The 72089-nt window shown below is 39.5% G+C and overlaps 1 protein-coding gene across 3 annotated transcripts; it reads right to left on the reverse strand.

Moving 5' to 3' along the window:
* Positions 1-236: 236 nt before the first annotated feature.
* LOC148011039 (uncharacterized) lies at positions 237-5070 on the reverse strand. Of its 3 annotated transcripts, none has more exons than XM_087672132.1 (7): positions 4951-5070; positions 4824-4850; positions 4527-4691; positions 4343-4405; positions 4153-4214; positions 3928-3999; positions 237-421 (listed from the first exon to the last, which is right to left on the reverse strand). In XM_087672132.1, exons 1-7 carry the CDS (start codon positions 4984-4986, stop codon positions 403-405), a joined length of 444 nt encoding a protein of 147 aa, XP_087528258.1. In that variant the 5' UTR covers positions 4987-5070; the 3' UTR covers positions 237-402. The 3 variants fall into 3 exon arrangements, with proteins under 3 accessions (XP_087528258.1, XP_087528259.1, XP_087528260.1); XM_087672133.1 differs by lacking the exon at positions 237-421 and adding an exon at positions 1250-2052; XM_087672134.1 differs by lacking the exon at positions 237-421 and having other exon boundaries at positions 3935-4051.
* Between the last annotated feature and the right edge of the window lie 67019 nt (positions 5071-72089).

A 72089-nucleotide genomic window follows, 5' to 3' on the forward strand; every position in this document is an offset into this window, starting at 1 on the left:
ATTAAACCCTAACTGATAATCATTTTAATACATATCAACAATCACAATTATGCCATACAAATCAACCATGGCATCAAGCGGTATGAATCCTTTTGCAATCAGATCCACACATCAAAATGAAAACACATATCCTTATGTATATCGACACAAATGTAGATTGAATTTGAAATCATTACATTGACCAACATGTTTATACAAAATAGAATGAAATAAACAACAAAAAATACTCAAAGAGATAGTTTTTAAGGATGATAATTCATTGTATTGAGTAGAGTTTGTCTCACTGACCCAATACATTGCGTGAATACATGGGTAATACATAGTAATAGTTACAAGGATGTAGCCAAATGGAATGCAAATCCGAATGGATACTTCTGATTGGCAGCTGAGATGTTCTATAAATTATTCCATTGTGTGATGCCTGTATAACACAAGACTTATAGGGTTGGTAGCCAAATGGCATGTAGATCTAAATCGGTCCAAGGGACTTAGACTTCATAGAGTTTTCTAAGCCTCGATCTCCAAAACACCAAATCCATGTGGCACAAAGGGAAAACTTACCATAGCCAAGAGGATCGAAAGTTACATGCTTCAACTAAACCCTATATTGCACTTGCATGTTGGCAAAACATATTATCTCAATAAAGATGGAAAATAACTACTTAGACACATGAGTTATGGCAACACAAAGATAGGGAAAATTTACCTATAAAACAATTTGTAGAAAACAAAATGGAATCTAAGGTATACCTTGCATTGTCATATGAATTTTGGCAACACATATAAGAAATGCATTTTACGTGTAAGTTGTTTTGCAAAAAAGAAGCAAGAATCTCTATCTACTCTATGCTTTGTTGATTACTACAATAATAGTTGATTCTAATATTAGAACTGGTATCAAATCCTATTGTATAAACATAAAAAAAGAGAACACACACACACACACACACACACACACACACACACACACACACACACACACACACACACACACACACACACACACACACACACACACACACACACACACACACACACACACACACACACACACACACACACACACACACACACACACACACACACACACAGAGAGAGAGAGAGAGAGAGAGAGAGAGAGAGAGAGAGAGAGAGAGAGAGAGAGAGAGAGAGAGAGAGAGAGAGAGAGAGAGAGAGAGAGAGAGAGAGAGAGAGAGAGAGAGAGAGAGAGTCTTCACACACATTCAACATCTCAAAACTAAAAATGCATTATTACATGTATACACACATGTTGCCAATTAAAGTGTACAAGTATATATGATTAACTAAATGCTTATGTATGAATAATCTCACCAAATAGCCTCTTCATAAATAGCATACGTATGAATAAACACAACAGATAGCATCTTCACATTCGTGGGATTTTATATTAGACACAGAGCACACCGTTCATTGTGCACAAGTGTGCTATTTGTCCTTCTTTAGTGAGCAAAGGGAAGCAAAGCTACAATCAACAAATAGCCTCTTTAAGATAATGGGATTTTACACATAAGGCACAAAGTGCATCATTCATTGTACACAAAGCATGCTATTTGTCCTCCTTTTGTGATCAAAGGGAAGCATCACTACAATAGCATGGCCACTTCCCTTTGATGCACAAGCACACAGCAAACAAGGTGAACCCTCATGAACTTTGCAAGTCCACAAATCGCAAAATGTGCTAGCCAAGCTAGCTAGTATTTCTTATAGATCAACTCCTTTTGTTTTAATACTTAAGGACAACTACACATATCACACATAAGTTTGCTAAACAAGGAAATATACCTTTCCTTTATTTATTATTTAATGTTTCATTATGATCTATATCATGTATATGCTACACATGGTTAACTTTTCTATGATTCACATTTGAATTTATTATATACAAGGATACTTGTACGCCAAACTGCAATGCTATATCTATCATAGATAAACTCATTTTGTTTTCACTTTCTAAATTTTTACATTTGTTTTCTTTGTGATGAAATTTTGCTCCTTTTCCTTTTTCAATTTGCATATAGTATGTGCATTCATCTGAAAAATAACCACAAAATTTGAGTGTCTTAAAAGGGTTGTCTTATTGGCACTTGCATGGATGTTGTGCCTTGAAAATTATTAGCTTGTGCTTCAAGAATCTATCTATATATCAACAAAATGAATTTTGGGGATGTCACATGATAGGCACTGGAGGAGTCACATGGCAAGTGCTTATCACCCTTGAAAACCTTATTTTTAAAATTAAAAATTAAAAAATTACAATAATAATTTCCTTCTTATTCTTATTCTTCCTCCTTCTCCTCTTCCTTCTTTTTTCCCTTCATTACTTACATCTCCTCTTCCTCGTCCTCATCCTTTTTCCTCTTTTATCTCTTCTTCATCACTTGCTTCTCTCTCTCTCTCTCTCTCTCTCTCTCTCTCTCTCTCTCTCTATACATGTGTGTGTGTGTGTGTGTGTGCATGAGTGTGTGCACTTGTGCATATATGTGTGCGTGCATGCAAGTGCCCTTGTATATGTAGATGGATCAATATCTTGTACTTCTATTGTAGCTCTCACCCTTAGCCATGGCATTTTTGTTTAGCCTTTTTCTAGCCACTTCCCTTGGACTTACATTAGCAATCACCTTTGTCTACTTTGAGAATTAGTGCTCTTTGAAGCGTCAACTACTACTACTACTATGCCCCTCTCTCAACACGCGCGCACACACACACACACACACACACACACACACACTCTCTCTCTCTCTCTCTCTCTCTCTCTCTCTCTCTCTCTCTCTCTCTCTCTCTCTCTCTCTCTCTCTCTCTCTCTCTCTCTCTCTCTCTACTATTTATCATTGGCATTGCAGGTCGTCGTCTTCTTTCTCTTCCTTTTCCTCTTCATCTTCTTTATGAAACCCTTTGTCCCACAACACACAGACCTCCATAGATTTGGCATTTGAGTGCATGGTGCATGCACCATGACCATAGAAATGCAATAGCACCTCAATGTAGAAAGCCAAAATGATCACTCAAATCCTAGAAACTCTAGGGGCTAAGCCCTTGATCTTCTACACTAGACATCAAAAGGATTCATAAATAAGGACTAAAGATCTTACCTGTTGTCACCAAGAAGACATTTTTCGTGATCATTATGGTAATTATTAGCTTAATTAAGTACATTTCTCTACAATTAGAATGATACAAGGGCAATTGCTATGAACAATGTGGCAAATATCAACTCACACATGGATTTGCTATGATCAAAATGATGATTGACTCTTTAGTACTTGAAATATATATGTTTGCTATCATCAATCGGTTACTAATCATTTGATATGTATCTATTTACCTATGTTAGCATGGTGATTACATATTCTGTGATTAGCATGATGATAGTGCGATTATATATATGTTGTGATCAGTGTGATGATAGGGTGATTATACGTATGCCATGATTAGATTGATGATAGGTTTAAAGTATTCTTGATAGTATCAAGGATACAGTGTCTAAATTAATTCTATTAATGATGAATCTCTATGTAACTATCTTTGTCAAGATTTTATAAGTAGAGGAAACACCAATGTAAAGCGGCAGCCTGGTGCCCTGCTTTGTGTGGTGAATGCATGGAGAGCCTAGTCAAAATTATTGATGAAAGGCTATTCGATTAGGAGGATGAGTGTATAAGAAGTGTGGTGTCAAGAGTTTAAAGATTGGATTGGGTGGCTTAGCAGTGCCTTGTTGTTAGGGGTGCAAAGATTGGGATTAAGTCCAATGACAGTCATTTGAAACATTGACTCAAAACATATTGGGCTGGTAAATTGCAATAGTACAGTGGGAATAAAATTCACCCCATTAACGGAAAACATTTCAATTTAAAAGTTCTAGAAGCATACGAATGACTTACTATACATAGGTATGGTAGAGTGACTTACTTATTGGGGGGGGGGGAGTTCCACATGCTTGATCTCCAAAAGCACATTAGTACATACACGTATACGATGGTGCTGGCATCAAATTTAATGCTATAGTTAGGTAACAAATCGCGTCTCCGACTCCCTACAACATTTTAAAAGAAACAAAAAAAAGTGATCACTGGTGTTGATTTTATTGGTTTAAATGAGACGATACGTAGAAGTTTAGAAAAAAGGGATGTTTACCGTAGCTCGTTAAGCTTGCTTAAAAACTCAGAAGAGAACTGGTGAAGCTCGCTTTCGATTTCCTGCAGCGAGCTTAAATTTTTAGAATGTCGCTTGAATTTTTGGAATGCGAAAGTGTGTTATAGAAGACGACGTCCAATTGAAGCTTAATGGCCTGACAGAATCAGTTTCTGGTTTCCTCCACCACAACCTTCAACTTCGCGAGACAAACGTCTTTCTGCCTCCTCTCCAAAGCCAACTGCGTCAAGACCTCCTACAAGACCACACCAAACGAGTCATTCATTCCTCATCTTTAGGAAAGCATCCATCACAAGTTGAGAGATCTGGATTGATTGTACGTCACTTAGTTAATTTAGATGAGATGTAATTAGTACCTGCATGTGGTTAAAGAACTCGTAATCTTCGAGGCCTTTCATGTGGATCTCATCTTCTTTATCAGTTAAATTAGCCCCGTTAACTACGTGGTCCATTTGGGTTGATCCTTGGTCTAAGCTGTCCTCGCCTTCAGAGAGATTATCATCATCTTTCGGACTTAAGATCTGAATCATGAATAGAAGACAGACGCACGAGATGGTAAGAGTGCAACACACAGACAGTCGGTTGGGGGGGGAGAGAGAGAGAGAGAGAGAGATTCTGATTGGGTTACATTTACTCAAAGCGACCAAAATTACCTTCTTGGCGAGGCTCGCGTCAAACACCTGTGCTGGCAAGGCAGATCAGTCAGAGTGCATCATTCATTAGACGTTTAAAAAACGATAACTAAGTTTTTGAGAAAATATTTGCTAGTGCTGTTGCGACCTTGGGTCCGAAGACCCGCACGTTCTCGTGCGACATGTATGATCAGATAACGCGAGCGAGCGAGAGAGAGAGAGAGAGAGAGAGAGAGAGAACCGTCCTATTTACGAAAAACAAAAAAGAGATAACCGTCCTCCAAAAGATTAGACAAGCAAATCTTTCACAAAGCTTTACAATGTCATTATCGAGACCTGGATGGTTGTGAAACATGTGGTTCTAGCCCAAGGGTTTTTCCACTCCAAATTTTTCCATAAAACATTTTTGGACTTCTTTGCCACATCCATATGGAAACACACACCCACACATTTGGGTAATGTCCAAAATTGCACAATGACTATAGCATCGGTAATTTTTGTTGTATAATCAACCTTTGAAGGCATGGTAACTTGATGAATTCTATGAAGAATCTGAAGAGCATAATCAATTTGGTTCAAGTTAAAGTCGTGGGAGAATTGTTTCTATGAAGCTGCGTGAAGATTTCTTGTTCTTGGTGTTTTTTTCCTTGTTGTGAACATACCAAATATGAAAAAGATGTTTGTTGATGATACAATATAGATTTTCTTGCTGTAAATTCTTCATTTTCTTGGTGTTTCTCTTGGGGCTCCATGTTTTTGGCGCACAGTTGAGGAAATCTACTCAACAAGCATCAAAAGAGGCTGAAAATAAAAGAAATGACATTGTTGGAGGAGAAAAATTCAATGGATGCTTGCAAAGTTCATTCTACCACTGAAGAATTGGAGATTTTCATTGCCAAAGCCACTTTCTACAAGAAGTTCATCCCACAATGGCAGAAACATATTACTATCATGATACACACTCTATGTGGTGGACTATTTCCTCTCCCTGTTGAAGCAACAGAGATATGCATCTTGGTGGTAAATTTTTTGGGAATAAACTGAAGTGCAGAAATAGAGAGAATGACCATCTATGGAGGATTTAATATTCATTGAGAAGTTTCCAGACATCATCAAGTGGGAGATTGTGAAGAAGCTTTAGGAGTTGTAGTCAGTGGAAGTTTACGAAAATAAGAAAGAAAAGAGTTGGAATTTGTTCTTGGATGCTCAACACTATGATACGTGGGATGCATAGTGCATTGACAATCTCTTGTTTGTCCAATTAGCAACCCGCTAGAAGTTGGTAGGCAGAGAATTCGTCACAACATACACGATTGAAACTATAAGAAGCTGGCATTACTATGATTGTGGCACCACAACAATCCTCAGAAGAATGAGTTTGATACCTTTAGAGCAAAATATATTCCCCTTTGTAGTGGATTGAAAGCTGAATTCAGAGACGTTGAAAAGAAGGAAGTAGAGGAGATGTTGGCAAGAGAGTCCTCCACAGATTGAAGCCCCCTCTCATTTTTTTCTGTGTGGAGTACATACCAATTGGGTGGAGCTAACTTCTTGATGAATGATGCAATCAAGAGGCAAGCACTATAATAAGTCTAGAGGTACATGAGAAGAGAGAAGGAAAAAATCAAAGCCGAGAATGAGCTAGCAGCAGAAGCCTCTTTTGATGCCCTAGTAGTGCTCTTTAGAGAAGTCCCCATGGTGACTCAAGATCCCCTTCCTAGTTAGATCTATCCCGGAAATATTGATGACATGCTAGTGAATGTAGTCTCATTGCCCATCTTTAAGGGAGAATACAATGAAGACCCCGATCTTTATGTAGTAGAGTTTATGGTAGCATGTGTGGCTAACAATACCAGAACCCCCAAGCATTGGTTGGCGATATTTCCTGCCACTTTCAAAGGTGCGACGTTTTAGTGGTACGAGAGACAAGCAACATGAACTTTTTTACATATTGGCCTTCCTCACTAAACTTAGGCATATTGGCCTCTAGTGAATTTAGTGAGGAAGATGAAGGCATCCAGAAGGGAGTTTTCCTTAGAGACCTACAACTAAAAGTTCACAAGTTTGTGGAATTGAGAAGACCAGTCAATTTGCAAGTTGCATTGGAAGGTACAAGACTGTGTGATGAAGTTGAAGCAAGGCTATCAATGACCTCAAGAAGAGGAGTCCTATCTCCTCCTATGCCGGGAATGGCATACCCACCAAAGGTAGTCCCAGTGGACAGCTCCCTACCCTTATCCTCAGTTGCAAATAATGCCATAGTACAGTACACCAAATTTAGAGTGGCCCCTGTAAACAACAATACCTTAAATGATGGTTCAACCACAACAACAATGGCCTTAAACAGTTCCCCCATTGACAACTCCACAACAACAATGGAATTCTACTAACTGAAACCAACAATCCTCAGTCTCAATAAGATCTCTGAATTAGAGCCAGAATAGAGAACCCTTTGGATCAACCCAAGCAGTTTATGCAGTGATTACAAAGGCTTCCCAAAACCGTACTACAAGTACTCCAGGAGGTGAAAACCTAAAGGACTACCTATGCAATTCAGTTGCAAGAATAAAGAATGAGCTTATAGATGTGATGACAGAATAGCTACAAATGTTGAAGGTGAATGCCACTAACATATCCACTCTTGTAGGAGGTGGAAGAGATGTAATCTCGGTCTAATACATGGTGTGGAAAGTGCCATCAAGCGAGATATTTAGCAATTGAATGTACTTGAAAACTAACCATTCTTGGAGCCTTTTGTTCATATTGTTTGAGGAAGAACCATATAGAGGATATTTGCTATCTGAAGGAGATGCATGAAAGAAGGAAGAAAGATGAAGAAGCAATGTTCAACTTGTTGGAATCCAAGATGACCACCTAGGATATTGGACTAAAGCCTAGGGAGTTTGGTCTTAATTTTGGCCCAAGGAGGTTTCCCTCTCAAAGTTACAGAGGATGACAATTTGGCACTGGCTAGAGATCAGAGGTGGAGTGCTACAAATGTGGAGAAAAGGGGAATATCTCACGAAATTGTCCAAACCCTAGAAGGTCCATAGACTACAAGCCCTTATGCAATCGATGCAAAGGAGAAGGCCACATTGCAAAAGACTATCCAAGTCTCGCTCATGTAAAATCTACTCTCGAGACTCAACATAAGACTCAAGAACCTGCTTCCAATTGGGTGGAATCGGAGGTTGCCGCAATAATGCATACTAAGAACAAGAACTTGTAGTTCCAAAAGAGAACATCCCCTTTGTTAAATTGGTGAAATTCAATCTTCCAAGGACAAATAGAACAATGTAGAGCAGAACAATGTAGTACAGAGCAACTGTGGTGCCATAGAGAGAGCCACGAAGATAGTTGCAGAGACAGGATCAGAGGTCTAGGAGATAGAGGATGCTGAGGTACCTCCAGAAGTAGAAGAAGTGCAGATGTTCTCACTCCTAGAAAGAAAGAGGGAAGATAAAAGTGGATGTTGCCCCATTCCCTAGCTAATTGGAAAAGCCTATGGTTCCTATCCAAAGAATATGACTTGGTCAAAGACCTAGATACTTTTAAAGCTAACTTAACATTTCGACAGTTGCTGATGTTGTCTCCTAGTTGTCGAAAGAAATTAAAAAGTATATATTGAAGAGAAGAAGATGCCTAAGGATTGCTTCCTCAACAGCAACCAAGTCCACAAAGCCCTATAGCCTATGAAGGAAGTGGATGTGGCTAACGCCTTCCTAGATCTTGGTATCCCCGAGATTGGTGCATAGATTGAAGGATGTTTTATTATAGATGCATTGATTGATGGAGGTTCATCTGTGAATATCATGAGAGATGTGACAATGAAGGATCTAGGCTTGCAAGGTATGCAACCTACGCATTAGCTTATCAGATTAGTAGACCAAAGTAGAATCAAGCCTTTGGGAATCTTCCATGCGTGAAGACAACCCTCGCAAGAAGAGATTATTGTAACTGACATATCTGGTGGTCAAATCAAATTCTTATGGGACCTCATACCCTTTGCTGCTAGGAAGACCATGGCTTTTTGAAGCAAGGGCACAGACCGGATTGGTTCAAAGAAATCCTAACCCTAGGCAGAGGACCCAACAAAGTCTTTGTCAATGGGTGAATACCTCCTGCGCCGCCTGAACCCAAATTGACTTCTGAAGTCACCTCTGACAGTGAGATAGAAGCATGGATGTACTATTCTCCCTGTTACATGGTCGTAGCAGAGCCAGAGACAGATGCAAACGCAAAGATAGAGACAGAAGTAGAGATAGACACAGAAGTAGAAGCTAAGGTAGAGGACATAACAAAGAGTTTGTTCTTCTCTTACAGAACCCCCGCAGAGGTAGAAACAAAATCTAAAGAGGACGAAGATGGCAGTAAGGAAGAAGATTATAAAAGCGAGCTAGAAGAGTCTATCCTACTCACAGAAGGCACAGATGAAGAAGAAGTTTCAGAAGCTCCAAAAATAGAAAACCCCATGCTACCTTTTGGACTGACTAATGAGTCACATTATATACATTATATCCATAAGAAATGGATTAAGAAGAATAAGTATTTTCTTCAACATTGGTTCCTGCTACCCTAATATACCCTTCTCATGAGAAGATGATGACGATGCACCTTGCCAACAACCACTAGTTTGGTAGCTCGAACAGAACTCAGAAGGTTTCTGTTATGTGACATTCTTGGATGCATCCTCAGAAGAGAGACGAGTCCTCGAGCCAAGAAGTATTTAATCCCCAAACCAAATCCAAAATAGCAATGATACCTATCCCTAGTATCCCAAGGAGCAAGCTAAGTCCCCACTGAAAGAGGAAGTTGGTTCTAGTAAATCATCAGAAGAGGAGACTACTCCCTTGAAGGAGTCGAGCGAATTTATACCCAGAAGGTGTACGTGGGACATTCATTTATAAAGTGAAATGTGACAAGTAATTAACGTTTGTGGATGCAGATGGTATCGAATGTCACTTGAAGGTGGGTATCAATCTTCTAGAATATGTGTGAACTTCTAGAAGCTAAACTCCAAGACTAAGAAGGATCATTTTCCTATCCCTTTCATAGACCAACTGTTGGACACAGTGGCAGGCCATGAACTCTATTCTCTTTTGGATGGATTCAGTGGATACAATCAAGTCCAGATCACAGAAGAAGAAGATCAATCAAAAATAACCTTCACAACAGAATGGGGAACCTATGCTTACAAAGTGATGCCATTTGGGATCTGTAACGCCCTTGCTACCTTCGAATGAGTGATGATAGCTACATTCCAAAACCATATGTATAACTTCATTAAGGTGTACCTAGATGACTTCTATGTCTATAGCCTAATTCGTGAGCATTGGGGACACCTTAAGCAGTGCTTTGATGGATGTCGAGAGTATGGGATCTCTCTCAATCCCGACAAGTGCATCTTTGGAGTCTCTTCAGGAGTTTTTCTGGGCCACATTGTCTCTATACAAGGGATAGCAAATAGACCTCACCAAGATCGAGAAGATTGTAGCCTTAACAATGCCAACCAACCTCAAACAGTTGAGGGGATTCCTTGGCCATGTGGGCTATTACAAAAGGTTTATTGGGAACTTTGCATCAACGGCAAACCCATTGCATAAACTCCTCAAAAAAGATAAAGAGTTCATGTGGACCGTTGATTGTGACGAGGCATTCAATACCTTGAAGAGTGTCTGATTGAGGCACCCATCTTGGAGCTTCCTGGTTGGATGAAGGAGTTCCACCCATGTGCACACTGATGCATCAGTTGAAGGCCTAGGTGAGGTCTTATGCCAAAAGGGCCTCTCCAAGTTAGATCAACCTATCTATTATGCAAGCCAAAAAGTAACTGATAGAGAAAGAAATTATACCATGACGGAGCTAGAGTGTTTCGCAATGGTGTTTGCCTTGAAGAAGTTTCGACACTACCTACTGTCGATGCACTTAAAATTCTATGTGGATCATGAGGCCTTGTTCTTTTTGATGAATAAAGACGATGTGAAGGGAAAAACGACTTTGAAGTAGTTACCCAACTTGGTTGCTCCCATGTCCTGGTTGGCTGATCATCTGTCACAAATCTCTCAGAGCGATGATGAAGAGCAGGATGATCTAGACCTCCCTAATGCTTCCCTTTTTCTAGTCAAAATTGGCACTAGACATAGCCCACCTCTTGGCAATGCAACAATATCCCCTTGGTATATCTAATCGAGAGAATAAGAAGCTTCTGTTGGAATCAACCCCCTATACCTTGTTAGGTGGTGCTTTGTACAAGAAAGGCAAAGACAAAGTATTGTGAAGATATGATGCAGGAGATGAGATTAGAATAATGCTGAAAGCATGCTTGTGGCGGACACTTTGCAGGAGAAGCAACGGCCAAAAAGGCCTTGCTTGCAGGATATTGGTGGTCAATCCTCCACAAGGATGCCTATGACTACTATAAACGTTGTGATGCTTGTCAAACAATGGGAAAGGCTACTAAATCGAACGCTATGCCATTGCAACCCATCCTTCCTCTAAAGCCGTTCAAAAGGTGGAGAATTGACTTCATGGGTCCTATTGATCTACCAACCAGAAGGAAACAGAACAGATACATCTTGGTCTGTACGGAGTACATGACAAAGTGGTGTTAAGCTAAAGCTCTCAAGCGGGATGATAGCAACAACACAGCCCTATTTCTATATGAGAACATCATCACTCATTTTGGCAACCCCCTAGAACTCGTAAGTGACAGAGATATGCATTTTCTCAACAATATTATGGAAGAATTGACAAAGCTGTACAAGATACACAATCGTAAATCCACACCCTACTAACCCCCAGAGCCAATGGCCAAGTCGAAGTTACCAATTGTTCTTTGTTCAATTTTGATGAGAACGGTTACCGCACATCATCATGATTGGGATGCTTGACTTACAAAGGCCCTCTGGGCATATAGAACCTCCCATAAGGCAGACCCCTTTCTAGTTGGTGTATGGTACAAAAGCCGTCTTCCCTGTTGAACTCAAGCTACTCTCTCTATGCGTGGCTAGCAAAGAGCGCTAGGGAGACGACGAGATTCCTTGCAATGCTATCTCTTGCACCTAGAATATCTAGATGAGATTTGTAGGATGACCTTGCAGTAGGATGACCCTGCAGTGTATGGAAGCCACGCAAGGTCGCAGAAAGGCCTATCATGATAGCTTCATCACAAGCAGGAGTTCAAGGAAGGTGACTTAGTCCTTGCTTACAATTCCCAATTTGGCAAGTTTCCAAGCAAGTTTCAACAACCATGGATGGGACCCTATAAAGTACTTGTCGTCAATCCTAATGGCTCTGTCCAAGTCCAGACAATAGATGCTTCTGATGATCCTTTCCCCTCAAGATATATTACCTTCCCTAGGATCTTGACAATCACTACCGCCGATAGCTCTCTCATTCCTTGGGCATCGGTCGGTAAGGCTTTGCCTATTGCTTATGTTAGCCCTCTTACTAATCCTAATGAGGAGGCCTCATTTTGTTAACCCCTCACAACTTCCACCCTAAAAGTGCTCCCTTTCCATTTGATCCAATAGAGGTGGTGAGGATGGTTCTGATACATGGTATTCCTGCCATTCTCCTCTTTCAAAAGAAGAAAAAGAATAAAAATAAATAAATATATATCTATCATGAGAGAAAAAGACTTCAGTCCTTGTCATGCCAACATATCCTTTGAGAAAAGGTGGAAACACCCTCGAGAGTAAGGCAAAAGAAAAGAAAAAGAGAAAGAAAATCAAAATCAAACTGTTATGGGAGAAAATAAAAAAATTCCTTGACATAACAGGCCTTGTTCCAAGAAAAGGTAACGCACACCCTTGGACGAGAAGCTAGTTGTGGAAAAGGTGACAACACCTTGCAGTCCAGGATAGCTGATTTACTAGTATAACTCTTCTAAAAGAAGTTTCAAAACTGCCTCCCTTGGTCTGCTGAAACTTGCAATCCCATTAGTGCTTTTGACTCCTACAACATACGATATTTTCCATGTGCAATTTAAGCACTAGATGCATTGGCTACTTCCCTGGGTATGCCTCTTCATCAACCAATCCACGTTGACATTATCAACTAGCTAAAACCGATCTTCATTGACAAACCTTGAGTGATGAGAGTTATCATCCTAACCAAATGGGGATGTGAGATTTGGCTGCCCTCTATAATCATCAACGGAGTGTGAGATAGAGGGTGGAGTGAGTGACTAGTCCTTACCCTTTCTATCCAATAGAGAGGTGAGATGTGTGAATGGAGCGTTGCACACAAGGGATGGGCCTCTCAATGCACAAAGCACAAATTTATTTTTGTGCACAGGACTATAAGGCTCCATGGCCTTTCTTCTAGCATGGTATGTCAGCATAGGGCGGGATGCACTATTGCACCATCAATTGCGCACAAGGCATACAACCTTCACATAAGTGGAAGTGAGGATTCAATCAATAGGGTGTAAGGAACTTAGTTGCCCTCCTGTAATCATCAACAGAGCATGAGACAAACGGGGGTTTGAGCATGATTGATTTCCCCTTCATCAACTGAGAGGTGAGAATTGAGGGATGTCACAACCATTGGAGACATGCACGTTCTCATTTTTGTATGCACCCATGGGACATGCCTCCTCCACCATCATGATACACCTCATTCTATTTGGCACACTCTATGATAAGGCTCCCTGGCCTTCTTTCTTGCACCTATGCCAAATGGGTTGGGACACATTGATGCACCATCATGTACATTGGCATACTCCCTCTGAATCATCCCCCTTGTTGATTTCTAAACCAGATGTGAGCTAGGTTTCCATCATTATTCTTTGCATGATGTGATTCATGGGGCGAGCGACTGATCTATTATTTCAACATGAGTGATTGTCGAGACCGAGTGATGGATACCTTGCCCACCGACAACCTAACCAACGCTTCATCAACAAAGCTATCTCCTTAGGTACTACTGCGTGGTCCCTACCATGATGGACGAGTGTGCTATGGTGGCGTGCCCTGGTACCTCTTGCCGATGACTACAATCCTTCATGTGACAACGAAACGGTTACCCTTGACTATCTACAAATCGGGCCAAGTTTCTCCCACCCTACCCCTTTTGATTACAAGAGTCAATCATGTTTTAAGTATGGGGGCGTACGAGTATGGATTATGATCAAGTGTTAGGCCCTTGTCGCGTAGCCAATCTGATCTATTAATGTCTTAAGTGTGGAGATGAGTCCCTGCACATCTCCTTTGCATACCCTCCTAGAAACCTCCTTATGAAATGACTTGAGAATACCATATCCTACTTTTGCCTTGATGGGGTCCCTTCTTCACCCACCCATCTTGTTTGTACCCCGTCTTGGGATTATTCCTTGTCCATGTGGCTTTATCCTTTGTTTTTTCGTTTTTCCATGTGAATGCACCCTACATTCACCAAAAGTAAAATTTGACCTTACAACCCTGCTTGGGGAGGTCAGTTAGTTGGTCAAGTTCATGTGAGAGTTTTTTGTGGTCGATAACTTATCTCTTGTTATTTTGATTGTTTTACAGGCATTCTTTATGATTGTTTGTGTGTGAGTGTGGTGTGTGTAAACCATCTAAATGGTGCCTTGTACTCCTCTCCCCGTCCAATACATTTCTTTGGTATCTCATGACTACTCTATATGCTGCCCCTCTAAAGGAAGTTCCTACATTACTAGTTGATCCTCCAGAGGTTCCTCTTTCTCCTAATGAAAGCAATGATATTGACATTGAGGATCTTGATCCCCCCCTCCTCGCTTGTGGTAATTTAGAGGAAGCGACTTAAACGAGTGGCTGAGTTAGCTCCAGCTCCTCCAGTCTCCATTTGTGTTCAGTCTAGCAGTCAGCTGCCGGCTTTCCTCACAATGTTGAATCTTTTCAGAGCACATCGAGATGGTACTTTAGAGATTTCCATTCCCTCTGTACAATGCTTGGTGATAGGAGATGCAATTCCTTTCTTATGCAAAGATATCCGGAATTCTATTGATCTCTCGTTGACTACCTATATCTAGCAACTCTATTCTTCTTAGTATGAAGAAGTTCAATGATCCAAAGAAGAGTTGAATAAAGCGAATGACGAGCTAGATTTTGCTCAAGATTTTTTTTTTGGATATTTGTACCTAGATGGAGCAGTAGACTAAGATTATTAATGCTCAGAAAGGGGAGATTTCTAGTTTGCAAATTTAGTTGACTGACACTAAATTCCAAGTGGTTACTATGATCGAGGAGACGGATAGATTGTTGCAAGAGTTTCAAGAGCTTAAAGCTTTGATAGGCGCCCAGATAGAAGAGCTTAAATAAGCTAATACCACCCTAGAACAGAGCAACATTTAGATTCAATAACTTAAGGAACAGTTGGCTTAGTCCTGTTCTACTTTGCAAACTCCTACTGTATAGCCATTTCCTTCCTTATCCTTTGTGGATTTTGCGATCCTTCAAAGGAATGCTACCTTATGCCCCTTATTCCAAGCCAAGGTGGAAAGACTTCAGTCCAGAATGGATTTATTGTGGTCTTCATTTGAGCAATTTTAAAAGTTTGTTCCTCCAGACCACTTTTTCTTTGTTCATTATTAGCAACACAAGTTGGCCTTCTATATCAAGCTTTCAATGATGGATTTGCCTCTTCCAAAGGATGGTTGGAGTGGAGCTTGGTCTGTTGATTTATTGACTGAAGTGGCTAGAATGGTTTTTGAAGACTTTGTGACTATGGACACTATGTTGATGTCTTATGTGTACTTGAGAGGTGATTTATAAATTCCAGATGATGAAGATTTAGCTTGGTATATAGGAGATGTGGTATTACAAGCTACATTATATGTCAGATATTTGGAGTTGCAGATTGATCAGATGTTCCAGGCCTATTCTTATAAAGTGGTTGATTGCCCTGAAACCTCTTGGCACAATGATTGACTATGTAATCCTAAATCAAAGACAAAACAAAAACTCTATTCATATGCAGAACACTAACCAACTGAGGGTTGACCTCTTAGCCCACCTTTCAAAACAACCTCCTTTCGATTAATCTTTCTTTGATGCTTACCATCGTCGATCCATCTTGTCAGTTCCTAGCTTATCTTATTATGAGCAGATGGCCTATAGATATGATGCTTATCTTTCCCTTTATAAATCTAACTCAACAGTTATCTTACCTCTTCTTTTTCAACCTCAGGGTGCTCCTCAAATTTCTATTTTCACTTAGTGTTTTTTTATTGAGGATTGAGTATTTTCCCCTCCTGCGTCTTGTCCTTCCCCATCTATAAATATTCCTTCCACTTTTTCAGCCTATTTATTAACATCCTTTTTAATAAATCTCCTAAGTTCTCACCTAATCTCTCTTCAGCACATTCTTCCTTTTATGATTTTGCTTATCTATCCCTTCATCCTCTTTCACTGATTCCTCTCCCTTCTCCTACTACTTCTATCCCTCATCCCTCTCAATTGGTTAGTGGGTATGCAGTCTTTGATTAGAAGATTCCTAGAGGATGAGAATGGACTATAGGAGATTCACTTACTGGACCTTAGATCAATTGGCCATTGATTCTTAGAGAATGGATGACTGCTGGTGGTTAGGCTTTTTAGAACTATCATTATTTTGCTCAGCAACATTCACAAATTTTAGATCCTTCAGTGAGCTTGACTGCTCACTTAGCTTGGTATCTAGCGTATATGCATATGCATTCACATAACGATCAGAAGTCAACACCAAAGCTGTGCATGAATGTGAATGTGACTATTGATCCTCAATAGTTGGATATCTTGTACTTTCATGCTCTTTGTTTGGCTAGCAGATATCTTGTCTTGGTGGAGAGGATGTGTTTTTTGCAAATTTTTTGAAATCCTCCCAAAAATTGTGTAGACAAATCTTTCTCTATGGATCACTTCCGTAATTACCAAGCCTTCAAGAGGGACCATCTTCATTGATACCCATGAATGTAATTTTTGATGATTCATAATGATATCACTTTTAGAGGTGCCATTCGAATGGTTGTTTTGTGTAAGTGTGTGTGATGGTTATTTTGTTTTATGAGTTGGGGTCATGATGGTTGGATATTTAACACTGTTTAAGAAGATATATTTTTGATGATTCATGGTGATGATGATGTTGAATGGATAGTTCAAGATGTAAGATGCAAAACCTCTTATATCCTTTAAAGTTTGTCATGCTTTTATCTTTCCAAGTTGTGATAATGGATAAAGGTGTTTTCCTTTTGTTGCAATTCTTTATTAGATACATGTTATAAGTTGGGGTCATGTTTGGATGGTGTTTTCGAAGAAAATAAAGAAGACCAAGTTGAGCTATATTTTGAACTTATATTCTCTTTTTCCTAAGTCACAAGGATGCTCCCTAATTAAGTGTGGGGATATGTTGAGGGTTGAAATGACTTGATTTTTTGGTTGATTTTTGTTGTTTTTGTGGATTGAATGGTTGATTTTTGACGGATTTTGAATGATGTTTAGTTATTTTGGAAGTGCTTAAGAGTGTCTTGGATGAGGTTGATTAGGTTTTAAGAAGCTCATGATGGTTTATAGTGGAGATATGATGTTTTGACATATTATGTTTATGTCCTGATAGTGTATGTTTCGTTCCATTTAAGTCTATTGACCTTCTGTTTTGGTCTCTTTTCCTTCTGTATGAGGGGTTGGAATAATGATTGATGAATTTTGAGAGTGATTTGAAGCTTATTGATTTATTGTTGATGGTTTTGAGTAATTTAAGTGAGCTAAAGTTTTTTTGATGACCTTCTATATGCCTTCTATTGACCCTCTATTGAGCTTCTGTAGAGACTTTGTCTCTGTTCTGTATACCTCTGTAAGTGTATGGATGCATGTATAACTTGGGGAAGTTTTCCAATCTTGGAAAGAGGTGAATATAAGTTCAAATTATCTTGAAGAAGTAGTTGTTGAAGACTTGAAGTAAAGTCTGAAGTGACAATGACACCGATGAGCTACTCAGAGACACTGCAATGGCTCTGTTGACCTTTCATATCAAACATACCTCTTGGGAGGGGTATCCATGACAAAAGAGGGGTTATGAATGATTATTCTTGATTATCTTATTGTAAAATTGAGAGAGAGCATGTATGAGAGAGAGAGTGAGAGATAACCAAATCTATGCAAAACAATGTATCCATGAGTGAGAGATTGTGACGGAAAGCTATGGAACTTTTGAAGAAGATGATTTCCATTCAAAGTGGTGTATTCTCTTGTGTCTTTGTAGTATCTTGATGAATTCTATGAAGAATATGAAGAGCATAATCAATTTGGTTCAAGTTAAAGCCGTGGGAGAATTGTTTCTTTGAAGCTATATGAAGATTTCTTGTTCTTGGTGTTCTTTTCCTTTGTTGACATACCAAATATGAAAAAGATGTTTGTTGATGATACAAGATAGATTTTCTTGTAGTAGGTTCCCCATTTTCTTGGTGTTCCTCTTGGGGCTCTAGAAGAAAAAATGAGAATAGTGCATTTTCCAAGGTGATGTTCAAGTAGGATGAGCCTATTTTAGGCAACCTATCTATCTTAAACATTGATACTCCTTCTAGAAGCAAGTTATTATCCCATAAGGTAACATTAACATGCAAACTCATATTGATAAGCTATTTGGAACACTTGTCATTGTTGATGACTGGGATCGACTATATTGTCTATAATCTACTACCTTTTTTTGCTTGTAGCATTGGGTTGAACCATTGGGTTGAACAAGGAGCTTTTACGGCCCTCACAATCACAAATATCCCAATTCAATGGAAAACATCCAACCCATCAAGACATGAGAGACATAGGATAGTGCTAGTATATATATATCTCTCAACACATACAAACAACTACAACATCCCTTTTAGATCAAATAAAGACTTGACTTTATGCTTTTATGGGGATGACTCGTGTAGAATATAGTATATACAGATGTGTCTACTTACAACTATTATTTTACAAACTTGATTACAGACATATCATGAGAATACTTCAAAGGCATAGACAACACATTAGGAATCATAAAAATAAATACACTCCTGATATCCAACATATCTACTCCTTGATATGTGTTGTAGTCCTCCTCAAGAAACAAAAAAGGTGTCCATACTGGTTCACAAATTAGAAGCATCAACATAGCTAGTTCTCCACAACTCTATGGCACATAGGCAAATTGATTGTTAAAGATCATGTTTGGGGATACCCCTAACTCCAACCTACATCTCCAACTCTTTACACCTCCATGATCATGCCTTAGTCCACAAACAAAACCATAATCCCCAAGATCCAAGCCCTCATAGTAAGGAGCCAACACATGACTTCAACCCACACACAAGACAAATCCACAACACCACCTACTTCATAACTAGAGTAGTAGCCACATAAAGTAGCTGCTTTGCTGAGGACACAATGACCATTCTTTGGATGTGAATGCTTTGCTATTGTGATGTATTTTTGTATCATAGGATTATATAGCACATTCAAAGTAAAAACATCAGCAATGCTATATGTAGTGAAGTTAAGTTTGGTTGATGGTTGATCAAAGATGAATCATTCCAATACATTAAAGGATGATCTAGAATCAACCTTCATTCCAATGTTCTGTTTGCAACCACTATTAATATTTTGGAGAATGAAATCAACACATCAATGACTCAGAAGTTACAGCTATAGAGCGTTTGATGCAGAGAATCCGTTTTGTACTGTCTACCCATAGGATGATCACATGCTTCTTTTGGTCTTTGTTTGCATTTAAAAAATGAATTTTTAAAATTATGATGCCGACTCTATGTTGTTGGTATGTAAGGATGAGGACTGTGCTTGATTGTGCCATCAAAACTTACATTTCTTCCCCATACGTCCATCACTCCATTGTGAGACAGTGATCTCATGTTACATTGTGATAACTCCCCAAGTCATGCATATTGTTAGTGTGCTAATGATGCTTGCACATATCATACGAACTCAGATCACATGGTCTTAGCGATGTTTTTCTAGAAGCCATTGTTTTCTTTTTCTTAGAAGACCTTAATAAGGCCCTATGATTTAGTATCTCCATAGAGTGTGTTGTTATTGTGTCTTTTATTAGCATAAACACATATATTCATTCATGATAAAAGTACCACTCCATGATTAAATATGATTTTATAAATTGATCTATATATATTTTAAAAATACATGATATTTTAGAGCATTTTGATTGAGTTTAGATAATCATAAGTTTCGAAGCTAATATAATTTGGCTAGAAACCTATCATACAGTTTAAGGTGTCATGTTGATGAAGACTACCTTGCAAAACATAATTTCTTTTAAAACAGTTACTTGGTCAAAATCCAAGATATGGTGGGTTCTATGTTTCACTAATTTTTTTGGTTGACTTAAACTTTGAAAAACCATAGTAATAATACCAAAAAAAAAAATCATGCTATACAAGTTGCAGCATGTCAAAGAGCTGACACAAGTCCCTTCACTTTTTTGTTATTATGGGAGAAGGTGTAGTTCCCTCGTCTTTCAAGAAAATATGCACTTTTCTTTTCTTTTCTTTGCTTTCATTTGTGGTTTATTATGAGAAAAAGGAAAACATGTAGATTCTAACCTTGTGGAAGATTCTACATATGAACATTGTAGTTGCCTTTGCTAAGGTGAATCCACAATAATGAGAAAGAACCAAAAGAAAAAACTACATTGATCCTAATTATAACAATTATTACTTTCACATTTAATAATAATAATGAATTATGACATTATATACATAATCTATACCTGAAGCACTATGTAACATGTTGCTTTTGAATAAAGGCAATGACAAGTCTATTCTTCTCTCTCTCTCTCTCTCTCTATGCTTTTGATGAAGGCAACAATAAGTCTATTCTTCACACACACACACACACACACACACACACACACACACACACACACACACACACACACACACACACACACACACACACACACACACACACACACACACACACACACACACACACACACACACACACACACACACACACACACACACACACACACACACACACACACACACACACACACACACACACACACACACACACACACACACACACACACACAAGTGATTAGTTTAAGCTTAAGAGAGGGAGAATAAATCTTGAGAAAGAGGAAGTAGTACTAGAGGGGGGTGTAGTAAGGGAGGTTTCAAGGATAATGCGAGTGAAGAGTATGTTGACAATGTGGAATGTTTCCTTCCAAAAGCAACAAAGTAGTTTTTGGAGAAGGGAGGTCCAAAGGGAAATGGACAAGCTCTACTAGCAAAGAGGGCTTTGGCTAGCAAGTATATCCTAAGATAATAGCCCCAAAGATAGCTACTGAGGAGACTTTGGCTACCAAGAAAATAATGACCCAAACTCCTCGAGAAAATATCCCAAAAAGTATGATAGAACTAGAAATAACTTCACGAGCGTTGTGCTCTATGTGCTTAATGTCGGGAACATTGGACACATTCTTATTAATTCAAAGATTTTGGCACATACAACACATGGCTATCTCTCACCTAGCATACTCACATGCTCACATGAATCTAAATGACTCAGTGCAATATAGTGAATAGCCTACTCATGTCTGAGTAGGATGTAGCCCTTAGTCACATGAATCTAAATGACTCGATGCAATATAGTGAACACACTTTCCAATACTCACCACATTGTGGTCATTTGCATTGATGAACTCCACAATCCATACACATAGTCACTTGCTTGTCTCCTTACTTGCATTGTCACCAACGTGCTTGAGAGGAGTCAATGCCATGAACAAGAGGAGATGAATAGATGGAGAAGAGCTTCGCATTGCATGTCACTCAATCCCTCACAAGTGCAACACCACACATCCTAGTTCAAGATCTCAACTCACCATGAAGGGATGGAGATAAATATAAAAGAAGATAAAAATGAAGCTCCACTATCCACAAGCCTCAGTCCACATACACTCTCCCTAATCCCCTTTGCTTTATTCTCACACACTTGAATAAGCAAAGTCAATACACACATAGCTTATTCAATTTCTGAAATCTCTTTTATACATAATTTTAGGGTTAGAGTTTTTCTATTTCCCTTGGGCATCTAGCCCTATTTGTGGCCAAATGACTAGTCTTCCCTTCTTTTGCATGTACATAGAACTTAGTTAATTAAAAGATCAACTAGTGCACATCATAGCCTCATGGTATTTTTGAAATCTCTTTTATACATAATTTTAGGGTTAGGGTTTTTCTATTTCCCTTGGGCATCTAGCCCTCTTTGTGGCCAAATGATTGGTCTTCCCTTTTTTTTGCATGTACATAGAACTTAGTTAATTAAAAAATCAACTAGTGCACATCATAGCCTCATAGTATTTCTTAATTTGATACAATTTGAATAGGAGGGGGACTAGCTCTCGATAAAATATACAAGTGATTATTAATAAAATAATCTCTTTTTTAAAATTATGGGTCTCTCTTTTCAAAATTTATGAAGCCTTATATATTTGTAGTTAACATCATGCCCCCTCCCCCCTAGATGAGAGTGCTAGTTGAATTCTACTCACACCAAAGCTAGTTTGCTATCACAAGTGAGGAATGTTAGGATGGTCAATGGGGAGATCTTGATAGAGGAGGGATGTGGTTTAGGCTGAAGATTAGGATAAAGAGGAATGATCTTGCAGGGTCGAAGTTGCTCATATTTGACATGACTACATCAAAGAGTAGTGGAGTGGTTGTTGTTTAGTAAATGAGGACATGATGGATCATGGTTTGAAGGAAGTTGAATGTACAATGGTTAGTTCACCTACCAATGCAATCGGTAATTGGGTGAAATTCCAAGTAAACTTGGAATGTTGTCCCACAATTGAGGACCTAGTTGGCGTAAAGCTATTGTGTTGTGCTAATCTCATACCATTGATGTGCCTTGAGATTGTGATGTGGAGGTGTGGACCATGAGATTAGAAATAGAGCCTACTAAACATGGTCACCTATCACTTCTAACTTGAGGAATCCTAGGTACATTGAAAGTGTGATGTGCTTATATTTTATTTTATTTTTCAATTTGCATATAGAATGTGGATAACAATGTAGCTTTGTGGTGAAGTTGAGTTATGGCCACTTGATCAATACATGCATTTATATCAGAAAACTATGGTGTGAGCTCATCCTAGTATGGTGTAACTAGTTGTTGTAGCAACTTTATCAAGACCTTGAGGTAGTTACATGTCATGGCGAAGGAGGGGTCTAGGGAATTAAAATCTCTTATATAGTGACCAAAGGCTAGCACTAGATCTACATGTTGGAACATGTAGGTGCTATCAGCATAGCTCTTACATTTGGAATCCTCATGAAGTTCTACCTACCATATTTTATTTCTTTATACTTTTTGCCATGTCTCCATGGCTAGGGATAATAGAGTAGATCCACCATCTAGTCTTCTTTTGAATAGAACAGAGGATTCCCATTCCATGAGTGAGAGAGAATGAGCATAAATAAAGAACAAAGCAACTATAAGGCCTAATATATCTATGAAATGATTGTGAAATTGCACTCAATTCTACTTGCAATATTCTTGGAGGGCTAGAGTTCAGGTTGGAAAAATAAGAAAGTATTACCTTATGGACCTCTACTCTTGAATAATGCCCCACCTAGCAATGCTAACTTCATTCATCACACTAAGTGTTGAATCAATGCCATTTGGTTGAATTGGATTCTCCCTATTTTGAGAGAAAAGAGAATTATCAATTTCTTGCAGGCCTAGCCTAGTTCTAGCACATCCACCAACCAAGTGCACATTAGAGCACTCTGCAACACAGCCATGGTGAGGTCAATTATTATTGCCTCATCTAAAGTGAAGTGCTTTGTATACTCAATGAATTCTCTCATACTAGAGTGCTTTTTTTTTGCTAGCTTTCTTGTTAGTAGAAAGGGACTATTTTCCTCTTGAGTTAGAAACCATGAACTCCAATGCATTGATCAAACCTCCCACCAAGTAAGCCATGTCTCAAGGGCTGAGAACTCACTCTCAACTATATTGATTGAGCCTCTTATCAAGTAAACCATGTTTAAAGGGCTGAAAACTCACTCTCAATTACACGACCTTTTCTCCACCATCACCTAGAGAGAGGCCATCTCTAAGAGATTTCTTCTATGACAAGGGAAACATGTGTATGTAGTATATTTGCAATAATTGACCCTTGACTATTAATGATATTTCAAGAAGCCTAAAGTCAAAGAATCATTCTTGTTAAAAGAAATTTTGTATTAAACGGAGGACCCTCTCGAAAGTATTTGAGAAGGTTCAACAATTATCCTCCTTTTGTGCTTTTAGCAGATGAACTTGTGAGTGACTTATTTGTACTAAAAGACATATATCCGATTGAGTAAGAATTTCTCTCATTGAGAACACTATGTCATGTTCTCATTCTGTAGTCTTAATACACATGCACTTTTTATCACTTCATTAAGGAAAGAGCTCATAAATATATACAATATATGCATGATAAACACTATGTCATGTTCTGATTCTATAGTCTTAATACACATGCACTTTTTATCACTTCATTGAGGAAAGGGATCATAAATATATACAATATATGTGTGACACACATAGATTACGCAAAAGGTGGTGAGATATGGTTTCCTCTTACAAGGAGCTTCTTGGTGAGATTGGTTTTATAACTCTACACTTTAATATTTTGTTTGACTTTTTGGGTGCTTCATATAATTAACATGTGTTCTTGTTTGCTTCTCTATGTTTAAATAAATAGGGATATTCAAAAGAAGCTTTAGGTTTTCTATGACACCCTTGAATTCCAAAAATGGAAGAAAATGAGATGGAAGAACTAATCCAAATGTATAGTGATAGGATTGGAAAGGTGATAACATCAATTCACCTTTTCCAATGAAATGTAATTTGATTTTAAGTTTGTATGTGTGATATTTTAGAGTTCTTTTTACGATGCCTTTGAACATTATACTAGTTTCTCATTGGAGATCTTGAATGTGTTGATTTAGACCTTGGTGATGATTGGTGCAGAAAAGTTTTGTCGATGAACTAGATTTTTGAGAGCTACATAACTTTGGAGAAGATGAATTAGATTGCAATTTGTCCTCAAGTGCATGTAGAGACAAAGATTCTTTGGATATCCTCATTAAAGGAAAATAAGGTAGCAACATCAGTGTTTGGGATGCTAAGAGGAGACCATGACTTTCAAATGTGTGGCATTTTTGAGGTTATCTAATGTCTTCTTTTTAGTATGCAACTAGGAAAAAAATTGTTTTCTTAATGCAACTAGTTGGCTCTATAGAGGGAGGCTATGTTGGATGAGGGGAATTGAGATCCTTGAAGACTTTGTTGATATCCAAATGGTATTGTCATGCTTGTAACTATTCTTTGCTGGTGTATTTTGATGAGGCTCCCATTGAAAAAAGTTTTTTTTTCCAACCATTGTGCGTATATTCAACCAAAATTTTTGAAATGGCTACATAGAGAGAGTAGTGTGAAGGTGAGATTTGTTGTTGTATGTGTGAAATATGATATTAACTTTAATCTTATTGATTTTGGTTTTTCAGTGAATTGTTGTTGACTTATCCTTTTGTATGACATGTTTTGGTTATCCTTGAGGGATGTTGGACACTTGACTTCCCTTCCAATAGCATGTAAGGCCTAAATTTCATTCATCAAAGAGGTGACAACTACGTATATCCATGATTTGCATTCTTTGTCAAAGTGGAATATTGACAATTGCCCTTGGTGGATCGACATGATTCCTTGATGGTTTCTGGCCATGACCTTGGTGGGAATTGTGTGCTAAATTATCCTTTAATAAAAGAAGTGATGTTGCTTATTCTTTTCCTACTCATTTCACCTTGTTCATCGTTTGGGATACCTCAATAGGAAAAGGCTGATATCACCATTCTACCTTACCTAGCCATGCTTCCCTTGGTTTTAGCTTGAGATACTTACCCTTGCTTCCCTTCACATGGCAAGATCTTTGATGAACACTGAGATCTAGAGGATTGAGCCACCTATTTTGCTATGTTCTCTATTGCAAGTATGAGCAATCATATTGTGCGTAGGGGTGGCAGACTTTTGAACTTGATTTCCTTGCTCATCTTGAAGTCAAAGATTATGAGGATGCAAGTTGATCTTTGCCTCTCTTGATATCTTTTCACAGTTTCCTCTAAGGTTTCCTTTTCTTCTTGCAGTGGGAGCTTAGGGGGGAAAATAGTATTTAGTTACCTTCTTCGATGACTATCTTGATCCTCTTCTAGTGTTGTCTACCCTTCTAATTCACTCATATTGAACTCTGGTGGATTTGGTAGGCCAAATGGGGGGTATCATGACTATTCATGGGTCTATGGCTATGGGAGATGTTGGATGTATTGTTTTTGGTTACAAAAGACTAGCTATCTTCAATTCATGATCCTCATAACCTTTCTTCCTCAAATGATGGATCAAGTCTTCCTTGGTTTTCTCCATAAATCTTAGATTGATTTGTGCATGTGCTCCATTCTCTCCAAGTGCTAAAAATCAATCCTACTTGAGCCTTGAGTTCATTAGGGTCTTCACTTCTCGAAAAAGTTCTTACTACTTAGCCATGACATACTTATAGGCTTCCAATTGGACCTTATGCTAACTTTCATTGTATAGTGCTACTCCTAGAAGGTCATTATAGCTTCATTAGCACCATTTCATGTGGCCTCTTGGTTTAATCTCACTAGACTTACTATTCCTATTAGGCTAGTAGCTATTGTCTCCTATAGGCCTATGTATGTGGCTTTTCATTGGCCTTACATCTAGTGATTCTCTTAGCTTTCTCTCTCATGCTATGTTGCTTTTTTCTTCTCCTAGGCTAGCTGGAGGGTGAGCTTAGTTAGCTAATGATTTGTTGCTAGCAGTTGTTTGCACAACTTGTCCACATGTTTCTCCATAGCTTTCAGTGCTAAATCATTTTCTCTAAGCTCAAAGGCCTTTTCTTGAAGGTTTGAGTCTTTCTCTTAGACTTTGTTTGGAGCTCTTATACTTGGTCATTAGAATTCACAAGAAACTTCTTGTAGGCTTCTTGGATCTCATTTAGTCTCTCTTGAAGTCCATGTTTGGCCTTTGTTGCTTCTGCTTTATCTCTCTTGAGCTCTACAGATACCTACTCTAGAGCTTCTATTCTACATGCTATGCCTTGTCTTACAAGAGGTTCATATGTAATCTTGAATGATTCATTAGGGCACAACCTATTTTCCTAGTTTACTATGTTATGGTTTCCTTTGCCTTGGTAAGTTCACTTATCTATGCCTTCATTCTTCCTATCTGTGTCATTAAGATCAGAAGGGATGTTGAGTCAGAGGACTTTAATTCATCTCTTGATTTTTCCTTCCCTTTAGAGGATTCTCCCTTCTCTACTAGAATCTTTGCTACCTATTGCTATGAGATAGAATGTTCTATTTTGCACATTATCTCTTCAATGGAAGCCCTTATTGCTTGCTCATACTTCTCTTGGTTTTGCTATTCTAAGATAGAATGATCCATTTTGCACGTTGTCTCCTCAATGGAAGCCCTTATTGCTCACTCATAATCCTTATTTTGCTTCATGCTACCTTTTGACATTTTCCATTCTTTCTTTGACCTCTTTTAAGTAGCTCAAATGATTATTCACTACTCTTTTATTTCTCCTTAATTAAAGTCTCCTTATGATGAGCTCAACTCTATTTCTTCTATTTATTTCTTTATGTGTTTGTCTTGTTCATTTCTTTTTCCATTTCTCCTACTCATCAACAGGGTTAGGTTTCTTAGTCTCTTCCCTTTGCCTCTTTTCCTTTTCTTGAGTGTTATGCTCTCTAGTCCTATCCTTTGGTTGCAAAGATGGAGGCACATAATGTGATGGCATCCTTTCTTGTAGAGATATTCCTACACTAACAACTATGACACATGTTAGTACACTGCTATAGCTGAAAAGGTTGTTTCTTACTTCACTATAGCTGAGCTTCAATGTTGGGTCCTTTAAGAGAACTATGTGAGCCTTCGCTAGGGGCTCCTATGTTCTAGCCAAAGGGGCATTCAAGTCTTGATTGACCACAATCTCAATTATGATATCCTCTAACAACCACTTTGGTACTCTAGCGGGATGGTCATAGCTTTATTCTAGGTGAATAGGTGAGCAAACACATGCAATGTGACTTTTAACTCTTCACCACTAGTGATGGCCTTCAAAAGGACTCCTTCATTATTTACCACTATATCGTCCAATGTTTGTGCAACATGGGGTATTCTTTGTTCTCTATTGTACTTCCATGTTCCAACCTTTATTCCTAGTCTCTCCTCCACTAGCTTTAGAATAAGTTCAAAGCTTTTAATGAGAGCAAAGCATTTCATGAAATGAACCTAAGTTGCTATAGCTTGGACATATTTGGCCAAATCCACACCTAACGATGAGATCTTGGGTAGTCTTTGATACTTGCTTACTAGGCTTTCAAGGGTGGTTAATATTTGAAATGGTAGGAGTCCCACTCCCCACATGCTTACCTCTTAAGCCAAAGTCATACCTTTGCTATGTAGTGAACACCATATTATCTTCACACACACACACACACACACACACACACACACACACACACACACACACACACACACACACACACACACACACACACACACACACACACACACACACACACACACACACACACACACACACACACACACACACACACACACACACACACGAATAGGATGGCCTAGGCCTACGTATGAGGTTCTCATTGCACAACTCTAAGTGCATGACCTTCTTTTTCCATTTTCCAATGCAATCATGTGATGCATTACAAGAATAGGATCCTTAAACTCTTGTATATGATGATTTTTTCACTACAATAACACTCGAGAAACCTCTCTCACTCTCTCACCTATGCATAGATATAGAATGGCCTAAACCTTTGTATGAGATTCTCAATGTAGCTCTAAGTGCATGAACTTCTTTTTCAATTTCTCAATGTAGTCATGTGATCCATTAAGAATGGATGCCCAAATGCCCCTTGTGTACGAAGCTTTTTTCACTCAAATAGCACTTGAGAAACCTCTACGTGTGTTTGTGTTGCAAACATACACATATAGGGGTAGTCATGAAACTTGTATGCAACTTCTCAATTTTTTGATTTATGATTGTAATAATTGCATTTATAATCAGCATCATGTCCACTAGAAATCCTAAATCTATAGGTAACTTAGTATCATGGAAAAAGGCAAGCTATCAACTCAAGAAGGAAAGTACTTTTTTTTTGGAATTTTTGTTGCTTTGATGTTATTCTTTTGTAAAAGACTCTCTTTTCAATGAGAAGAATGTTGTGTAATATTTCCACGCAATAAAAATTAGTTGGTTAGTTCAAAAGTTAGTTAGTCAATTAATAAGTTAGTAAGATTACTAACTAAAGACTAACTAAGGTAAAAACCAACCAACATTAATAACTAATAATTTTTATTTGATTAAATATATATTTTAAAATAAACCGAGAGTCATAATTTGAAATTTTTCTCGGATTGACAAGGACCATAGCCACCCTTCACGGAAGTTACAACGTGATTGAGACTTATGAGCCATATTAATCACTAGTATTAATATGTATAGTTTGGATGGTCCAAAAATATTAGATTTTTGGGCAAAAGAAACTAGTATATTTTAGATATTATCCTAAAAAGATAGAATTGAAAGTTATTTAAAAGAAAAGACAAGTGATGTTTTAGTTAGTTTTGGAGATTTTATAAAAAGAAAAATAAAGAAAAGTGACTGGCAAAATCGCGCGCCGTGATCACAGTCTACATGCAGTAGACAACACTTCGAACACAGAAAAGAAGGAGTGACCTGAGAGCTTTCTAATCAAGTGTCTTGGAGTTTTATCCCCCTTTTGGAGCCAATGCAACCATCAGATTTATGATCTGAGCATCATATCACTGAGTCTTCCAAGAGCCCCTCCACTCTTGTTCATAACCTTATCCTCTCCTCTCTAATTCATTATAAATATGAGGCATGGGGAGGCACAAGGGAGCATAAGGAGACCCCAAGAGGTTGTGAGAGAGAGATAGAGAGAAGGATACACCTCCGAGAGAGAGAGAGAGAGAGAGAGAGAGAGAGAGAGAGAGAGAGAGAGAGAGAGAGAGAGAGAGAGAGAGAGAGAGAGAGAGAGAGAGAGAGAGAGAGAGAAGAATTACCCCGAGAGACTCACAATTCCCTCTATCTCGATCCTCGACTTAACCATATTCTCTTACACTCTCCCATCTCAAATATATTCTGCCTTCTTAATCTCTTGAGTCTACTCGCAAATGATGGCATCCAAGCGAAGAATGTCGTGTGCGGATGGCAATCCTACAACTAGCAACGAAGCTTCGGGCGAAGGCATCACTGTCAATCCAACTGCAGTTCCTGTCGTAAGTAATGTATTTTGTAAATTGGTAGATGCTTGCTTTGATTCTCGCATGAGATACATTAGGCCCATGCTATGACATACAATAATAGGTCATGGGAAGGGATAAATCTCTTCTCACATATTTGAAAGATGGAATTTGCAAAGTGCATGTATTAAGGAAAGTTAATTGCACTTAGTTGCGTATGGCTTATTTGTTTCGATGGAGCAATCGATCAGGGGTTATGAATCACATAATCATAAAAAGAATGACATTAGAATTGTGCATACAAGTACTAAGTAAATTTTTCTTAGAATCGCTCTTTGATCCCAAGGGGGAGAGCGAATATGCGATGGGATTATTATCTCGTCTATTCTTGTATTGTTTGGAAAAAATACAATTAGTTTTGTTGGTTGATTGAACAACGCCCTAGATGTTTTTCTTTCAATCAATTGATTGTTGCATTGTGATTTGGATAAATATTCCAAGGCTTGTGTGATGGAAAATGCATGGCATGGGTCTGTAATGACAAGTTGCCATGGGAATAAAGGGATGTTTTCCTAGAAGATAATATTAGGGCTGATTGCCTTGATTGTGCTTGATTCCTAAATGGATTAATTAAGGAAGGATATTTTGCATGCGTGGATCATCTCCAAGATCACACCACGGATTACCCCGAGAGGGCACTCCTTGATTCACAGGCCGATGGTCGAGTGGTGAAAAGGCCAACTACGAAAAGTGTGCCTCACTCCTAGGTCACTTGGAGTCAGTGGAGCTCTGGACACCCCTTGGTGAGCTCGGAATGGAGTTGTAGATTGCCATGAGCCCAACATCTGGAGGCATTGGAAGATCCTATTCTAGATAAAGGATGGAAATTTTGGTGCCATGTGATTTGGACCAGGTACTTATGTTGGACAGAAGGGATACATAATTATCTTGTATGGGCAGGAGACAAAGATTAACTTGAAGATGAATTAAGAAACTTGTTTATCAAATGGTCTGCTTGCTTTGTTTTCGTGTATGTGCTGTAAATTATGTGAACGAATCCTGTTCCCTAAAAGGCTTAATTAATGAAGCTAATTTTAAATGTCACACATAAATGTGGTAGGACCTGATTAAGAAACTCAAGCTATCAAGGGAAGCGGGTGGGCGGAATCCCCGATGGGTCCGTCCTACGGTTGGGTGGTCCCAGATACCTGGGAGACTTCTCACAAGGTTTTACCAACGATGACTTTATGTATTGTTAAGTTAGAACCCGATTCATGCCATTTTAGGGGACCGGAATGGGACTATGCCCTACAAGTAGAGAGGTTGAGTAGCACATACCTCTCGTTTCCCATTCTCTTTGAACCAAGTGCGGTATGGATATGCTTCGGATTGGGTTTCTCTGCATAAAGTAGAATGTCCAAAACTCGACGCTAGAATGCTGTCAAGAGGCCTTGACAACTAGGAACCTAGATTTCAAGTCGATCCTAGTGGGTTCGCGGCCGGGAACATTGCCTTGTGAGGCAGACTCGGGAAACCCTAGGTGACAAAACTTGGAACATTCCATGGGAGTACCGGGTGACGACGCTTAGATTCGTTTCTTGATGGACTGCTAAAACATGCTTGGAATCTTTTTCATGTGACAAGAGTTGACTTTCATTAAGAGTATGGGTTGCCAATGGATAGTGATGGCCAATCAGAGTGTCGGATAAATTATGATGGCACTGAAAAGGAATGGTTGATAATGTTTTCTCAACTAAGAGTAATTAATAAAAAGATTCATTTGAGGATGATTTGTCCATAATTATTTGAAGAGTATGTGTTGATGTATAGTAAAGTGTATCAAAAGTCTCCAAGAAAGCATGAAATAAGCATTATATTTGCACATGGTTTTGTGTATGAAAAATGCCATGCTAGCAAGGGACCAAAGCACATAGTGCCCTAGGTTATATTTGTAGAATCTATGATGCAATATAATTAGAAGAACCTTGACAATTTGGAGAATATGATAAAAAGAGGTGGACCTTTTGAATTGTTGAATAAGAAGGCAAGATGTTGATATCCATGGAGGATGAATTTTTTCTCTCCAAATATCGGGGGTTTTATTTAAAAAAGAGACAGTGGGAGATTTAAAAGATGGGGAATGAATAGTGTACAAACTTTAAGTGTCTCTATCATTGTACTCCCTCTCCATTCCCCCTTTTTGGATGTTTTTCAATTTTACTTTTTTTCCCCTCCCATGAAATTAGTTATATTTTAAAAATTGACCAGCATGCTCCTTTCTCTATATGCTCCATTTCAGTAAATTTTCATTGATACTAAAGGTCTATGGTTAGAGTAAATAGGGTTTTAATCACTCAATTTATGTCTATAAATTCTTCTCTATGCAGTTGTAGATTTTTGGGCAAAACATATGTACCCATATCTCTCTCTCCATTTTCTCTTTCATACCGTCTTTTAAATGGGTTTTAATATCGGTTTTAACTATTGTATATTCTTGTAGAGATTATTTTGGGTAAGAGGCATATGTGCTCATGTTTTTTTTAAATGTGTGTATGTATGTGTGTTTGTGGTTTCCCTTTGCTTGATATTGGTCCTAACTCTTGCTATTGACTTCTTATAGAGATCATTTTGGGAAAGAGACATAGGTGCTCATGTGTGTGTCTGTGTGTGGTTCCTCTTTTCCTTAACGTTGGTTCTAACTCTTGCTCTTGTCTTCTTGTTGTTGCAGAGATCATTTTATGCAAGAGGCATAAGAGGCACATACATACATACATACATACATACATACATACATACATACATACATACATACATACATACATACATACATACATACATACATACATACATACATACATACATACATACATACATACATACATACATACATACATACATACATACATACATACATACATACATACATACATACATACATACATACATACATACATACATACATACATACATACATACATACATACATACATACATACATACATACATACATACATACATACATACATACATACATACATACATACATACATACATACATTACCATTCCAGAAAAGCATATTGAGGTCATCCTTTTTAAGGCTAACTAGATAGGACTTATAAAATTTTTTTTAAGAAGCCTACTATTGCATAGTATAGGCTTGGCAGTTCCACAACTTTGTCTAACTACTTTTGCTCAACTTTAATGGACATGAGCAAGTCATTTGCATACCCTTGTTCTAATACTTGTTTTCGTTTATATTTTATGCCTTACATATGCCTTGGATGGCCATATGATCCAATATACAAAAGAATGGAGGTATGGAGACAGCAAATAGGAGGGACACCCTTACCTTGCCCCTCTTTAAACTTTAAAGTGTTTTAGAAGAGTACCTTTGAAGCAGCCTTCCCTTGCATGCCCAACATGTACATGAGATTTTCCAAGTGTACATCAAATACTTTACCTATATCCAACATCACTGCTTTTTGGCCTAAGGCTTTGGTCTTTTCAATAGGCAAATTGCATTTAATACATTAACTATTAACTATTAAGTTCATGTCTTTAATAAATCCAAATTGGAATTCATTTACATTTCTCTAAATCACTAGGCTAAGCCTACTACTTAGCACTTTCATAAACAGCTTGTATACCATGTCCATAAGTGAAATTGGATGCCAATGGGATAGGGTTAGCAATGGTGCTACTTTGGCATAAGCACAATGATAGTTTCTATTACGAGTCTTGCAATATTTCCTCTTGCTAGTAATTATTACACATGCATAAGATCAATTCTACCACCAAGCTCTAATGATTATTTAGGAGTTCAATCGTGATCTCGTCCCAACTAGGTGACTTTTTGGTACCTAGGTTCACTACTACCACCTCCAACTTAGCTTTGTTGGTGAATTGTATAGTTAACCTTGCATTGTCCTCAGGGATAGCAACCCTTGCCATTTGTTGTAGTAGTTTGCAGACTACTTGTTTATGTATATGTGAAAATGGGTCATTGCAAAGATTTTTAAATGCTCCCTACATAATTGCCTTGTTGGGGATGTAGGGGGGATATATAGTTTGGGTTCACTATTAGCCTTTTATTGAAAAGATGGCTCATTTTCCCTAATTCTTTGATCAAAATCTTCATTATGACATGTGCCTCCTTGACCAAGCTTTGTTCTATGTCATTGAGGCTTCTTAAGGAGCTGACTATTTGGCTTAGAGTTTCTAATGTGTCCATTGCTCAATTGAGCTCTTTTCTTTCTTTGTCACATGATGGTAATAGTGTGCTATAATGTGTGCACAAATGTATCTCAAGGGTCAAGATAGCCCATCTCTAAGTGTTCTTTTAGCTTTTTTGTAGCACATGTTAGCTTGTATTGAAACATTATATTTAAAGTGAGTAGCATTAATAATCAATGATTTGTGGATACCCATTAGAAAAAATTGAGACTAAAAATTGGGACCTTAAAAATATTATAGTGTAGGAGGTGTGTCTTTTTGATTGTCCACTAGGAGGCTAGATGTTGACATCCATGGAGGGTGGATATTCCCTCTCCAAATCTTGGGTTTTTGAATATAAAAAGGGGTTGCAGGGGATTTCAAAAAAGAAGGATAAATTCTGCATAAATTTTAAGTTTCTCTGACTTCATACTTTTCCCTCTTTTTTGGAAAAATTTTAATTTTTCTTTTTTTCCCTCTCGTGAAGTTAGTTTGACAAAAATTAAATAGTAGACCACTTTTCCTCTCTTCTTCACTTCGGTAAATTTTCATCTTCATTGAAGCTCGCTTGTGAGGGTAATTAGGGTTTTGATCATTTCCATTACCTCTGCAATTTCTTTGAATTGCAGCTCTAGAATTTGGATAAAACACAAGTGCTCATCTCTCTTTGCATTTTCTCTTATGTGCTATTTTGTAGTATAAATTATTTTTGATAGGAGGCACAGGTGCTCATGTGTGTGTGTGTGTGTTTCTCTCTCTCCCCCCTCTCTCTCTGTGTTGATTCTCTTTTCTAATGTGATTTCAATAGACCTTGATGTTAGTTCTAATTATTGTTGTCTTCTTGTAGAGTTCATTTGGAGCAAAAAGTATAGGTGCTGATCTCTCTCTCTCTCTCTCTCTATCTCTCTCTCTTTGTGGCTTTTCTTTTTGCTATTTTTTTAGTACAAATATGATGTTAATTCTAATCCTTGTTGTTATTTTATTATAGAGATCATTTTGGGCTAGATTGTATGTGCTCATCTCTCTCTTTCCTCTCTCTCTCTCTCTCTCTCTCTCTCTCTCTCTCTATTTTCTATTTTCTACTTTATTTAAATTATATCTTCATATCAATTCCAACTCTTGCTACTACTGTTTTTTTGTGCATATCAATTTGGGCAAGTTTGCATAGGTGTTCATTGCTTTGTTTCTCTTGCCTACTAACACTCTCTCTTTTCCTCTTCATGTTTTTCATTTTTTGCTAACTTTATAGTAGAGTTTGATGCTAGTTCTAACTTTAGAATCGATTGTTTTGGCAAAGCTTTAACACAAGGTAGAGCAAGGATTTTATAGGTCAATCTATAGGTAAATCTACTATATTTTGTTATGCCAAAGTTTATGCATTTGGTTAGTTAAATTTTTTTTTGCTTGGATTTATGTTTTCTTTTGTCTATCATGTGCAAAGGATTTTGGATGAGTATAGGGACTCAATATTGTCTTCAAGAAATTAGATTATAAGTAAATTCACCCTATTTTGTGTTGCTTCAATTCATGTAGTGACTAGTTATCTTTTGTTAAGAGGAATTCATCATTTGAATAATCTAGTCATTGTTTTCTCACATTTATGATTTTCAATAGGTTTTGATTGTCATAATTTTAAAATCGATTATTATTGTAGTAATCAACAAAGTGGTGTAGATATTCTATTTGATAGTAGGAAAAATTTATCTCTTTTATGTTGCAAGAATTCACATTAATGATTACTTATTGTGGTTGTTATTGAAACTCTATATTTCTATAACATGTAGGTATTGTACAAGGTTTAGATGAAGCACACAAATCTTGATCGATTATTTTGCTATGGTGAGTAATTTCTTTGTGTTGGAAAATATGGATATGCTAGAAGTCAAGATTTAAAAATCCTATGATGTGTTGATTCTACATGTCCATTTGGATCTCCATGCCATTTGGCACAATTGATGTAATTATTGTATCATATCATCCATATAATGCATAATGTGCTAGGTCATAGAATATCTCAAGGATCAATCCAAAGTGTTTATTCAAATCTACATGCCATGCGTTTGTCATCCTTGTAACAACTACTTTGTAATACCCACATGTACATATAATCTATTGAGCCATATCAGACTCTATTCATTCATCTCTTCCCAAGATTGGAAAACTTCCCCAAGCTACACATTCATCCATCATCACACTTATAGATGCATACAGAACAAAACAGAGACATAGGCTGTACATAAGTTGAACATAGGGTTTACAAAAGGCATCAGAAAGCCTTTAGCTCACTTAAATCACTCAAACCCATCAATAAGCTTCCAAACACTCTCAAACTTCATCAATCATTATTCCAACCCCTTATATAGAAGAAAAACATAGCAAAATAGAAGGTCAACAAACTCAAATAGGCACAATCAGACACTAACAAGACATCAACAGAAAATGTCATAACATTATATCTCCATTATAAACCATCATGAGCTTTCAAACCATAATCAATCTCATCCAAAAAACTCTTAAATACTTCCAAAACAACTAGACATAAATCCATAAAAAATCAATCATTTTGTCCATAAAAATAACAAAAATCAACCAAAAAATCAAGCTATTTCAATCCTCAACATATCCCCATACTTAATTAGGGAGCGTCCTTATGACCTAGGAAAAGAGAATATAAGTTCAAAATATATCTCATCTCAATCTTTGTTAGCACATTTAAGAAACACCATCCAAACACGACCCCAACTCATAACATGTATCTAATAAAGAATTGCAATGAAAGAGAAACACTTTTATCCATCATCACAACTTTGAAATATAAAAACATGACAAATTGTTAAAGGATATAAGAGGTTCTGCATCTTTAGTATCTAGAGCTATCCATTCAGCATCATCATCACCATGAATCTTCAAAAAGATCTATTCTTGAACAATGTTTAATCTCCAACCACCATGACCCCATCATAAAAGAAAATAACCATCACACACATATTGACACAAAACAACCATATGAATGGCACCTCCAAAAAAGATATCATTATGAATCATTGAGAACCATGGCATATCAACCATGCAACATCCAAGTGAAGATCCCAGTCTCAAGTGTCCGAATGCTCAAGTAGCATAACCCACTTGCTCTATGTGTGCCAAGTTGTAATGTGCCCCACCTATCAGCTGTCCAAGGATGTTTTAGTGGTCCATAGAAAAACGAATCTATGCGTTGCCGCCCGGCACTCCCATGGAATGTTTCAGGGTTTGTCGCCTAGGGTTTTCGGAGTCGACAAACCCTAGGGAAACCCTAGGCGACAAATCCCAAAACATTCCATGGGAGTGCTGGGTGACGATTGACTCGGGAAACTCTAGGCGACAAACCCCGGAACATTCCATGGGAGTGCTGGGCGGTGACGCTTAGATTTGTTTCTTGATGGACTCCTCGACTTGGGAAACCCTAGGTGACAAACCTTGGAACATTCCATGGGAGTGCTGGGCGACGACGCTTAGATTTGTTTCTTGATGGACCGCTAAAATGTGCTTGGATAGCCAATAGGCAGGCATGTTACAGTTGGTATTAGAGGAAAAATTTCGTAATGTGATTGATTAATGTATGGTTCGTAGACATATCCTAAACAAAATAACCTAATTGGTATGGCTTGATTGTTAGGCACCTTTTGCGCCCACGAATGCTGATATGCAAGAGAAGAAACTCCTTCTCAAGCAAATTAAGGCACCCGAGTTTGATGGAGAAGGGATAGACATAGAAGTGGAGATATGGATTGAGTTGATGGCTGATTATTTCTTTGCTTCGGGAACTACTTCTGCCAACAATCAAGCAATGATAGCCAAATTTAAGTTAGTTGGCCAGGCTCGAATATGATGGAAGTAGTGCTACAAGGATCAATGTATTTCTGAAGCCACTCTCACTTGGGCTCAACTGAAAGATGCAGTATGGGGACGATACCTTTCGCCAACCTACCAGACTTTGAGAATGAATGAATTCTTCAAGCTCAAGCAGTTGGAATTAACCTTGGAAACCCTACTAAAATATGCACCGCCTATGGATATTGCACATCAAGTATCCAAGTTTTGTCATGGCCTGAACACTCCTCTGAACCACCATCTTGAAGCAATGCATCCAACAAACTTGCAAGATGCATTACTTCAAGCAAAGCCAATTGTCTAAGAACTTAATTCAGGCAATTGTGACAAAGAGGATTCTCGAGATCAAGATAAGAGATGTCACTTGTGCGGAGACATAGGGCACATCTAGTAGGAGATGTCCCAATCATCGATGTTTTCACTGCAATGAGCTAGGGCACGTCCAAGCAGACTGCCCTGACTTAAGTCCAGAAGATATGGAGCCTCCAAGGAAACAGGGCTACACAAGTGTAGTCTTCGAATATATGGAGGAATCAGATGAAGACGAAAACCTAGAACCCACTACATCTTTCAGAATGATTAGAAATCCTAGAAGTTCTATCGACATGTAATACAACTTGTATTGGAATAAACCTTACCCTTATAACTACAATTAACCCGACTAATATGAGTTGCATCAATTTTGCACTTAGAACTTACAAGTGATTAGAGATACTTTAGATGAATTTCTCTTAAGTTGTTTCTTCTCAACTAATATAGATTGGGTCTTAGAAAAATGCCAAAGCTTGGAGGTATTCTTTAGTATTATAAGTAAAGCCGATTGTCCATGGAGCTCAATCTCGAACTAAGAAGAGGACAATCTGGGAACATAGCTTCTAAGATAAAGGACCACTTTGATCCACTAAAAGGATCCTAAGGCAATTTGGTCTAATGAAGAAAATCCTGCCAAGGACGACCAGGAATCTCGTGACCGTAGGTGATAAAGCTCCGCATTGTTTTTATTGTAGGGAGTTAGGTCATTTCAAAAGGGAATGTCCAAAACACCTTAAACACAAACGGCCTGAGTGCCACAACATTGGAAAAAATCACGTCAATTGTCCCAACAAGACTCAAGGATAACTTGAACTTATAAGGAATACACCAGATACTTAGAAAAAACCTAGAAGATATCTATGAAATGTAACTACATTAAACTCTCTTGTAATCCAAACTCAGATAGATCTAATACAATAAGTTGTTGTTTCAAAAGACCACATGCTTATGAGTGATCAGAGTAGCACAGATGCATGGTGGGTCCTAACCCACAGGCCTTAAGCCCCATTAATGCTTGTCTTCCCCAGCTCTTCTGAGATGAGGATATCTCGAGTTCTTTAAGGGGGAGAGGATGTAATGTTCTGCCCACTGCTTATGAACTTCCCTCCCTCCAATTTTAATAAAATGAGTTTTTCTTTTTTTGCGTTCCCCCCTGTCGTCGCCGATAGGTTGGTGAGGGGGAAAGAGGAAGTTGACGTGGAGGGGAGAAACGATCACGACGAAGAAAGAAGAAGAAGACGTCGCGATTGATGATGATGACATGATGATGATAGAGATGATGCAAACGAGTGGTGGAGACATCGAAGAGGGAGAACACGGTGAGGATGACGACATAGGCGAGGAGGGAGGCTATGTCTACTCTTCCGCGGCCACTTGGAGGGGCGAAGAGCTTTCATGCAAATGGCACCACCTTCACTCCACGTCCCCCCCAATTATAACTCTCTCCCCCCCCCCCCCCCCCCAATGGGGAGAAAAGGAGGACCCAATGCTGCTCAGCAGTAAGAAGAGGGAGAGAGAGAGAGGATAGAAGAAGAGAAAAAGAAGAAGAAGAAGAGGGAGAGAGAGAGGAGGAGGAGGAGAAGAGAAGAAGAAGAAGAAGAGGGAGAGAGAGAGAGGAGCAAAAGAAGAAGAGAGGAAGAAGAATAAGAAGAGGAGGAGAAGAAGAAGAGAGGAAGAAGAAGAAGAGGGAGAGAGAGAGAGGAGGAGAAGAAGAAGGGAGGAAGAAGAAGGGAGGAAGAAGAAGGGGAGAGAGAGAGAGAGGAGAAGAGGAGAAGGAGAAGAACAAGAAGAAGAGGGAGAGAGAGAGAGGAGAAGAAGAAGAAGAGAAAAAGAAGAGGGAGAGAGAGAGAGAAGAGGAGGAGAAGAACAAGAAGAAGAGGGGGAGAGAGAGAGAGAGGAGAAGAAGTGGGGGAGAAGAACAAGACGGAGAGAGAGAGAGGGGAGAAGAAGAGGAGGAGAAGAAGAAGAAGAAGAGGAGGAGAAGAAGAAGAAGAAGAGGGAGAGAGAAAGGAGGAGGAGAAGAAGAAGAAGAAGAAGAAGAAGAAGAAGAAGAAGAAGAAGAAGAAGAAGAAGAAGAAGAAGAAGAAGAAGAGAGAGAGCGAGAGGGGAGAAGAAGAGGAGAAGAAGAAGAAGAAGAAGAGGGAGAGAGAGATTCATAAGCCGAAAGTATGGCCCCCAAATGGAGGGAGATTCACGTCAATGGTAATCCCACATCCGACAATGGAGCCACCGGCTAGGGCATTTTTGTGAATACGAATACAATGTCGGGTATGGATAACTCATATCCGAATATCTAGGTATTAATTGCCAACTCCGCTATTCATTGAGACATAGGATATGTCACTTGGCATGCGCATGAGTTCTTTTAACAAGTAACTTGAATTAGTTTTCAATAGTTAATGAGTTTGTAGGGGATTTTGAGGAAATTCTTCCGTATCCATAGATGACCGAGAGAAGATTTACTCACATGACGCATTGAGGTTCTCATAAACTCTTGTATCCGAATACAATCATTAGGATTAAAACTACGAAACATTGAGATCCGTTCGATAGCGACAATGTTTGTCAATCCTACTCGGGAATTGGGCTAGGTGTAGCAACATCTCCAGGCCCCATGGAGCCCCGAGAGGAACACCAAGGAAAAGGGAATTCTCTTGCAAGAAAATCTATCTTGTAACATCAACAAGCTTGTTTATCATGTTTCATATGATCACAATGAAGAAAAGAACACCAGGCACAACAAATCTTCATGCAGCATCATGTAGATCTCCCACGGATTTAATAGAATCAACCATATTCTTCAACATCTTCACAAAATCCATCAATAGAACAAAGAAAGCAAAGGAATACACCATCTTGGAATGGAAATACATCACATAGTATTCATCTTCAATATCTTCATAGTCTTCTCTCTCAACCTCTCATATACAATCACTCTGGTTGAGTAGAATTGGCTATCTTTGACTCTCTCTCTCTTCCCATCAATAATACATCATATCCTCACTACAATCTCTCAAAAATCACTCTCAATAGTCACTCTTAGGTCGTGGATACCCCTCCCAAGAGGTATGCCTGATATGAAGAGTCACCAGAGCCACTACAGTGTCCTTTCATAGCTCACTACTGTCACTTCACTCTAGTCTTCACTTGAGTCTTTAGCAGCTACTTCTTCCACTTCTTTCAGCTCTTTTGCACTTGTATTCACCTCTTTCCAAGGCTAGAAAACTTTCCCAAAGTCACACATACATTCCACAGAACACTTACAGAAGCATACAGAACAGTCTACAGAACAGTACCAGAACAGCTACAATACAGAACAGAACAGAGACAGAACAGAAGGAGAAGCTCTATAGAAGACCTACAGAAGGTTACAGAAGGTCATCAAAACTACATAACTCATTCTCAAATCATTCCAAACTCTCAAAAACTATTCAATAAACTTTCACAATATCTCAATCTTCATCAATCAATACTCCATCCCCCCTTACAGAAGATAATCAGAACAAAACAGACCAAAACAGAACAAAACAGAAGGTATACAGAATCATTCAGAACCTATCAGAACATCACAGAACCACCATTAAACATCATGATCTTCCAAAACTCAATCATTACCATCCAAAACATTCTCAAACCACTTCCAAACCAATCAATCATCTCAAAAAATCAACCATTCAGCTCTCAAAAACAACAAAAATCAGCCAAAAAACAAGTCATTTCAACATTCAACATATCCCCACACTTAATAAGGAAGCGTCCTCGCGACCCAGGAAAAAGGGAATACAAGTTCAGGGAAAAGCTCAACTTTGATCTTCAATAGCATGTCACAAAGAATCCATCCACCACGACCCCAACTTATAACCTGTTTCTAATATAAAAATACAAAGAAAGGAAAACTCTTTATACATTAATACCTCTTATCAAACTAAAAATCACAACAAATTTGTAAAGGATATAAAAGTTTTCTTCGTCTTCATCAGCATCAATTTCAACTCTGCAACCACGACCCCAGCACCACAAATCTCCAAAACGTAGCTCGTACACGAAATTCAATAGGAACCCACCACGGTCGTATTACATAAATAAACTCACAACACAAACACTAATACACAACACAACCATCTGAATGACTCCTTCAAAAAGAGAGTTTTTCATTAAAAGCTTCCACCATACATTGGAAAGGTATCAATGAAGATGATCCCTCTTAAAAGATTGATGTTGTCGGAATCGATCCATAGATAAGGATTCATCTACAAAGTTTTTAGGAGGAGTTTGAAAAAATTGGAGACAGCACATCCTTTCCAATAGGACCAGGTATCTGCTAGGCAAACAGAGGGCATGAAAATACAATATCTCCAACTGTTGGGAATCAATGCTAACATTGACATTCATGCACAACTTTGGAATAGGCTTGGAATCATTATGAGAGTCCCTATGCATATACGCCAAGTACCAAGCAAAGTGAGCAGTTAATCTCACTGAGGGATCTGCAGACTGTGAATACTGCTGGGCAAAATGAACATAGTTCTGATAAGCTTGACTGGAAGCTGTCCATTCTCCTGGAATGACTGGCCAATTAATCTGCGGTCCTGTAAGGCAATCATCCGAACTCCATCCCCTTCTTCTGGGAATCTCATTATCAAATCCATCACAGTCACTAACCAACTGAGGTGGTTGAGATATGGAAGTGTTAGGAGAGGGTAGTGGAATAAGGGAAAGTGGATGTAGGGAGGGATAGGAAAAATCATAAAAGGAAGAAAAGGTTAAAGAAGGAGTGGCATAAATTTGTAGGGAATCACTAAGGAACGGTGTTAACTGATAAATAGGAAATGTGGAGGGTACATTAATGGAGGGAGAAGGACAGGGTGGAGAAGGGGAAAATACCCTATCCTCAATAAAGGAACAATAAGTGAAAATAGGAATTTGAGGGAAAGATGAAGGTTGGAAAAGAAGGGGTAAAATAATGGTGGAATTAGACTGACAAAGGGAAAAATATATAGCATAGCGGTGAGCCATTTGTTGGTAATAGAGGAGGGTAGGAACAGAAGGTCCCAAGAGAGATCGTCTATGATAGGCATCAAAGAAGGTAGCATCAAATGGATTATGTTTGGAAAGATAGGTTAAGAGATCCATCCTCAGTTGATTAGTACTCTGGGAAAAGGTAGGAGGTGTGTTTTGTCTTTGATTGAGAACCACCGAATCAATCATGGGATGCCACGAATTATCATGACAATCAGCTACTTTGGAGGAATAACTTTGGAACATGTCAGCTATGCGCAACTCCAAATGATTGACATACAAAACAGCCTGTAAGACCACATCCCCCACATACCATGCCATATCTACCTCATCTGGAATTAACATATCTCCTCGGAGATACATGTATGACATCAACATGGTATCTGGCGTGACAGAATCTTCAAAGACCATTCTGACTACCTCTGTCAACAACTCAGCAGACCAAGCCCCACTCTAGCCATCCTCGGGAAAAGGTAAATCCATCGTGAAAAGCTTCATGTAGAAGACCAACTTCTGTAAGTGGTAATGGACAAAGAAAGAATGGTCTGGTAAGACATGTTCCTGAAACTGCTCAAAGGTAGACCATAACAAGTCCATTCTGGACTGCAATCTTTCCACTTTATCTTGGAATAGAGGGCACAAAGTAGCCTGTCTCTGAAGAGCAGCCAAGTCCTGCTGTGAAAGAGAAGGAATCAATGGAACAGGAGGGCTTGGAGGAACAGAGCGGGACTTTGCAAGCTGATCTTGTAACTGCTGGATTTGGGAGGCTTGGTTGGCCACTGTGTCATTAGCAATCTGTAAAGCTGAAAGTTTGTCATCTAAGATAGCGTGGAATTCCTTCGCTTCTCTGGACATCCTCTCCTTCTCTGCTGAAAGGCTAGTAACCTGGGATTGAGCCTCGAGTAACTGGGTCTTCAATGAAGAAATCTCATCGCTTTGAGTGGCCACCAGTTGGGTTTGTTGTTCCATTTGCTTAAATAAATCTACTAGGGTATCCTTAGCAGAAGCTAACTCAGATGTTGCCTTATGCAACTGGTCCTTGGACTGCATGAGCTCTTCATAGAAAGACGCGTACAGCTGTTGAACACAGGCTGTCACTGACAACTCAATGGAACTTTGAATATCCTTGTAGAGGAAAGGAATGGCATCTCCGGAGACGAGACTATTCAGGGAAGGAACTGAGATATCCAAGGATCCTTCTCGATGTGCTCTGAACAGGTTAGTGCAAGTGAGATACCCAGGGAGTTCACTGCCAGAGGTAGCAGGGATAGGCACTGAGGGAAGTACAGAAGGAGCTTTATCCGCTACCCTCTCAAGCGTTTGCACTGTATGACCAGGGGAGGTGGAGAATCATCATCCTCTATGGCAATGGGTTCTGACTCTTCTGAAGGTGGAGGAGGAGGTACTGGATCTGATGGAGGAGGTAGAGGCACAGTCTTCTGTAAACCTGAATAGGTCAAGAAGGCAGACAAATATGATCCATATGTAACATTGGTAACATTACCCCTGGTGACTTTAACAAAATGCTGATCCATTTTAGTGAGGAGGTATGTGCTCCAATCAATAGCAACTCCTTTCAGCACCATCCTGGAAGCTGTGAAAAGCTCTTTGGACAAATAGTGGGATGGCGTTTTGGCAGGCATAAACCTGTCCTGGAGGAACTGACAGATCGTCTTCCATACGGGATCAGTGATCATAGAAAAGGAAACTCCTGAAGAGTTTATCACCTTCTTAACATCGAGGATTTCCCTTGTCTGCTTTTGCAACAGCTTTAGAATCTCTTCATTAGAGAAGAGTTGACGAGTGGTCACAAAAGGTTCACCTTTGAAGGGAAGAGACAGAGCCTTTCCTAGGCCTCGAGATGTCAAAGTCATAGACATGCCTTGGACTAGTCCTGTCTTCTTGCTGTAAGAGGCCAGGAACTCATCACATAACGACGGATCCTCTGGAAGCAATGGAAAAGGAGTGGCCACAAAAGCAGCAAGTCCTGCCTTCGTGAGGGGCTCAAAAGTAAGTAGGGAAGAGTAATCCCTACTAACTAATGGGACGTACTCGATAGGGGGAGGAGCATGAGAAGGCGCCATTCAGATGGTTACACACACCACAAACACAGACAATCAAGGAGAATGCTTGCAAAGCAACAAACAAAAACCAAGGATAAGAGAACAACCAAACAAGAAAACGTGACTCGACCAACTAACCCCAAGCAAACCACATCCTAGGAGAAATTTGACATGACCTTGAGACAAATGCGACCGAAAGCTTCATGCGATGCATCAGACAAATACCCAGAACCCCGTATCAGGCAACAAAAGAAAAAACTGCATACCGTACCCGTAACCGTAACAAAGACAATAAACCAAAACAATACCATATCCGACACATATCAATACTACATCGGTGATAAACCAAGACTGGACCATGGAAAATAACTCTAATGACCGCGCATACCCATCCCTCGAAACGGTTCATTAAAAAGGGGAAGTAAGTGCAGTGAGGGGGGAATTAATTTAATGAAGGGTTTATTTTAATAAATTATTAAAAATTGGTGAATTTTTATTAGGTGATAAACCTTAGCAAGAAAACGGTGGTTCCTTATTATAAATTGAATTACCAATTATTAGGTGAAGCGGTGCAGTTATTCGATTCCCGGACTTCGATTCCTGACTGGGTCTCTAAATGCAATTTATTGATTACAAATTAAGGTGATGTGGAGCGCTTTTTTGCCAGCGCATGCTCATGTGACGGCTGGTTTATTTTAATTAAAAATTTAAGTGCCTCTGTAGCGCACGTAGCGCGTGCTAAGTGAACGGCGGGTTAATTTTAATTAAAAAGTATGTGTGTATAGCGCGAATGCGCGTGGAAACTGTGGGTGAATTAAAGGGTTCATTTTAACAATTAATTTGTGATTAAGGGGGAAATGAAAATAAATAAAGCACATAAAATAAATACCTGGAAGGGGTGTGTATGTAATGCAGAAATGCGCACGGAAGAGTCTCCCAAAAGAAGTGAATCCAGTAAAGGAAAAGTAAAGATCACTGATGAAACAACAACGACAACACCTTAGCGGATGTGTGGATTTGATTGGTGTTGATTGTTTATGTTTATTGTTTTATTTATTTATTTTTTTAATTGTTCTTTTGTTTGTTTGTTTTTTTTGTGTTAAGTGGTGACTATTTATGGTTGAATAAATGGAAAATGAGCAAGGGAGGTGAGGAAAATTTTTGAGAATTTTTTTAGAATTTGTTTAGAATTTTGTACTATTTTTAAATGAATTTTCTACATTTATTGGCAATTTGGGGGATTATTTAGGAAATATTTAATTTTCAGAAATTGTAGGGTAGGTAATGGCCAGCGGATAAACCCCCAAAAATTGGCAAAAAGCAAAAGAAATTTTGAGAATTTTTTCTGAATTTTTTGTATGGAAAAATGAAGTTAGAAATTAATTAAATCATATAAATCATGTTAATCAAATAAGTCAGGTAGGAATAAGTCAGTTAAGTCTGGTTAGTGTGGGTAAGTCATGGTAGTCACAGGAAGTCAAATCAAGTTAGGTTAGTCAGGGTAGGTTAAGTTAGGTTAGTAAACTAAGTTAGGTCTGTGGGGACTAACCTAAGGAGGGTTAGTGTAACTAGGCTAGAGTTAGTTTAACTAGGGTAGGGTTAGTGTAACTAATTAGGGTTAGGTGGTTAGTGGGTGGGGTTAGGTTAGTTAACTAGGGTTAGGGTTAGTAAACTAACTAGGGTTAATTTAGGGTTAGGGACTAACCTGAGGGAGGAGGTGGAAGAGGAAGAGGAGGAGGAAGGGGAGGTGGATGGCGGCGGGAGGAGACAGCCGGCAGTCCCAGAGGCGGCGGCGCTGCGACGGAGAGGAAGCGGCGGCGACGATCCTCGCGACGGCAACGGCTTCGGTAGGGCGGTTGGCGGCAGTGATGACCGCGGGCGGTGCTCCGACGAAGGCGGCGGCCGCGGCGACGGTTTCGGCGGCGACCCGATTGTGGCACGACTGGCGGCGGCGGGGAGGGAGTCCGTAGGCGGTCGCGAGGAGGTCTGCAGGCGCTGCGGCGGAGAGGAAGCCCGCAGGCGGCGGCGCGAGGAGCACGACGGCGGCGATCTGGAGGAGCACGACGGCGGCGGCGGTCTGGAGGAGCACGACGGCGGAGGTCTGGAGGAGCACGACGGCGGTGGCGGTCTGGAGGAGCACGATGGCGGCCTGCGCCGGAGGGAGAGGAAGGAGGGGAAGGAGAGGGGAGGAAGGAGGAGAAAAGGAGGAGGGGGGAGGGAAGGAGAAGAGGAGGGAGATGGAGGAGTACGCAGGGAGAAGAGGGAGAGGGAGGGGGTTGGAGGGAAGGGGTGGGCGGTTGGGGGGAAGGGGTGGGCAGTTGGGGGGAAGGGGTGGGCAGGGGCAATGGGCGGGCGGGGTGGTTGGGTAGGGACAAGGGTAGGGTAGGGTAGGGGGTGGGCAGGGTAGGGTAGGGTAGGGGGTGGGCAGGGCAGGGTAGGGACCAAGGGGGGGTAGAGGGTGGGCCAAGGGGGTTAGGCAGGGCCCAAGGGGGGGTAGAGGGTGGGCCAAGGGGGTTAGGCAGGGCCCAAGGGCGCATACCCCCGTCCCGCGCACGTGCGCGGGGCGGGGTAAAAAAATTTGCCATGACGGAATTGAAATGACGCTGGGATGACGGTACGGGTTATGCAGACACGACCGGGGCGCGTGGAGACTCGTAAAATCGAAAAAGGGCGCGTTCACGAGCAAAACGGGCGCGCGAATACACGTAAAAATAAAGAAAAATTAATAACTCCCAATCCGGACGTCAAAACGAAATAGCGTAAAAATAAAAAATGGGCAGGACGACAGGCGGAAAACAATGAAAATACGGGACGGGGGTTTCGAGGGGGGGGGGAAGGGCGGTCACGTGCAAAAAACACAAAAAACAAACTAAAAAACGTAATTAAAAATTAATATAAAAAAATCAGTGCATCGGAATGAGGTGCAGAAAAAAGGAACACTGTGCAGAAAGATGTGCCCGACAATCCTATCACATCAAAACATAAGTCCGACGGAGATAAGACGCGTTCACATGGGAAAACCCAAAAAAAAAACCCGAAAATGGGATCAAAAATTAATATCGGACGAAGCGTTCACCGGAATGTCATGTAGTATGAAGGAAAAATGTCCGCAAAAAGGAGTGGCATAGGGGTATTACATTAAACCGCAGTTTTGGTGGAAATAGGAGGGGTTCACATGCAAAAAAAAACTCCAAAAATACGCCCGAAAACTCATTTAAAAATTAATAAGTAAAAATCCGGAAGTCGAAAAAAAGTGGAGGAAAAAGAAAAAAGGTGGGGGGAGGCACAGGGGACACGGCTGGCAGATCAAATTGGATTGCTGATGCAAATAGGGCAGGTTCACATGGGAAAATATCAAAAATACGCACGAAAAAGGTCGTAAAAACCTGAAAAATTAATAATGGACAAACCGTGTATCGGAATGATGCGGAGGAAAAAGGAAAAATATCAGGGGAAAAGTGGTGGTCAGGGCTATGACGTCAGAGCATGATTCGGAAGCAAGAAAAGCGCGTTCATATGGGAAACCGGCTAATTTGTGCAAAATGCTTCAAAAATTAATAACTCAAAAACCGTGCACCGGAACAGGGGTAGGTAAAAATGAAAAATGGTCAGTTCAAAGGGAGGAACAGGGCTATAAAGTTGGATTGGGACTTTGGTGAACGTAGGGTATATTCACATGGTAGGACCTCAAAAGCAGGGAATGAAGGAAAACCGCAAGGGAAGAGCCCCAAGGGTGGGTGGAACATAACCAGATGGGTGGAAAGGAATCCCATGAAGGTAAAAACAAGGCAAGGCATTCATGCATGAATAGGTTGAGGTATATGCAAAGGGGTATGCAATATAGACGCGCAGGGACACGTCCCACACTTAAGACCTTAACGGATAGGGTTAACCGAGCAACAGGGACTTAGGACCACGCCACAGACCATCCACTAACATCCCCACACTTAAAACATGACCGTCACGAAGAAACCAAAGTGTAGGGTTAGAAAAACTTGGCCCGTTTCGTCAAGAATCAAGGTTGAGTGTCGACGGCACGTCCAGTGTGGTTGTCGGCGCTGGAGGGACCAAGGCATCTTTATAGCACACGTCCTTCATGGCAGGGACCACGCGGCAGTACCCAGGGAGGTAGCTGGTCGAAGGAATCGCAGGAAATTCGTCGATGATGAGGGATACTACACTCAACTCACAATCACTCAATTGCAATGAAAGAACAGTCACTCGTCCCATGACTAATATCACTTAAGGAAAAAGGATTGAAATCCATATCTCATACCCGGTTGAGGAATCGACAAGGGGAGAATAGTGCAGAAGGAGTATGCCAGGGTGCACAGTTGATGGTGCAGTAGTGCGTCCAACCCGTCTGGCATAGGTGCAAGGAGGAAGGCAAGGGAGCCTTATGGTGCAATGTACAGAATAGGGTGATGTGTCTTGTGATGACAGCAAAGACCCATTCCGTGGGTGCATAGGGAAACGGGAACATACCTGACTCCAAGTGTCGTAACGTCCCTCAATCTCACCTCTCGATATTTGATTGAAGAAACTCCAGTCACACTCATCCCACCCTCTGTCTCACGCTCTGTTGAGAGATACAAGAGGGCAGCCTTTCCTGAAATCCGTTGATGTAATCCTCACGGTCACTGGTGCAAAGATTGTATGCCTTGTGCACATTTGAGGGTGCAACGGTGCATCCCTCCCTGTGCCGACATACGGTGCGAGAAGGAAGGCCAGGGAGCCTTATGGTGCAGTGCACAGAAACAAATTGTGCCTTGTGCTTTGAGAGGCCCATCCCGTGCGTGCAACACTTCATTCACACTTCTCACCTCTCATTTGATTTGAAGGGAAAAGACTGGTCTCTCGCCCCACCCTCTGTCTCACTTGTTGTTGATAGATACAGAGGGCAACCCATACTCACTTCCCCATCCGGTTAGGATGAAAGCTCACATCACTCGATTGGTTGTTGATGAAGATTGCGTCATCAATTGTTAAAGAGGCGTACCCAGGGAGGTAGCCATCAAATCGAATATTGTATTGGACAGGAACATGTCGTCTGCTGGAGGACATGTAGTCACTTTGCAAAGAGACCCAGGACACAGCGTACCAAGGGAGGCAGCTTCGGAATTGGATCCTAGGGATATCAATTAATGAATCCACTTTCTGGACTGCTGGGTGTTACCACCTTTTCCACAGCCAGCTTCTCGCCCAAGGGTGTTTACCACCTTTTCTTGGAACGAGGCCTGCTATGACAGGGAATTTCTTCCTTTTCTCTCATAACAGATTTGTGGTTTTTTTTTTCTCTGTTTTTCTTTTTCTTGTTTTCCCCTATTCCCGAGGGTGTTTCCACCTTTTCTCGAAGAATAGGTCGGCATGACATGGACCTAAGTCCTTTTCTCCCATGACCGATATGTTTTGTTTTGTTTTTTTTTGTTTTTTTTTTCTCGCTTTTTTTTTTCAAATTGAGCAAGGGAATGGTAGAAAGACCATTTGTCAGAACCCACCTCGCCACTGTCGCTGATGGAAAATAGAGGATAAGAGATCAAGGCTGGAAGGGGGGTTTAAGGGGATAGAGGGTTGCGTCCACTTCATCAGAAGTGGCTGAAGAACGGCTATTAGAAGTAGCATCATAAGAAGTACAGTGCCGCGCCAACGAGGGAAAGGATCAAGTGTCCGTAATTGTCAAGATCCCCAAGGAGGGAAGTACTTCTTCAGGCGATATCCATTGATTAGAAAGGGATCATCAGAGGCATCAACGGTCTGCACTTGGACAGAACCATTAGGGTTGACGGCAAGTATCTTATAGGGGCCCATCCACCGCTGTTGGAGCTTGCTAGGAAACTTGCCAAAGCGTGAATCATAGGCTAGGACCAAATCACCTTCTTTGAACTCCTTATGCTTGGTGAAACTGTCATGGTAAACCTTACGTCGAGCTTGCATGGCTTCCATGCACTGTAGAGCCATCCTGCGAATTTCGTCCAAACATTCCAAGTGCAGAAGACGGCGTTGCAGTGAATCATCATCCCCCAAACGCTCTTTGATAGCCACTCTCAAAGAGGGTAGTTCCAATTCAACAGGAAAAACAGCTTCTGTTCCATACACCAACTGGAAAGGTGTTCTGTCCCATTGCTGCTTTATGGGATGTTCTGTACGCCCAGAGGGCCTCTGTAAGTCGATCATCCCAATCACGACGATGTGCGGCAATTGTTCTTGTCAGAATCGAGCAGGGAATGCGATTGGTGACTTCGACTTGGCCGTTGGCTCTGGGGTAGTAAGGAGTGGACTTGCGATGGCGGATCTTATACAACTCTGTCAACTCTTCCATGACTTTGTTGAGGAAATGAGTGCCTCTATCACTTACCAGCTCTAAGGGACTACCAAAACGGGTGATGATATTCTCGTACATGAACAGGGCCATGCTGTTACCATCGTCCCGCTTTAGGGCTTTAGCTTCACACCACTTTGTAACATAATCCGTACATACGAGGATGTATCGGTTCTGTTTCCTTCTAGTGGGAGGATCGATCGGACCTACGAAGTCGATGCCCCACTTCTCAAACGGCTTCAATGGACGCATAGGTTGCAGTGGCATGGCACTTGTCTTCGTGGGTTTCCCCATTCTTTGACAAGCATCACATCTTTTACAGTAATCATAGGAATCTTTGTGAATGGTAGGCCACCAATATCCTGCTAGCAAAGCCTTCCTAGCTGTAGCTTCTCCTGCAAAGTGACCTCCACATGGCTCGTCGTGGCAAGCCTTCAGAACAATCCCAATCTCTTCTCCTGCAACACATCTTCTGAGCACTTCATCTTTGCCTTTCTTGTACAGTGCACCGCCTAGCAGGGTGTAAGGGGCTGATTCTAGCATGAGCTTCTTCCTTTCGCGACTAGAAATACCAGGAGGGTACTGTTGGGTTGCCAGCAGATTGGCAATGTCTGCATACCAGGGAGTTACAGTTTCTACCAAGAATAGGGAAGCATCAGGGAGGTCTGGATCATCTTGCTCCTCGTCTGCAGTTTGTGGGATACGCGACAGATGATAAGCCAGAACATGGGAACGACCAGGCTTAGTAATCACCTCAAAGTCGAACTCCTGGAATAAAAGGAGCCATCTCATCATTCGTCCTTTCACATCCGCTTTGTTCATCAAGAAGGACAGGGCCTCATGATCCACATAAAATTTAAAGTGGGTAGATAGGAGGTAATGGCGAAACTTCTCTAGGGCAAACACCATTGCCAAGCACTCCAGCTCGGTCACTGTATAGTTCCGTTCCCTATCAGTGACTTTTCGGCTTGCATAATAGATCGGTTGATCCAGCTTTGAGGAGCCCTTCTGGCAGAGGACAGCACCTAAACCTTCAATTGATGCATCAGTGTGTACATGGAACTCTTTCGTCCAATCAGGAGGTTGCAGATTGGGTGCCTCTATCAGACACTGCTTCAGAGTGTGAAAGGCTTTGTCACATTCTTCTGTCCAAGTGAACTCTGCATCTTTCCTCAGAAGATTGTGCAAGGAAGTTGCCTTTGTCGCAAAATGGGCTATAAACCTTCTGTAGTAACCCACATGGCCTAGGAATCCCCTCAACTGTTTGAGGTTGGTGGGTGCTGCCAGAGCTGCGATCTTTTCAATCTTTGCAGGGTCTGTTAATATCCCTTGTGCAGAGACAATGTGGCCCAACAGAACTCCAGAAGAGACCCCAAAGATGCATTTGTCGGGGTTGAGGGAAATCCCATACTCCCGGCATCGGTCAAAACATTGTTCCAGTTGTTTCCAGTGTTCACGGATCGAACTATAGACACAGAAGTCATCCAAATATACCTCAATAAAGTCGTGTAGATGATTTTGAAATGCGGCCATCATGACTCGTTGGAAAGTAGCAGGGGCATTGCAGAGCCCAAATGGCATCACTCGGTAAGCGTAGGTTCCCCATTCTGTGGTGAAGGTTGTTTTGGACTGGTCTTCTTCTGCGATTTGGACTTGGTTGTATCCGCTGAATCCATCCAGAAGAGAATAAAGCTCATGTCCTGCCACTGTGTCCAACAGTTGGTCTGTGAAAGGGATAGGAAAATGATCCTTCTTCGTCTTGGAATTAAGCTTTCGGAAATCCACACATATTCGCAATTTGCCATTCTTCTTGGGTACAACCACGATGGGTGAAACCCATTCACTATTTGCCACTGGATAGATGAACTCGGCTTCCAAAAGCTTCAGCAGCTCCACTTTCACCAATGTGGAATAATTCGGGTTCATTCGCCTCTGTCGTTGCCGTACTGGCTTGGCATCAGGCTCCAAGTCAATATGATGTTGACATATTGTGGGATCAATCCCCTTTAGGTCTTTGTAGGACCATGCAAACACGTCCAAATTTTCTTTCAACAAGTTGTACAAGGTTGACAACTCCTCTTCTGGGAGGCTGCTACCCACCTTCAAGTGGCGTTCAGTGCCTTCTGCATCCACAAAGGTTAACTGCCTTTCACCTTCTACTTCACGGATGAAGGTCCCACGGACTGCTTCTGGGTACAGATCCGACTCCTTCAAGGGAGTGGTGTCCTCTTCTGATGTCCCACTAGAACCAACTTCTTCTTTTGGTGGAGACTTAGGTTGCTCCTTAAGACGTTGGAATGGGATTAGAGCTGTTTCGGGTTTGATTTCAAGATTAATTACATCTTGGCTTGAAGACTCATCTTCCAAAGATGACACATCCACGAACGTCACATAACAGGGATCCTCTGATGCCTGTTGGGTTTGTGGGACTGGTGCTTGTTGGCATGGTGCATCATCATCATCTTTCTTTGGCAAGGATGGGTTAGGACGACATGAGCCACTACTGAAAGACGGCTTGTTCTTCTTAATCCATTTCTTATAAAGATTTTGCATATAAGAAGAACCATTTACCAGACCAAATGGTACTATCACCATGCTGTCCCATAGCATGAGCTCATCGGCTTCTGATGCTTCTGGAACTTCTTCCTCAAATGTATCCTCTTCAGGTGGGATAGATTCTTCTGGCTCACTTTCATAATCTTCTTCGTCCATATCATATTCATCCTCTTCTGTTTCTGTCTCTGTCTCTGTTTCTGCTTCTATCTCTGCTTCTGTCTCTGTCTCTGTAGGAGCTCTGTAACAGAAGAACAGATTCTCTGTTTCCTCTCCTGCCTCTGTCTCTGCTGTGGCCATGTAACAGGGAGAGCAGTACATCCATGCTTCTATCTCACCGTCAGAAGTGATTTCAGAAGTCATTCCTGGTTCAGGCAGGAAGTATTCACCCATTGATAATGGCTTGGCATCTTTTGGAAGTCGGCTTACAGTATCCACTGTTAAGGAATGTGCCACTGTTTTCTTGGGAAGGATCTGTTTGACAGCATCTTCGTCTGCTGATGTTCCATCTGTAGCCTCATTAGGGGAATCAAAAGATAATTCCAAGGAGGTGGATCCATGTCCTTTTTGAGAACCATACAGTTTCAGCACCACTTTGTTGGGTCCTCTACCCAAGGTCAAGGTTCCTTTGAACCAATCCGTCCTTGCTCTGGCTTAAAAAAGCCATGGTCTGCCCAGTAACAGAGGATAAGATGTACCATAAGAGTTTGGCTTCACCACCAGATAGGTTAGCCAATAATCTTTTCCAACCACTGTAGTCTTCACATATGGGAGAATGCCCAAAGGCTTGATTCTACTCTAATCTGCCAGTCTGATGAGCCATTGGGTGGGTTGCACACCTTGTAGGCCTAGATCCTTCATTGTAACATCCGTCATAATGTTCACTGATGAACCACCATCAATCAGTGCATTTGCAATGAAGCAACCTTCTATCCACGCGCCAGTCTCTGGGGTACCCGGATCTAGAAAAGCATTAGCCACGTCCACTTCTTTGACAGGTTCTGGAGCTTTGTTGGACTTTGTTGCTATTGAGGGAGCAATCCTTAAGCCACGTCTTCTTGTCAGTATACTTTTGAACCTTTTTCGGCAACTGGGAGACAACATCAATAATTGTCGGAATGTGAGGTTTGGTTTGAAGGTATCTAGATCTCTAACTAGATCGTATTCCTTAATAGGATCCACTGGCTTCTCTAACCGATTAGGGAATGGGGCAACACCCATTTTCATTTTCCCTCTTTCTTCCAACAGAGGCATCATGGGAACTTCTTCTGCTACTTGCGGCGCTTCCTCCTCTTCTGTATCCTGGACCTCTGGTCCTGTCTCTGTAACTGTCTCTGTAACTCTTTGTGGCACTGTAGGGCTCTGTACGGCACTGTTAGGCTCTGTTCTGTTCTGTTCTTCTGGTGGAAGATTGAACTTCACTGTTCTGACAGGAGGGTTATTTTCTTTCTGGATAAGTGGTTCCTTCTGCTTTGCACGCGTGATAGCAGCAACTTCCAATTCCACTAAATTGGAGGTAGGCTCTTGGGCCTTGGACGGACTATCAATAGCATTGTTTTTCACTGGGGCTGGGCTTGGACAGTCTTTTGCAGTGTGGCCTTCTCCTTTGCATCTACTGCATAAGGGCTTGTAATCCACTGACCTTCTAGGATTTGGACAATTTGGTGAAATGTGTCCCTTTTCTCTGCATTTGTAACACTCCACTTCTGATCTCTGACCACCGCCAGACTATCTTCCTCTGTAACTCTGAGAAGGAAATCTTCTAGGTCCGAAATTAGGACCAAACTCTCTAGGCTTGGGTCCAATATCTTGTGTTGTCATTTTGGATTCCAGCAGGTTGAATCTTGCGTCTTCTTCCTTCCTTCTCCTATCATGCATCTCCTTCAGAGAGCAAATGTCCTCTGTATGATTCTTCCGCAAACAGTAGGAACAGAAGGCTCCAGGGATGGTTGGTTTTCGTGTACATTCAGTGGCTAAATGGCCTGCTTGATGACACTTACCACACCAAGTGTTTGACCGCATCACATCTCTTCCTGCTCCTGCAACGTTGGATATGCTAGCGGTATTCACTTTCAGCGTCTGTAGTTGTTCTGTAATCACATCCATCAACTCCTTTTTGATGTTTGCAACTGAGTTGGATAAATAATCCTTCAAGCTTTCTCCTCCTGACATACTGGCAGGAGGGTTTTGAGGAGTCTCTGTAATCACTGCATAAACGGGTTGGGCTGGTACAGAGGGGTCTCTGTTCTGGTTCTGATTCAGTGCTCCGGTTTGAACTGTTGGCTGTTGGCTCCAGTTGGTAGGGTTCCACTGTTGTTGCTGATTTGGCATTGAGGAAATTGGTTGGGGCCATTGTTATTGTGGTTGAACCATCATTTGAGGCAGGGATTGTGGCCACTGTGGATTTGGTGCACTGTACTGTGATACTGGGGGCATCTGTTGGTAGGGGTAGGGAACAGTCCCTGGGACTGCATTTGGTGGATACATCATTCCTGGCATCAGAGGAGGTAGGACTCCTCTTCCTGTATTCATCGCCAATCTAGCTTCCACTTCATCGTACAGTCTTGCACCTTCTGTTGCAGCTTGCAGGGTGGCTGGTCTTTGTAGCTCCACAAACTTACGGACTTCTGGTTGTAATCCTCTGAGAAACACCCCCTTCTGAATGCCATCATCTAGATTATGGTTAGTCCATCTCTTCAGGATGGATTCCATTCTTGAGACATAAGCTTCTACTCTTTCTCTAGAGGACTGACTTAGGTTCATGAATTCCTCTCGCATATGCTCTTCAAAACCTTCACGCCTGAATTTAGTGAGGAAGGCCAACTTCAGGTCGTCCCATGTGCCAAAAGTTCCTGCTGCTTGTCTCTCATACCACTGAAACGCCGCACCCTTGAAAGTGGCGGGGAATATCGCTAACCAATGCTCAGGGGTTCTGGCATTGTTAGCCACACACGCTACCATAAACTCTGCTACATGAAGATCGGGGTCTTCATTGTACTCTCCCTTAAAAACTGGCAATGGAACTACATTCGCTGGCCTGTCATGTGTGGTGCCATCATCATAGTAATGCCAGCTTCTGATGGTTTCAACAGTGTATGTTGTGAAAAACACTTTGTCTACCAACTTTCAATGGGTTGCTAATTGAACAAACAGAAGATTATCAGTACACCAAGCATCCCATGTATCTTGCTGTTGAGCATCCACGAACAAATTCCAACTTTTTTCCTTCTTGTCTTTGTGAACCTCTACAGACCAAGACTCCTGAAGCTTCTTCACAATCTCCCGCTTGATGTTGTTTGGAAACTTCTCAATGAATGCCAAATCTTCCATGGATGGTCATTCTCTCTGTTCCTGCTCTTCAGTTTGTTCCCAAACAGTTTGCCACCAAGATGCAAGTTTCTGCTGCTTCAATAGAAAGAGGAAACTGTCCACCACATAAAGCATGCATCATGATGGTGATGTGTTTCCGCCATTGTGGGATGAACTTCTTATGGAAAGTGGCTTTGATTATGAGGAATTCCAACTCTTCAGTGGAAGAAGGAACTTTACAAACATCCATTGAATTCTTCTCTTCTTGGCAATGCCATTTCCTTCATTTTCAGCCTCTTTTGGTGCTTGTTGATGGCAAGTTTCCCCGGCTGCGCACCAAAAACATGGAGCCCCGAGAGGAACACCAAGGAAAATGGAATTCTCTTGCAGGAAAATCTATCTTGTAACATCAACAAGCTTGTTTATCATGTTTCATATGATCACAATGAAGAAAAGAACACCAGGCACAACAAATCTTCATGCAGCATCATGTAGATCTCCCACGGATTTAATAGAATCAACCATATTCTTCAACATCTTCACAAAATCCATCAATAGAACAAAGAAAGCAAAGGAATACACCATCTTGGAATGGAAATACATCACATAATATTCATCTTCAATATCTTCATAGTCTTCTCTCTCAATCTCTCATATACAATCACTCTGGTTGAGTAGAATTGGCTATCTTTGACTATCTCTCTCTTTCCATCAATAATACATCATATCCTCACTACAATCTCTCAAAAATCACTCTCAATAGTCACTCTTAGGTCGTGGATACCCCTCCCAAGAGGTATGTCTGATATGAAGAGTCACCAGAGCCACTACAGTGTCCTTTCATAGCTCACTACTGTCACTTCACTGTAGTCTTCACTTGAGTCTTTAGCAGCTACTTCTTCCACTTCTTTCAGCTCTTTTGCACTTGTTTTTACCTCTTTCCAAGGCTAGAAAACTTTCCCAAAGTCACACATACATTCCATAGAACACTTACAGAAGCATACAGAACAGTCTACAGAACAGTACCAGAACAGCTACAGTACAGAACAGAACAGAGACAGAACAGAAGGAGAAGCTCTATAGAAGACCTACAGAAGGTTACAGAAGGTCATCAAAACTACATAACTCATTCTCAAATCATTCCAAACTCTCAAAAACTATTCAATAAACTTTCACAATATCTCAATCTTCATCAATCAATACTCCATCCCTCCTTACAGAAGATGATCAGAACAAAACAGACCAAAACAGAACAAAACAGAAGGTATATAGAACCATTCAGGACCTATCAGAACATCACAGAACCACCAACAAACGTCATGATCTTCCAAAACTCAATCATTACCATCCAAAACATTCTCAAACCACTTCCAAACCAATCAATCATCTCAAAAAATCAACCATTCAACTCTCAAAAACAACAAAAATCAGCCAAAAAACAAGTCATTTCAACATTCAACACCCCAAAGGCAAGAACTCTGGGGATTAGGAAACCCTAAGTCGACGCTTTTGTACTTGTTGAGAAGAAGGATGGGTTATCAATCAATGAAAGTGAATAATAAAACTTACATCATGATCAGTGTTTGAAACCCTAATATGTGCCTTAGCCGAAGAAAGGAGTGCTAGGTAAATTTTATATAGAATCGCTCTTTGATCCCAAGGGAGAGAGCAGATATGTGATGGCAAGGTTATCGCGATTATTCCCGTAATGTTGGGAAAAGATATCACCGTTTTGTTGATTGATCTAACATTGTCCTAAAAGTTTTTTTTGCATTAAATTGATTATTGGAATGTGATCTGGATGATTATTCCAAGTGCTAGTGCTTGATGGTAAATGCATGGCAGGGGTCTGCGATGACAAGTTGCCATGGGAAATAAAGGAATGATTCCTTGGAAGATGATATTAGGATGATTGCCCTGATTGCGCTTGATTTTTAATTGGATTAATTAAGAAAGGATATTTGCACGGGTGGATCATCTCCAAGATCGCACCGCGGATTACCCCAAGAGGGCACTGTGCGATTCACAGGCCGAAGGTCGAGTGGTGAAAAAGGCAAATCACAGAAAATGTGTCTCGCTCCTAGGTTGCTTGGGGTCAGTGGAGCTCTGGACACCCCTTGCCATTTGGAACGGAGTTGTAGACTGCTGTGAGCCCAACGTTTGGGGAGTTGGAAGATCCTATTCTAGATACTAGATGGAAATTGTGGTGCCATGTGATTTGGACAAGTTACTTCTGTAGGGTACTTCTATTGGACACAAGGGAATATATAATTTCTCCTGTATGGGTAGGAGACAAAGATTAACTTGAAGTTAAGTTAAGAGTAGGATACAAAGATTAACTTGAAGTTAAGTTAAGAAACTTGTTTGTCAAAATGATTGCTTGTTTTGTTTTCGTGTCGGTGCTGTAAATTATGCAAATGAACCTTGTTCCCTAAAAGGCCTAATTAAGGAAGCTAATTTTGAATGTCATACATAAATGTGATAGGAACTAATTAGAAAAGTAAAGCTATCAAGGGAAGCGGGTGGGTAGAACCCCGATGGGTTTGTCCTATGACAAGGTGGTCCCAGAGAACTTGGACGTTTCCTACAAGGTTTTACCGACGTTTGGACCTTTAGGTAAGTTAGAACCCAATTCATGTGGTTTTAGGGGACTGAAATGGGACTATGCCCCATGGGCAGAGAGGTTGAGCGGCGCATCCCTCTTGTTTCCCATTCTCTTTGAACCAAGTGCAGTATGGATCTGCTTTGGATTGGGTATCTCTGCGTAAAGTAGGATGTCATGGACACGCTAGAATACTATCAGGAGATCTTGGCCCCTAGAAACCTAGATTTCATGTCGATCCTAGTGGGTTCCACTATGAATGTTTCGTTGCGAGGCGGACTCGGGAAACCCTAGGTGATAGACCCCGGAACATTCCATGGGAGTGTCGAGCGGCAACGCTTAGATTTGCCTCTCAATGGACTGCTAAAACATGCTTGGATAGCCGATAGGCGGGCACGTTACACAAGTGTATCAAGATGCTCCCACTACCAATAGATGCAATTATAGGCTTTATTGAAAACTATGTTGATGAGGATGTCCTGCTTGCTAGTTTGCATAGCATAGTGAAGTAGAGTTGTCTAGGATGTGAATATGCACCTCTTGACTACAAACCATGCTATTGGGGGTGTAGAAGCCTTAGCAAAATGAATTCGATCTATCAAGAGAGATTTTTTGCCGATCTTGTAGACTATGTCCAACATAGTTAAGAGGTGCCAATTGCCTAATCTAACCCTTTGAGGAAACTTAGGGATCAACTTGATTAGCCCCTTATTAATGGTAACATAAAATTCAAACCTTATCTATACATGTTAAGCAACTTGCAAAGGTCAATTACCACTTTGCTCCAAAAGAGCTAATAGTGCTCCACTAGAAATCTGCTAAGGTTGGGAGCTTTCTTCTTCGTCTTATTGGTCATTAACTCCAACTCTTCTACAATGAAGGGCTTGTCAAGCAATAGGTGTTTCTTTGGTGGTAGGTACCTCAAAGGAAATGTACCTCAACAAACCTTGCAATTTACCCCTAACATACATGTCATTCTTAGGAGCAGTACTACCCATGATTCCTAATGAATGAGTATCAGAAAGGTGACGTTCAACTTTGAAGTGGGAGGCATCACTACTCTTTGTGCTATGCATACCATGTTGAAGTAGAACAAGATGGGGCTGTGATAAGATATCATGGCATCCAGAGGGTGCACAAAGTGCTTTTGGGGCCAATCCTCCAACTGTCTTGGTCCAAATAAACATGTCCAACTACACAACCCTCTAAGTAGATCCTATATTCTATTTATACCAAGTGTAGGTGGATTGGGAGCCTACTGCTAGGGTATCAAGGTCCTTGATTTGATGACTCAGGGCAAGAGAATCCCATTTTTTTCTTTCCACTTCCATCATGGATCATCATCATAAGATTTATTATTAGTCTAGAGGGTCATATTCTAGTCCTCCCCAACTAGTACAATGGAGACTTGACTAATAATTTGCTCAAGATGCATCTACCCATACCATTTTTTCTTTTAGCTTTGATTTAATGTAGATGCTTGTACCTCCCTTCCTATGAGTCCCAACCTCAATGAAAAAAACCATAACAAATGAGAGCCACTTGCTCTTCACAACTTGGGCTTACCTTTACTTGCAGCATGAGAATCTCTAGTTTGTGTCTTCTAGCCAACTTGCATTATTGTGCCCTATGCTCATCGTCGCTATAAAGGCCTTGAAAATTCCAACTATGAAGTTTAAACCTACTAGTCAGTCTGCTTAATATGTTATAATAGGTTACTAATATATTGACTCATCAAGCTATGGATATATTGATATAGTAATGCTATAATGCCAATATGTTATTAATATATGTTTTTAAAAAATAATATTACCAATAACTTAATGATATAGGTATTAAAATTGATATAGAAATATTAATGCTATTAGTAAATTAAGCTTACTTAGTAATATAATCATTAAATTCATTAAAATGATGTGGTTTCATTATTAAGATAAGGTCATAATACACATTAGTAATATTTATACGTTAGTATATATTGATATTAATGTTATCTTGATACATTAGTGTTAAGCTTTGCTATATTAATACATATTATAATAATATCAATTGATTAAGGCACAAATAAATGTTATTGGCACATTGTCATATGATAATGCACAATAGGCATATGTGAATACTACATTTTACTATTATTATTAATGATTTTAATACCAATTTTAATACATAAACATTAATAAGACATTACTATTAATATGTTAGCCATGTCAATAATAGTATTAAATGGTCATTATTAATATCCCTAACTATATCAACTATTTAGTAGTATCAATAGATATTAGTAATATTATTAATATATGAATACTATGGATTAACATCATTATATAATTTATGTTTTATGATAAGGCTTAACATTAATATTCTTAGTGAAGTATTGATATATACATATTAATGAAATATTTTTGTTAATATGGTAACTACATGAATATCATTATAAAAGGATACATTAATAATATTCTCAACTATTAAGTGTTTAACATTATCAACTACTATTATGACAGTATATTCGGCATTAACAATAAATATATGTCCTGACCTAAGTATATCAATATAAGTAATATACTTTAAAAATAGAACAATATGTTAGATATTAATTACAAATACGTGTTATAGCTTGACATAAAGTTACCTTGAAACATTGAGGGTTAGGAGCTCTCCACAATGTGCAAATTTTGATTTCTATATTTTATAGTGAAATATTGTTAATGTTTTTTTTTGGGCTTTAGGTTGAGAAACTCAAACACAATTTAGAGGAAGAAGAATGCATATTTTGTTTACTCAATTGTGTGGCCTACTTTGTTTTTACCCATGTATGATAATAAATAATGCCAAAGATAAATCCATTATCTTTTCTTTTTGGAAATTTGAATCTTAGAGAAACATTGAAGTTTTTTATTATGTTCCAATGTGTGCTTTGACATTTTATAAAAAGTATGCGTCAAGAAAAATTCTTAACAATGCTTTTTTTAAATGATTCACAATTGGCTAGAGAGAGAAAAGTGAATAAACTAGTTACTTTGCCTTGTCCTCCTTTTGGCCATAGCGATGAGTGGCATGAATAGATGCTAATGCAATGACAAGCCTTAATAAGCCAGCCTATCATTTATTATGTCATATATTATCGCCTATCAAGTTGTGGATTCCATTATATCAACTTGAAAAACATTGGATGTAGTTGTAAGGGAAATGCATGAGCCAGCTTCATAAGAAAGAGAAATGACAAAGATTCTTGAGAACATGTCCTCTCCCACTCATGTCTTTGAATGGTATCAGCTTGGAGCTTGAATATGAACTTTTAATACATTAATAGTGTAGGAAGCACATCATTAACATATACGCCTAGAGTAAGATCTAAGCAGGGAAGTTGGTATATCGCCTAACTAGCACTGCCATGTGCATCATCAAGTCTTAATAACCATGGTAGGGAGAAATGCAACTAGAAAAAAGATAATCTTATGCAATTGGAACCTCATGGCTCTCAATCCATTTTAGACTCAGTTCCACAAGGCTTGCAAAAAGTAAAATTGGTCAAATGAAATAATTGGAACCTCATGGCTCTCAATCCATTTTAGACTCAATTTCCAAGGCTTGCAAAAATTAAAAGTGGTCAAATGAAGAGTGGAGGGATATGTTGCAAATTAAGAGAGGTGTGATGAGAGTGGGATTTTAAGCTAGAAAAAGAGCTAGAGACGTGCCAAATTATGTCATTTTAAAGTGGAAATGGAAGCTCAATGAAAGTGGAAGACGCAGATCCACCGACCATTTTAAGTGGCCATGGAAGACGAGGATTAAAACTATTTCAAAATACAGACCTTTGTAGTGGTTGTAGATTTTTCATAAACTCTTTAGGTGCTAGATTGAAGTGAAGCAAGTGCCAAGAAGTTTGGGACCTTGAGACGAGCTAGTAGAAATTTTTGGATCGTAATTCAGAGGCCGAAAATAGAAATGGCGGGCACTTGAGGCCAAGAAGAAGTATAAATGAGACTTTGTAAAGGGGGTAAGCGGGTGACTCTTGGGGGCTCCCCTTGGAGCCCCAATTTTTTTGCATGAAGGAAGGGGGGGGGGGGGGGGGGCTTTAAACGGTGTGAAAAAAAATAGACTGCCTACATCATGCCATGGATTTTTGGAAATGAGGGAGGGTTGGGACTGAAAGCAACCCATTGCCTACTTTGATCACACATGCCTACTCCTCCAAATTTTGTAGCATTCCATCAGTTGACGAATAAAATGATATTTGAGGTCCACATGCTTGGTTTTCTCTGAATGCTTTGGATTCTTGGGCTAGGTAAATTCATGATGTGTTGCCACAAAATAACTTCAACGACGGGCAAGGTACTATCTCAAGTTCTTCAATAAGCATTTGTAGCCACAAACCCTCTTTTGTTGTGAGTGCAACTACGACAAATTCAGCTTCAGTAGTAGGAGGATAATGTTACTGCAACTTATTTCTTTGATTGCGAGGCTATTTCTACTCCTTCAAGCACAAAAGTAAAACTCACAGTGAATCGATGAGTGTCTCCCTCTCCCCCCCCCTTCCCCACTCCCCCACCTCCTGATCCAAGTCATACCATTGAATGATGATAGTTTCAATGGACTTCACCTTGCGAAGGTCTAGTAGGCTTCTAGGGACCAAAAATAAGGATGGTTGGAGTGAAAATATCAATCCCTACTAGTTCGTAGCATGACCATGAGTCTCTTTTAACCATTTTCTTATGAATCAAATTGAAGAGATGAAAGACAAAGCTTGGATTTAGTTGAAACAAAATATTACTAAATGGATGACTTGGGAGATAAACTAAATATATGGTTTGGATGTCCCAACCTAGTTGGGTCTATTGAAAACTAATGAGATAATATTTTGGATACATGAAGGCCTATATATTTGTAGCTAAGTTGACAAGTAAGTAGCACTAGTCCTCTAGATAGAGGCTCTTTTGATTGCTGATCACCTTCTCAACAGTTTGTGAAAAGAGATGAAGGGAGACCAAAGCTAATTGGTAGTAAGAACTAGGTGTGATTTTGGTGTGCAAATCTACTATAAAGTATAATTTGCTCTAAGAACTAAGAAACAAAGAGAAGAGGAGAGAATGATGGTTCAAATGACTATAAACAAAAAAAAAAGCATGATCTTGGTGAAAAAAAGTGATAGTGGAATATTTAACCATTCAAAAAGAAATAATAATGGCCGAAAAGTTACCCTTGACATGAGTTAACATCCTTAGGCATTTAATGACTGACCTCTTTAATGACAACACAACAATATATTCTCTCACTAATCACATCTGAATGGCCAAATTTAGAGGTTTCATTATTCTAAAATCTCAAGTAATTAGTAACTTCACCATTTTCTTAGAAGTTCTATTTTTGAAACGTTTTTTGGCCCTTACACTTTAGGATTATGAGCCTACTACAATTGATGATCACCTTAGAGATAGCTTTCAAAGCCATCATTAGTAGGCTTGGAGAGCTTGACAACTTGCTATTATAAATTACAACTATTTGATTATTTAAGCTTCCAATATAATGACCAAGGCCTTAAATTTTGGCAAGCTTCAATGGCTGTGAGCTCTTGGCTCTTCTAAGAGTATGCATCTTCAAGTTCTATTTGCACACTAAACGACAATAGTGTAAGATATCAATAGATAAATATCCAATAATATTTATCTATAATGCATAACATACTCTTATGTAAACCACAATGGATGTCTTAGAATTATCTTCCATATATTAGGGTTTTCATCTTCTTCAAGAAGACTATCATCATAAAGATTTATTGAACTTTTTGGTTTCTCCTTTGATGGAGACTTCAGTTTCTCTTCGTACCCCATGTTATCAATACCAAGCCTCTATTGAATTTGTAAGAACTCTTTCTCTGTATGTAGCCCCTCTTTTTCATATTCCACAATCTAATTAATACATGAATGCAAGGCTATAGAGCCGTCTTAAAAATTCTCTCCATCAACATCAAGAGTTGCTAGCAATTCCTATTAATAACCTATAAATTCTTATCATTTTTGCCCCATGCTACAAGGATTGCTAAGTAGTAATCTTCTCTAAGATAAAAAAGGTGTTGAATATCATTTAGTAATACATATCTATTTTGTTGATGAGGTAACTGGGAAATGTTGGGACATAATCAAGAGGACCCTCTTTAATCTTTGCGCTCAACTCTATCTCCTTTTCTTCCACTTTTGTAATGTTATCGCTTTTAAACAAAGCAACATCAAATCCCTGGACTAGTTAGTTTTCAACATTCTTTTGAAACATTTCCACCTTCTCTTCAACCTCTTTATCTTTGCTTGCAATATCCTCTATCTTCTTCTCTTGTATTGTATCTAAAGAATAGCTGTCTGTATATTGAAGATATACAAGAAATCCAACATCCTTGTGGACAAGAGGACATTGATACTGATTCTAATGAAAAGGTTAATATGCTTTCCACTTCCTGAATTCCTCATCAATAAGGCTAAAGCTTGTTTGCAAATTTGTTCTAGCAGCATTGGTAGCTTCCACTACATCATTGTAATGGAAAAAATATCTCAATCTCTAGGCCCTATACATTTCTATCATAGGACTCCCTATAATCCTTCAGTTTTTCTTCAAGATCCTTCAAGAGCTCTTGTAAATCAAGAGGAACATTGAGCATATCTCTAATATACATAAACCTAGATGAATTTCTAGTTACATGGAGGAAATCAAAGAGCTTCTCATTACACGTATCCTCGAGATCCAAAATCTTCCTTTTAGTCATCTTAATTACTCACAGAACCAAATTCTAAAACAACGAGACAAGTTTAGGAATACAAAGTACAATCCACATTTGCTCCCATCTAAAAAAGCAATTTAAATTTGTGTAAGTTGGTGCACATAGAACATCAGAACCGCATCATTTTACATATGTACAAGATCAAAGTAAGATTGCTAGAAAAATCCCATCAATCCCTTCATGCCATTTTCGGCTTTTTGATATTTTGTGAGGCACTCACTCTTGTCTTTGAAGTTTACCTTTTGATCTGAAGCATGCTCATAAAGGGAACTTGAACAAGGCTTCAATGTCCTATTTCTCCTCTTGGACCACCAAATATAGAACAATGGGCCATAATAGCACTTTATTCCACTCATTTTCGAGGTCTAAATTCATATATTGTACTCCACAATTGCAAATACTTGCATAACATATCGTATATGTTTAAAGTCATGTTTAGTCACAACTTGTAATTGGACAAAACCAAAACACAAGTGCCTTATGAAACATGAATGGAGTCTTTAGGTAGCAAAGCAGGCATGAAATTTTGTGTTTCATCGAGTAGATCTAATTGTGGTTAGAAGACTTATGAAATTCATAACAGAGGTCAAAAGGGCTTTGTGGATTGATATTTTTATGTTTCATAAGGCACTAAATCGTTTCACCAAAAAATAACTGATTGAATCATTTTCAAAGCCTAAAATAGCTCATTCAATCATTTTTTAATGCATGTAGAGAAAAAATAACAAATAGAAGTTTGTTACGTGAGAAATTTATTGCTTTTTGAGAATGATGGGTTTTGTTAGGAGTACACAAACTCTTGGCTTGCAATGCACAAAGGATGTGGTTGTGGAAGAGAAAAAAATGCATGAAAAAATCATTTGCACAAACACCAACATGAGTTCTTGTATTTATTTTTCAACAGTGACCATGCACTTATTTAGAAGAAAGGTATCACTCAATGATTCAAAAGAGCTATATTTAAAGTAGTAGAGGCTAGAAATCCTCCTATTCACTCGAAAAATAGTACATGAAGCCCCAAGAGGAAAAACAAGAAAACGGAGAATCTACTACAAGAAAATCTATCTTGTATCATCAACAAGCATGTTTTTCATATTTTATATGACCACAACAAGGAGAACAATACCAATCTTCTCAAATCTTCACGTAGCTTCATAAAACAATTCTCCCATGGATTTATCACAACAAAACTTCAACACATTCATCATATTCTTCATCAAAAGAACAAGAGAACACAAAGGAATACTCCACTTTGAATGGAAATCATCACGTAGTATTCATCTTCAACAATTTCATAATCTTCATAGTCTCTCTCACAATCTCTCACTCATAGATACATTGTTTTCCATAGACTTGGCTCTCTCTCACTCACACTCTCTCTCTCTCACATGCTCTCTCTGAATCGTACAATGAAATTATAAAAAATAATCATCCATAAATCCTCTTTGGCTGTGGATACCCCTCCCAAGAGGTATGTTTACTATGAAAGGCCACCAGAGCCACTATAGTGTTCTTTCGCAGCTCAACTGTGTCACTGTCACTTCAGTCTTTACTTGAGTCTTTAGTAGCTACTTCTTCCACTTCTTTGAGCTAATTCAAACTTGTATTCATCTCTTTCCAAGGTTAGAAAACTTCCCCTATATACTCATCCATCCCACATTTCACTTATAGAGGCATATAGAATAGAATAGAACAAAGATAGAGGCTCTATAGAAGGTCAACAGAACCATATAGAAGGTCATAAGAAAGCTTTTAGCTCAACTAAAACCATTCAAAACCATAAACAATAATTCAATAAGCTTCCAAACACTCTCAAACTCCATCAATTATAATTTCATTTTCTTATACAAAAAGAAAACATAATAAAATAGAAGCTCAACATACTCAATTAGAACCAATCAAAACATCATATCTCCATTGAAAAACATAATAAGCTTCTCAAACCTATTCAACCTTATCCAAAACTCTCTCAAACACTTCTAAAATAAATCAATCAACATACAAAATCAATTCAAAATCAACCATTCAGTCCACTAAAACAATAAAAATTAGCCAAAAAATCAAGTCATTTCAATCCTCAGCATATCCCCACACTTAATCAGGGAGCGTCCTTGTGACCTTAGAAAAAGAGAATAGAACTTTTCCATAGCATCTTTAGAAAACACCATCCAAGTACAACCCCAACTTACAACCTCCAACTTAGAACCTGTATCTAATAAAGAATTGTTATGAAAGAAAACACCTTTATCCATTAACACAACTTAGAAATAGAAAAGCATAACAAACTTTTAAAGGATATAAGAGGTTTGTTTTTGCCATAAGCATTCATCCATAAGATAAAATCACAAACCACCATCAATCAATTTCTCAATCAGATCTATCTTCATCTTCAACTCCACGTAAAGAAGGATAAAACACCACATATACACCATAGAACATATACAAAATCTCATAGGCATAAGATAATGTAGTCTAAATGGCACATGCTCCCAAAAAATGAAGAGCAAAGAGAAAGATTTTCATTAAAAGGATCAATACATCAAGAGAGTGTCCACAGACTATGTAAGATGAATATATTTATACTTGAAATTCATACTCAGCTTGAGACGTTCCAGACTCTTGTTCTCATCCAAAAAATGTAGAGACACATTCTGAGGAAACTATAAATAACACATCCTTTCCAACAGGATAATAAACCTAGTAAGAAAAGCTTATGCAAAATAATACATGACATCCATCTAAGCAATAGTCACATCCTCATTAGGATTAATCATCAAATTTGGAATATTCCTCCTAGTATTTAGGCGAGATTTTTGATACATAAAAGCAAGATACCAACAAAAACAAGACGCAAGCATACCTAAGTATCCTCAGAACAAGCATGTGCTCTAGCAAATTGAAGATAAGAAGTAGAACATTGCATAGAAGTGTCCTAGGAACTAGAAAAGACAGGCCAATTAAACATTAGTCCTATCAAAGAATCATTCAATGTCCACTGTTGTCGACATAGGATATCATTGTTATAGCCAGGAGTATCCATCACTGATTGTGGAGAAAGATTAATATAATCATATGGAGATGGTAAGGAGATAAGAGGGGAACAATTAAGAGGTGGGTATTATAAATCATAGAATATTTGAAGGGATAATGATAATGGAAAAGAAAGTAAAAATTTCTAAAGGGATTCTGTTGGAAAAACAGAAGGAATAGGTGGGACAACAGGAGTAAATTCAATAGGAGTAGGCAAGGATATAGGATCAACAATAAATGGGCATGTAGTAAAAAGTGAAATTTGAGGGAAAACTATAGGGGTAAAAGATAAGAGAGGGATACTATTTGGATTAGATGTGAGGATGGAAATATACAAGGATAATTGATAAGAATTAATGAATAAGATAGGATCATGAGGATTAGATGGCTAGATCGAACATAGAAAATCAAAAGCTGAAAAGAAATCCTTAGTGAATAAGGGATTGTTAGCAATATGATTTAACACTTCGGATCTCAATGGCTGAATATCTGATTTATAAAAGATGCTCCATTGACAGCAAGGATCTAGAACATCATTCTCCAAGGTAGGATGCTAAACATAGCCTTTACACCACAATATCTGCTGATGATAAATTTTCAGGCCATCAATCAAAGTCATTTTAGTAGAATGGACATACATGACTACCTACAAAATCATATCTCCTACATAAAGATTCATGTCCTCCTCATCAGGGATGTGCAGATCTCCTTGAATATACATAAAAGATAATAATTGGGCCTCATGAGAGATCAACTCATCGACAAATCTATCAAACAATGCTTTGAGTAAATCTATAGACCACATGTTCTGCCACCCATCCTCTAGAGGTTCTAAGTCCACGTTACTCAAGGAAATGTACAATGCAAAGCATTGATGTTGATACTAAATCAAGAAGGATGATGGAGGTGATGCAAATTCAACATAGTGGACAAAATCTTCTTGAACATAATTCATACTCTAATGAAGCACTCTACCTTGGTAGAAAACCCATCACACAGTTTAGCCTTCTGCTGCAAATGATCTAGCTTTTCCTCAGAAGACAACAAAGAAGACATCACCAGGGTTGGAGGAGGAATAAAAAGAGTAGCAACTTTTTGATTAAGTTCTTCAATAAACTTCGTTTGCGACTCTATAATTTCTTCAATAAACTTCTTTTGCGACTCTACAATTTCTTGAGAATGCTACAACTAGCCCTCATATATACTAGGATTACGAGTTAATTCTATAATTTCCTTAGGATGGGAATTTTTCTCCTTGGTTAAGGACACATTCTCTTCCTCTGAAGTGGCAAGCTTAGCTTTTAACTCCTTAATCATGGCCTTCTATGAATCCATCAAAGTTGTAGCTGCAATCATTTGTGTATGGATATCTCTCAAAGTAATCTTTTTAGAAGCTAAATCCGCTAGATCTTTGCTAAGCTAACATGTCAAAGAATCCACCTTGTCTTGCAATGATGTATACACTCTTGTATAGATTGTTTGAAGATAGGAAGTCATGGAAGTCTCCAAAGCAGACTGAACACTAGAAACTAGTTGTGACAACATAGATCCAAAAAGTACTATTTATCAGAAAGGAGGAATTTGCGGATCCAGTTGTCCTTCCCGTTGTGCTGCAAAGAGGTTGGTACAAGACAAGAATGAGAGAAGGGAGCTACCAGACACTTCAAGTAAGTATCAAAATCTATACCACCAGGGGTTGCAATAGGGAGAGGATCAGAAGGACCCTATGTGCAGCACTTCTTTCAAATGATTCTGATAGGAGGGGGTACATCTGCTAGATGTGAATTGACTTCCATAGGAGGAGAAGGAATATAAGGAGACTACTGCAGAAGTGGAACATGATCACGCAAAAGAATGCCACCTGGGGGAGGTGCCAAAATTGAATGATCTTTTGTAGCCCCAT

The sequence above is a fragment of the Lygodium microphyllum genome, chromosome 29 (assembly GCF_053477565.2).
Source record: "Lygodium microphyllum isolate KBCC chromosome 29, Lygodium_microphyllum_v1.1.10, whole genome shotgun sequence".
Taxonomy (NCBI): domain Eukaryota; kingdom Viridiplantae; phylum Streptophyta; class Polypodiopsida; order Schizaeales; family Lygodiaceae; genus Lygodium; species Lygodium microphyllum.

Excerpts from the sequence above, each read along its gene's own strand:
- LOC148011039 (XM_087672132.1), bottom strand. The coding sequence starts at position 4,986 with ATGTCGCACGAGAACGTGCGGGTCTTCGGACCCAAG. Across the intron at positions 4,851-4,950 it reads TGCGGGTCTTCGGACCCAAG|GTGTTTGACGCGAGCCTCGC; the intron begins GTCGCAACAGCA and ends TTGCCAGCACAG. Across the intron at positions 4,000-4,152 it reads AGCAAGCTTAACGAGCTACG|CACCATCGTATACGTGTATG; the intron begins GTAAACATCCCT and ends ATTTGATGCCAG.